Genomic DNA, 71,309 nt, shown 5'->3' with positions numbered 1-71,309 from the left:
TAAAATGGACCTCAAATAATAATAACCCGGTTTTAGAATTTATTTTCATTTCACAAGTCCACCTGTGTTGTATTTCACTGCATTTGACCGTTACATTTTTTTACACAAACATTAATCTATTGATGTTTACTACCACAGTGTAATCATTCCGTTGATGACGACGACGACGAGCACGACTAATAATAAGGAAGGTAATCTTCACAATTTCAATTGAATTCAACTTGAAGTCTCAATTCTCATTTTAGTTTATCGGAATTGCTTTTCTTCGGTTTCATTTCGCCGTTGGGCCATCCCACCTTCGGGATCAGATTCTGTTTTTAAGATCACCGTGAACCGGTTTGTGTGGGGCAAAGCGAGTGTGTTCGGTGACACACCCGCGGTTCCCAGCATCTGAATTAGTACACATTAAAAATTTGAAAAATGATGACAACTCGAATTCGTAGATCTAAACATTTGAACTCAAGGATGGAATATCGAATTTTGGGAGTAAGTGCAATCAAATATCCGTGAATGTAAGCGGGCGAGAATCTATGCGCAAATTGGGTAGTGCTGATTGCTGAAAACATCTCGCCGATGTTCCACTTTGCGTGTAGGTAGGAGGATAGATAGAATAGATATCTTGCTGGAAGGTTCCCGGCTTATGACGACGAGTTGAGACGTTTCTTCGCACAGTGACCATCTGAGTCGGGTTCCTTGCTGGCGCTATCCGCTGCCGTCGAATCGTCCTCGCAGTCGCTCGGTTTGGTTGTGGCGGTGGTAGCTGCATTGTCGTTGTTGTTCTCCTTACCCGCTTCATCGTCCCGCAGTAGCGCGTCCTCTGCATTTTCCTTCGCCACCTGAATGCGCTTGAAGAGCTCTTTGTGCAGTTTTCCGATCACCTCGGGGCGAGTCTACGAGAAACGTAAAAAACGGTCGAAAAATATATTTTGAAAAGTGGCTAGTTGTATAGACTTACCATCACAAGGAACACCTTGACCTGGCCATTGTTGTCCATGGCGGTGAGACGTAAACTTTTCGGACTGGACTGTTCGGCAGTCATGCCAGACCAGACCTAAAACAAGTAAAAAAAATCGTAACTGTCTCTAGAATCACCCTTCTGAGAAATAATCCTAACCTTGGTATTGATCAGCACTCGCAGATTGCCAGCCTGTCGGAACACAACCCTCGATTCCTTATTGTCCTTATCATTCAGACGCAGTGTGCCGTGTCCTCGTTCTTCCCAGTTACTTTTTGCGAACGCAAACAACTTGCAGTTTGCTTCCACAACATTTCGCTCGTCCTCCTCTCCTGTGACCGTCTCCACTTCGTCGAACTTTCTTTTCAATGCTCCACGGCTCTCCTCGTAACGACGGGCCGCTTCCTCCAAGCTTTCATCTCCACCCTCTTTGCTGGCTCCGGATGACCCAGCCACCGTCGTTCCACTTCCTGCTGTGTCAACTGCGGAGGCTTGACCGCCTGCGGCACAGGAATTCGACGATTTCGATTCGGTACTATTGTTCGTGACCGCAGTGCTGGAGAATGATAAACCGGCTGTCGGCATTGAACTGGAATCCGACTGCAGATTGTCGCCGGTTACTCTCTCGTGGACATTCTGTCCGAACACAAATCCCGTGTTCTGGGTAATTGCTTTTACATTGGCGAACAAATTCGACTTGGGTAGTGATGCTCGGTTCAACTTGGCCAGTGGGTCTACATTTTCTTCTTTGTCCGATTTGTCGTCCTCCGCGTTTGCTTCCGGACCGTCCTCTTCGCTCACCTGAGTCTTCAGGAACGGATTCGCTCCGAAGCTATTGCCTTTTGTCTGACTTTGATCGTCGTTCTTTCTCTCTCCGAATGCCCCAAATCCACCTCCAAAATGGGATGGTTTCAGAACACTTGGCTTCAAATTGAAACTGTTGATCGGTGCGGAAGAACCACCAGAAGAACTTCCCCCAAATATGCCACCGAATCCTCCACCAGCGCCAGCCCCCGAACCGAACGTCGCTGGTTGCCGAAGGATACTCGACTTCAGCTGGAATCCTCCACTCGATTGCTGCTGAAGCGCTGCTCCGGAACCATTGGAGCTGTTGGATTGCGATGATTCCTGTTCTTCGTTGATCATATTGTCCCCTGTAAGTAAAAAATCAAAATCACAGTCCCTTATTCTAGGGCAACAAAGTCCAAACAAAACACTTCCTTTCAATGAATCGCGCACACAAACACTCCCTCTTTTCCGCACAAACCATGGAACAAACTAAAAATTTCCACTTACTTCCGACGTTTGCCATCCACCAAGGTTGTCACGGAATCGATTGATGCGGTTCTCCCTAGCGATGGAACCGGTCTCCGAACGGTGCACAACGATTTTGCCAGGTACCTAATCCTGATCGGATGACAATGTCCCAGAAGCTTGGTTGCTCGCGATGAATGATGCTTTTTGGTGCGGAAAAGTCACACAGAAGCAAATTTCACAGAATCGGAGGCAGAAAAAGAAGAAGGGTTGGGACCTGGGAGGGAGATCCAGATACTACACACCTGGGAGGGAGATACAGATTCAAAAAATATGAATGTCAGTGCAGACCTAACTTTAGTTGTCATGAAATGTCACCGCAGACCTAGCTGAAATTTTGCTATGAGTGGGGAGTATCGATATTGATAATTTGCTTGAAAACGGTAAAGAGCGAAAAATTATATTGAACAATATCCACCAATATTTTGAAATGACCGTTGTTTTACAAAAAAACTTAATGTAATCGAACTGAAAAACTCGTAGTGTCCATTGTACAGAGAAAGGGAGACGTCTAGGATAAGAAAGACGGTAGATAAGAAAAAATATGTAAGAGGGAAGTGTGTTTGAATATTCCAAAATGATCGATAGCCCCTGTGGTTTTGTAAGACAGGGAATATTAAGGGTGCGATCAAATATTACGTTACCCTCAAGGCAATGGAAGTTGTAGCGGAACGGCTACGCTTCCGCTATTTCAAAACATTGCGCATTGCAAACGGTATTTTTACGGAAGAAATTGTTTCATTAATAAAACTGTATTTAATGACTGGAGTTATCCAAATCATTGTAATTGGGATTCTCAGATCCCTTTTGATCTTTGATCTACATATTACTTATTGGTCTTACTTATTAGATTCTTCCACCGACGAACCGACGTGTCACCCATGGAAAATAATTCTAATTTGCTGCCCACGACGGCATGATGAAAAATCATCGAACACTACCGCCACCTCCATAATGGGTCACGAAGTTTTCGAAGATCAGCCACCAACCTACGTGTATTTACATTGCAGCGGAGTTGTGACTTAGCTCATTTGACAGAAGCGATCGCCTGCAAAAGCGAATGACCGTTGAAAAGTGTGGGACAATCAGATAGTGCCAGTGACACATCGGTTCATCGGTGATTCAACGGTGGGGTCTGTAGAAACGTAGGGCTTTTGACGAGAAGCAATTACACGAAAATACGGAAAATAAAAATTACAAATCAGCTTGTCACAAAAAATCATGTAAGATTTTGAACGCAAATAACACAGTCTACTTTCAATAAGTTTTCGAGATATTGAATAGTGTTGAAATTTTCCATGTATAAATTGTAACATTTCCATATGTAACAAGTTTGAAAATTGATCAAATTTTTGCATTCAAAAGCAACAAAATCAATCAATCACAAACCAGCAACATAAAACCAGGCGTCTACCTCGAAACCGGCTTATTCTTGTTGGGACATCCTATAGAGCTTGCTGACGTTTACTCATCCTTCTCTTTCAAGCGCATGGGGAGGATAGGATTTGTAGGAATTCCAGAAGCTTCCGAAGCGTTTCCCGATGATAACAAAACCCATTCTTTCTGTGCGCGTGCAAGTGAAAGATGACTAAACATCAACAAGCTCTATGAGCAGCATCGTGGGGCTTACCGGAAGAACCAAAGCTGACAGTAGTAATCTTCCCAGTCCGAAATGCCACAGTAGCAACGAGTTGTAGTGTCTTCACCAGGCGGTTGTCAAGCTGTCAAATGTTTGTTGCCTCCAATCAAGCGAATGCCGACGGCACTAACATTCATTCACATTCAGACATTCATTTTCGTCGTGCAATCAAATCGTCATGACAACATCAAAACACGAAGACATCATACTATCTGAGTGAGAGAAGATAGCTCGCTTTGTTTACGTTCATCCTAATGTCATCATGAACCAGGCACTGCGAACCGAAAAGTAAATACATCAATGCACCTCCAAATAAGTGATGTCTAATGAGAGCTTGAAGTAGCTCGAAGTTTCTTCTTGTCCTGCTCATGCCCATTTGTTGACAAAAAGAACGAGCAGGACAGGAACAACTTCGAGCTACTTCGAGCTGTGATATATATATATATATATATATATATATATATATATATATATATATATATATATATATATATATATATATATATATATATATATATATATATATATATATATATATATCAATGTTCATGATCCTGTATTATAAAGAATCATTTTATTTCGTCATAGGAAGTACACAACCATTTAAAACACATGCTTTCAAAGGAGTGTCAAATCTTGGTTACGACGTTATAAAATATCACTAAGATTTGTTCAGTTTTCAGTTTCCAACAAAGAAGGAGAAAATAGTAAATAAACTATCTGTCATTTAGCTGGCTTCTCTCTCTCATCATACTATTATTCTTCAAGCGGCAGCTGCCACTCCAAGATTTTTTAAAGCTTTGTAATAATGAATCTGAAATCCCTCCGTAGGGAGTGAAAAATAATTACGGGAAGTTCCATTAAGTAAGTCACGTAAAAACCCTCTTCCTTCCTACGTCACACGTTTTGTATTAAACCTCAACATTTTTGTACAATTTGCCACGCTGCTCTGTGTAAGCACTCCCCCCCAGGGTTACGTATTTTCTGAATGCCCCCTGTACTCCGGACACTTCTTACTACTCCGGCTGCAATATTTCATAAAACACTTAATATTTAAACTACCCGCACTCGGAACGTTGTTTATAACTCGTGTAAGTCACGCACCGGCTTCAACGAAATTAACGAAAACATTGATGACACGCAAAACAAAAATGGGTAATTATGCGCGTCGCTTGCTTTGATATCTGGGAGGGAGATCCAGATACTACACACGAAATTTAAATAAAACTAAACGTCATGACGCAAGCAAATCGTAAACATGAGAAATATATCAAAGCAAGCGACGCGCATAATTACCCATTTTTGTTTTGCGTGTCATCAATGTTTTCGTTAATTTCGTTGAAGCCGGTGCGTGACTTACACGAGTTATAAACAACGTTCCGAGTGCGGGTAGTTTAAATATTAAGTGTTTTATGAAATATTGCAGCCGGAGTAGTAAGAAGTGTCCGGAGTACAGGGGGCATTCAGAAAATACGTAACCCTGGGGGGGAGTGCTTACACAGAGCAGCGTGGCAAATTGTACAAAAATGTTGAGGTTTAATACAAAACGTGTGACGTAGGAAGGAAGAGGGTTTTACGTGACTTACTTAATGGAACTTCCGTAATTATTTTTCACTCCCTACGGAGGGATTTCGGATTCATTATTACAAAGCTTTAAAAAATCTTGGAGTGGCAGCTGCCGCTTGAAGAATAATAGTATGATGAGAGAGAGAAGCCAGCTAAATGACAGATAGTTTATTTACTATATTCTCCTTCTTTGTTGGAAACTGAAAACTGAACAAATCTTAGTGATATTTTATAACGTCGTAACCAAGATTTGACACTCCTTTGAAAGCATGTGTTTTAAATGGTTGTGTACTTCCTATGACGAAATAAAAATGATTCTTTATAATACAGGATCATGAACATTGATATATATATATATATATATATATATATATATATATATATATATATATATATATATATATATATATATATATATATATATATATATATATATATATATAGTGCTGTCACAGCTCGAAGTAGCTCGAAGTTGTTCCTGTCCTGCTCGTTCTTTTTTGTCAACAAATGGGCATGAGCAGGACAAGAAGAAACTTCGAGCTACTTCAAGCTCTCATTAGACATCACTTATTTGGAGGTGCATTGATGTATTTACTTTTTCGGTTCGCAGTGCCTGGTTCGCGATGACATTAGGATGAACGTAAACAAAGCGAGCTATCTTCTCTCACTCAGATAGTATGATGTCTTCGTGTTTTGATGTTGTCATGACGATTTGATTGCACGACGAAAATGAATGTCTGAATGTGAATGAATGTTAGTGCCGTCGGCATTCGCTTGATTGGAGGCAACAAACATTTGACAGCTTGACAACCGCCTGGTGAAGACACTACAACTCGTTGCTACTGTGGCATTTCGGACTGGGACGACGACTACTGTCAGCTCTGGTTCTGCCGGTATGCCCCACGATGTTGCTCATAGAGCTTGCTGATGTTTAGTCATCTTTCACTTGCACGCGCACAGAAAGAATGGGTTTTGTTATCATCGGGAAACGCTTCGGAAGCTTCGGAATTCCTACAAATCCTATCCTCCCCATGCGCTTGAAAGAGAAGGATGAGTAAACGTCAGCAAGCTCTATAGGATGTCCCAACAAGAAAAAGCCGATTTCAAGGAAGACGCCTGGTTTTATGTTGCTAGTTTGTGATTGGTTAATTTTGCTGCTTTTGATTGCAAAAATTTGATCAATTTTCAAACTTGTTACATATGGAAATGTTACAATTTATACATGGGAAAATTTCAACACTATTCAATATCTCGAAAACTTATTGAAAGTAGACTGTGTTATTTGCGTTCAAAATCTTACATGATTTTTTGTGACAAGCTGATTTGTAATTTTTTATTTTCCGTATTTTCGTGTAATTGCTTCTCGTCAAAAGCCCTACGTTTCTACAGACCCCACCGTTGAATCACCGATGAACCGATGTGTCACTGGCACTATCTGATTGTCCCACACTTTTCAACGGTCATTCGCTTTTGCAGGCGATCGCTTCTGTCAAATGAGCTAAGTCACAACTCCGCTGCAATGTAAATACACGTAGGTTGGTGGCTGATCTTCGAAAACTTCGTGACCCATTATGGAGGTGGCGGTAGTGTTCGATGATTTTTCATCATGCCGTCGTGGGCAGCAAATTTGAATTATTTTCCATGGGGTGACACGTCGGTTCGTCGGTGGAAGAATCTAATAAGTAAGACCAATAAGTAATATGTAGATCAAAGATCAAAAGGGATCTGAGAATCCCAATTACAATGATTTGGATAACTCCAGTTATTAAATACAGTTTTATTAATGAAACAATTTCTTCCGTAAAATACCGTTTACAATGCTCAATGTTTTGAAAAGCGGAAGCGTTGCCGTTCCGCTACAACTTCCATTGCCTTGAGGGTAACGTAATATTCGATCGAACCCTTAATATTCCCTGTCTTACAAAACCACAGGGGTTATTGATCATTTTGGAATATTCAAACACACTTCCCTCTTCTGTTACATATTTTTTCTTATCTACCGATAACGTGGAATGTCATACGTCCTAGACGTCTCCTTTTCTCTGTACAATGGACACTACGAATTTTTCAGTTCGATTACATTAAGTTTTTTTGTAAAACAACGGTCATTTCAAAATATTGGTGGATATTGTTCAATATAATTTTTCGCTCTTTACCGTTTTCAAGCAAATTATCAATATCGATACTCCCCACTCATAACAAAATTTCAGCTAGGTCTGCGGTGACATTTCATGACAACTAAAGTTAGGTCTGCACTGACATTCATATTTTTTGAATCTGTATCTCCCTCCCAGGTTGGGGCCAGCAAAATTTTGGGGGAACTGTGGCAGTTTGGGGAGAACTGTCACATGAATCGGGGTTTGCATTTGTGCCGACAAACAAAACACGGAAAAAAGCGCGGAAATAAAAATATCACTGGGAAAATTCTTAAGGTAAAACGATGTGATGAAATCTAGACAAACATTTTAAATGATCCTACACAGAGAAAAAAAAAGTTGGGATTCCAACAATGTTCTAATTTTATTTCAACAATATGAGAAAATTGGTATTTTTGACAGCTAAACCTTTTCATTCAAATAAAAAATTGATTGATTTGAAAGTTTTTGTTTCGTTCAAAATTCTTATTTTCACAGTCAAAATTTTCAGAACAATAATTTCAAAATAATCAAGCAAACCTAAACTTATCACAATTTTGGCATCACTGGCAAGTAGAAGTAATGTAACTGGCAGCCAACGACTGTCTGTCAGTAACAATTGCGGGAAAACGGCAGTGGAAAATTTCTTGACTGGAACAGGTAATCAATTTATTTTAATAATATATGTTTAAAGCTTAATATAAGTATTATGTTTTAGTCTCTGATTCGTTGGCGTGAAGTAAAGGCACAGTTTAAAATGGCCACTAATTGGACCGTTCGTTCACTTTAACCAAATTGCCGAGCAAATTGCAATGCCGTACGGTCGGCCGAAAGGCACTGGACCACATACGGATTGATTCAGAAACGCCCATAAATTGGAACCACCTCAACGATTCCCACAACTATGACGACGCTGGTAAATATGGTGGCCACTGAATTGGCAAAGGTGGCGGCTGCCACTTCTGGAATGATAGCCCGGCGAAAACTCCCGTCACCGTGTACGCTTCAATGTGGCAGCAGAATTGGCAATCAGTTAAATCCTTTTCGCAGAATATCAACGTTGTTTGTTAAAATAGTGGAAATACGGGCAAAATCAGAATTTGTATATATGAAAAAATAAAGACAAAACATTCTATTTAAATACAAATCAAATTGATTTAATTATATGCATGATTTAATTTTGGCAAAATTAAATTGAAAAACCACGTATGAAAATGAAAGTAAACATGACTTGTTGTTTTGAAAGTATCCCTAGTTGATTTTAATGTAAAACACACATGTCGTTTTGAGAGGAAAATGTTGTTTTGAAAGATTTGACGCTTATCAATGTTCTTGCGAAATGACAATTTTTGCATTGGTAGATTTAACAATCCTATACTTTCTACTGAAAATCACTAACTAATTTTCTTAGTTTTACCAACGTTTTTTTACTTTTACCAACGATTTTTTTTTGTGTGTATACCATCTACACATAAAAAAATATTAAAATATATTCCTGAATGATTTACCACCGGCGGTGTGTCGTCTTTCTCTTTCCGTCCTTCGAAAAACTGTGATTGTGGTAGTGCAACATCGAGCAATACCACAAACACTCATTCAAAAAAATGCGGATTTGTGTAGTGGTTTGATGCCAATCTGTGTCCCCCCTTAATATTTCAAATACTTTTTGCCAAAGCGGAGACTTAATTACATGTATTAGAAAAAACTTATACCTTGCATTAGCCACATACATTCCAAAACTTATACTTTTCATTAGCTTTATGACATTTATTAGTTTTTTAGTACCTACCTGGATATGTACCTGGTTGGCTACAGCGTCGATACACCTATGCCTGGCGTATTGTAGAGCTCCATAATCGTCGGTCTTGGGCGATGTTCCTCCAGTTTCCCCGAACGTTCAGGGGTCCCCAGGTCCGATTCCACCGCGTGCAGCCAGCGTGTTCGTGGCCTTCCACGAAGTCGCCGGCCTCTATCTGGTTCTCTGTTGAATATTGTTTTCGTTATTCTTTCTTCCGACATTCGCACTAAGTGACCAGCCCACTGAAGTCTGCCGTATTTTATACGATATTCACAATATTTTCTTCTTTGTATACTCTTGATGCAGCTCATGATTCATGCGTCTGCGCCACACACCATTTTCTAGTTTCCCTCCGTGCATTGCATTGTACGCAGCACTTTTTGCTCGAAAACCCCGAAAGCTCTCTGGTCCGCCTCTTTTAACGTCCATGCTCCATGTCCATAAAGGACCACTGGCAGAATCAGAGTTTTGTATAGAGCAAATTTCGTTTCCGTCTGCATGCTGGCCGAATACCGATTGACCGAACGCCATTTGACCGAATACCGTTTGACCGAATGCCGTTTGGCCGAATAGTTAAAAAAATTGACCTCAGTTTACTTCCTTCTTTTTTCTTCCTACTTCCTTACTTCTTATTCCTTCTCTCTTCTTTCTTCTTTTTTTCATCCTCCATCTTCCTTCTTCTTTCTTCCTCCTCCCTTCTTCCTTCTTTCTTTTTCTTCCTTCCTTTTTTCTTCTTCCTTCTTCCTTCTTCCCTCTTCCTTCCTCCTTCGTTACGTAACAGTTGCGTAAAACCTCCGCATATCGTTTCTATCCATGTTCTCCTGCGTTTCAGCTATCACAATCTCTTCGTATTGCCTTTTTTTCTGCGGTGGATTCGTTTCTCTTCTGCCCTTGCTACACTGTACCGCTCTCTGTTAGAACGGGTACGAGCCACTAGCATTCGACTCCTAGCAACATTTTTCTCGTCCGTCACTCGCTGGCACTCCCCATCAAACCAACCATTTCGTTGGCGTCGCTGTGCAGTGCCTAACACTTCCTGCGCTGTTGTAGTCACAGCTTCGTGGATATTTTCCCACAATCTGTTGACGTCGCCAGATCCGGTGGCATCTCCTATCCGCTCGTGCAGCTTCTGGTGGTATTGAAACGCATCGTTCTGTTGTTTCGTGAATTCGTGACGCTGGAAAGTCGCGCCCAAATTTTTGCAACTACAAGATAGTGATCCGAGTAGAAGTTCGGACCTCTATAACATCCTGTCGTGACCGGACGAGGTTTCTAAGCTCGACCGTTCGCCGCAACAATACTCAGCAAACTGATTTCCGTCGTCGATTCGTTTTGACACGAACTCGAGAAAACCAAAAACATTTGTGCGTTATTTACCATGGAGCTCAAATTAGCTCAATACACGTTGATTCGAGTTACTCAATAAATGAGTGCATATCATTAGAACATATGTCAAATGCAGATTTCAAGGGATTGATGGTAATGGCATTTTGCTATTATAATTTTATCATAACATCTAATGCCAATCTTATCCACTACATTCTCCCCCTCCTCTACTCTTGAGGTGTTTTATTGCAAATTTCATTGAGGTACCCTCATTGCAAATATCTTTGATCCAAGACAAACATTATTAACCAATCCTTATGAATCAATCTTCGATTGAAAATATGGCAATCCAATACAAATCTCATCCAAATCCAATCCGCATCAAGTCCGAATTAAATCCAAATCCAATCCAAAATCAATCCGAATGCAGTCCAATTCTAATCCAATCCAAAACCAACTCAAATCTAATCGAAAGCCAATCCAAATATGATCGAATCCAAATTCAATCCAAATCCAGATTCAATCCAATTCCAATCAAATCCAAATCTAATCGAAATCCAATCCAAATATAATCCAATCTTAATTCAATCCAAATCCTATCCAAATCCAACTCAAATTTGAATCCAAATCCAATTCAAATAAAGTCTAATCCAAATCCAATCCAAATTCATTCCAAATCCAATCCAAATCTATTCGAAAGCCAATCCAAATATAATCAAATCCAACTCCAATCCAAATCCAATCCAAATCCAGATTCAATCCAATTCCAATCCAATCCAAATCTAATCGAAATCCAATCCAAATATAATCCAATCTTAATTCAATCCAAATCCAATCCAAATCTTATCCAAATTTAAATCTAACTCAAAATTAAATCCAAATAAAATCTAATCCAATTCAAATTCAATCCAAATCCAATCCAAACCCAAATCCAATCCAAATTCAATCCAAAACCAATTTAAATAAAATCTAATCCAAATTCAATCCAAATCAAATCCATATCCTATCCAAATCCAATTTAAATTTAATTCAAATCCAATCCAAATCCAAAAAAAATCTCATCCAAATCCAATCCGATTCCAGTCCGAATTAAATCCAAATCCAATCCAAAATCAATCCGAATGCAGTCCAATCCAAATTCAGATTCAATCCAATTCCAATCCAATCTAAAACCAATTCAAATCTTTTCGAAAGCCAATCCAAATATAATAGAATCCAAATCCAATCCAAATCCAATCCAAATTCAATCCAAATCCAATCCAAATCCAATCCAAATTCAATCCAAAACCAATCAAAAAAAAAAATCTAATCCAAATTCAATCCAAATCAAATCCAAATCCTATCCAAATCCAATTCAAATTTAATTCAAATCCAATCAAAATCCCATCTAAATCCAATCCGAATCCAGTCCGAATGAAATCCAAATCCAATCCAAAATCAATCCGAATGCAGTCCAATCCAAATCCAAATCCAATCCAATCCAAATCTGATCGAAACCCAATCCAAATATAATCCAATCCAAATTCAATCCAATCCAAAATCAATCCAAATCCAATCCAACTCTAATCCACATCCAATCCAAATACAAATCAAATCCAATCCAAATAAAATCTAAACCAAATCCAATCCAAATCCAATCCAAATCAAATCCAAATCCTATCCAAATCCAATCCAAATTCAATTCAAATCCAATCCAAATCCAATCAAAATCCAGATTCAATACAATTCCAATCCAAAACCAATCCAAATCCAATCCAAACCCATTCCAAACCCAATCCAACTCCAATCCAAATACAAATCACATCCAATCCAAATTCAATCCAAATCAAATTCAAATCCTATCAAAATTCAATTCAAATCCAATCAAAATCCAGATTCAATACAATTCCAATCCAAATCCAATCAAAAATCAATCCAAATCCTATCCAAATCCAATCCAAATCCATTCCAAATCCAATCCAAATCCATTCCAAACCCAATTCAAATCCAATCCGAATCCAATCAAAATCCAATCCTAATCCAAATTCAATCCAAATCCAATACAATCACAAATCCAAAAATTCAATTCAAAACCAACCGAAATCCAATCCATATTCATTCCAATCTAAATCCAGTCCAAATAAAGAATAAAATTTAATCCAAATCTAATCCAATACAAAACTAATCCAAAACCAAACCAAAATTCGATTCAAATCAAATCAAAAATCCATTCCAACTCCAGTCCAATTTTTATTTTTCTCATTGTGGCATATTTTTTTCAACCTCTGCCCTTCCGTTAGGGGACGCTAGCATTCCTACCGGGGACGCTAGCATTCCTCATTGTTTTTATTTGTTTTTCATTTTGCCTTTCATTTTTATGATGGTCCCATTGGGCTATAATATGTCCCACCTCCACCCCATACGCTTTGTTTGAAGTTGGGAGGCTTAATAGACGAGTTATCATATAATGATATTTTTTTAATGTCTTATTATTCCATCATTTATTTGTCTTACATCGTTCTCGCTCCCGCGTATGTTCATCATAACGTCAATCTACAGGTCAAAAGCTAGAGTTAGATCAATCCATTTAAAACACATCTTGCACATAGTCTTTTGAATAGTCTTAGGTTGTTTGCATGTTTAATTTCAGTGGGTAGTCTGTTAAACAATTTGAATCCTTTAAAAAATACGCAGTTTTGAGTTCCAGCTTTTTTGAAATTTTGCAGTCGTAAATCCATTGCTCTTCTTGTGTAATGGTCATGTACATCCGTCTCATAATGAATATTCACTATTAAATACGCTGGCAGTAATCCGTTGGTCATTTTGAAAATAAACTCCAGTGTCTTCATGATAATTCTTTGTTTAACTGTCATTCATCAAAGGTATTTTCGCATGGCGGCTGAAGAAGTTGTTAGTTCGACTCCCAATATCAATCTCATTGCTTTGTTTTGTATACTTTGCATTCTACGTTTTTGTCTTCTGTTTGCCAGAAACAGTACAGATGAACAATATTCAAAGTGCGATGCTACAATCGCTTTATATAGCATAATTTTTGTTTCAACGTCCAAGAATCCATTTAGCCTGCATATCGTTCCTAGTTTTCTGGCCGCTTTCTTTATAGTATATATATATATATATATATATATATATATATGTAGACTATAGTCTACGTGCTCATTAAACAACAGTCGATCATCTACAATCACGCCTAAATATTTCAAGTTGTCCACCCTTTCTATTTCCTCCCCTTCTATGTTCAATGAATCAGTGTTTCCTTCTTTATTTCTATTGGTTATGATCATATATTTTGTTTTATCTACATTTTTGCTTTCCTCAATGTGCCATCTTTTTTGCAACTTTCTTGTCACCCGGCCTACTCCTCTGCCCTTCCGTTTGGGAGCATACCGGAGACGCTAGCATTCCTCATTGTTTTTTTGTTTTTCATTTTGCCAACTTTTTTGCCTTTAATTTTAGTTTTCCTCAATGTGCCATTTTTTTGCCCCTTTCTTGTCACCCGGCCTACTCCTCTGCCCTTCCGTCAGGGAGCCTACACAGAAAAAAATTCCATGGTAACAATTACTATTTTGTAGACTACGCTATGTTTTTAAAACAACCACAAATTTTCAGTTAAATTAACCATGCATTCGGGCAAATTCAACACTGATTCAGTGCATGTAACAACATTTCACTAGGACCACAGTTGATTTTTACTGCGCGCATGGTAAAATCAAACGGGTTTGTTGTCTGCTGAAAATCGTCGTTGCGTATTTTTAAATTAACCCTCGGAATGGTAGTTTCGACCGCAACATTTTTTTGCGTGTACCGGAGACCGCTAGCATTCCTTATTGTTTTTTTTTTGTTTTTTTATTTTGCCAACTTTTTTGCCTTTAATTTTTGTTTTCCTCAATGTGCCATTTTTTTTTTGCACCTTTCTTGTCACCCGGCCTACTCCTCTGCCCTTCCGTCAGGGAGCCTACCGGAGACGCTAGCATTCCTCATTGTTTTTTTTTTGTTTTTTTATTTTGCCAACTTTTTTGCATTTAATTTTTGCTTTCCTCAATGTGCCATCTTTTTTTGCACCTTTCTTGTCACCCGACCTACTCCTCTCCTCTGCCCTTCCGTCAGGGAGCCTACCGGGGACGCTAGCATTTTTATGTCATTTTTCATCTTATCTTCTATTTCTAACAATGCCTTCCTTCCTTACCTGACCTCGATAACACCATATTCCGAAATTCCAGATAAAACAACAAACAACAATATTCCAACACTACCGGCTGCGTCATTGTCGTGACCGGACGAGGTTTCTAAGCTCGACCGTTCGCCGCAACAATACTCAGCAAACTGATTTCCGTCGTCGATTCGTTTTGACACGAACTCGAGAAAACCAAAAACATTTGTGCGTTATTTACCATGGAGCTCAAATTAGCTCAATACACGTTGATTCGAGTTACTCAATAAATGAGTGCATATCATTAGAACATATGTCAAATGCAGATTTCAAGGGATTGATGGTAATGGCATTTTGCTATTATAATTTTATCATAACATCTAATGCCAATCTTATCCACTACACATCCGAGAAATGTCGTCCGTCGAACAGCACTTGGGGCATAGATGCTGATCAGGGTATAGGTGAAGAATTTGCTCTTCATTCTCAACACGGAAATGCGGTCGCTTATCGGCCTCCATCGAATAACATGCTTCATCTGCTTCCCGATCACCATGAAGCCAACTCCTCGTTCTGTGCTGTTACCGCCGCTATAGTAAATGTGGTACTTGAATGAAGTGTTCGCTAAGGGATCCACCGCCCGGAATTCACGTTCTCCAGTTCTGGGACACCGTATTTCCTGGATTGCTGTCACACTCACGCCAACCTTCTGCAGCTCACGAGCCAGGAGCCGAACACGTGCGGGTTCATTCAAAGTTCTCACGTTCCAAGATTCGGCTTTCCAATCGTTCTTTATTCGATGCCGGGTCCGTTGCCGTTGAATCAATCCGTTTGCTCTACTTTTGCCTTTCTTGGTAACTGTAGAATCGTCGGTAGGCTACCTTACCAGGGCTTTGCGCTACCTACATCGCGTTTAAGGGGCTGCCATCTCGATGCTGACACGATAGAGCATGACGCTCGATCAGATTTGCACCTCCGGAGAGGAGCAAACCCCCCATTCCCTGTCAGCATACGACCATAGTTCCCACCGGGGTTGGTTACCCGATCTTCCCTAAAGTTGCTCGTTTCCCGGCCAGCACCACGAGCAGGTATGGATAGGAGTTGCTGGGTAAGAGGCTAAGGACCGCGAGATGGGGTCTATTTTATTCGTTCAGCTACGCGAAGTATCAATGGTACGCTTTACCCAGCATTTGCCGTGCCTCCTTTCAAGAGTCCCGGCAGCCACCTATCAAGAGGCTCGGAAGCCTCCCTTCAAGATGTTAGAGAATTTTTTTCTGGGGGACTCTTTTGTCTCACCCTCTGACCTCAGGGTCGTTTTACTCGTAGCTTTTGGGAGAAATTGGAAGGTTGGGCGGAAAGGCTTCCCTTATAATACTTTCAAAGCGAACCACCGAAAAACAAGATTTAAATACGGATTATTCTCTAAATGAAGGCCAACCAATAGTGTAGTTTAGATTAACATTATATATTCATAGTATTTTCGGCATTGTTATAGCCATTCAAGTAATAGAGGAGGGGGATAAAGGAAGCACCATTAACATACCGCATTTCTCCTTTGGATGCACTGATGGTTGGAGACCGCCGGTGCGACTCTGGCTCGTCTTTGGTCGTATCTAGGGCGAAGTTCCATGTTCGCGATGCTGCTCGGCGGATAGACTTGGGATGTGCCTGGGTGAGGCCTGCCAACGGTGGCGGATTCTTTGGGCTTCGGCTGGGCCTGGGCGAGGCACGCCAGCGATGGTGGAGGTTTTCGGTTTCGGCTGGGCCTGGGCGAGGCACGCCAGCGATGGTGGAGATTTTCGGCTTCCGCTGCGCCTGGGCGAGGCACGTCAGCGATGGTGGAGGTTTTCGGCTTCGGCTGGGCCTGGGCGAGGCACGCCAGCGATGCTGGACTGGGCTTCGGAGAGGCTCTCCAACGATGGTGGATGCTTTTGCTTCGGCTGGGCCTTGACAAGGCACGCCAGCGATGGTGGACGCTTTTTCCACGAGGACCTGCGCACGGCGCCACGGCCGTAATTACAAAATGGTGGCTCGTTCGTCGCGGCGAACAGTCAAAATCACTCCCCTATTCCGGAGACAACCACACGGCTTCCACACGGCAGTACACTGCACACGCGACCAAAGTCACCCTTTTGGGTTTCTGAGACAGAAAATTTACACTGTGAAGGATACGAAAATTAAAATTATTTTACGGACTTCAACTTATTGTCCCAAGTATCTTTCACCTACTGAGCCCCGATGCCTGCCTATTCCGTTTCTCCTCGGCAACGACCGCCTGCCGACGAACAGACGCAAAACGTCAGTTGTCATCGTAACGGAATAACGACGAGTGTTCGTTCACGGATTGTAGAGGTGCTCAAAAAATAGAGGAGGGTTTATTCTTATTTTGGTCTTAGGTCTTGGGTTTATATTGGAAGTTCAATAATTCTTTTATGTGTGATTTTCCGTTATATTCATAATTTCTTAGCCGGTAAATTGAACTACCATAATTCAATAGTAATATAAAGTTGGAAAAACATGTAGATGTTTAATGTGACCGTTATGGCCGGTAACAAAGAGGCTCGGAATTATTTATTCAAAAGGCTTGGAAGCATACTTTCAAGAAGCTCAGGAACGTCCTTCCAAGATGCTCAAGAGCCTCCTTTTAAGTAGCTCGGAAGCTGCCTTTAAAGAAGGCCTGAAGAAAGCCTTCGGTGGCTTGAAAGCCGCCTTTCAAGAGACATGGAAGCCTCTTTTCAAGGGGTTTAGAAGCTTCCCTTCAAGAGGTACAACATTCTTCTTTTAAGAAGCTTTGATGCGTACTTTCAAGATGTTCAGAAGCCTCATTTTAAGTGACTCGAAATCCGCTTTCAAGAGGCACTGAAGCCTCCCTTAAAGAGGCTCGGAAGCCTCCGATCAAGATGCTCTGAAGCACCTTTTCAAGGGCTTGAAAGCCACCTTTCAAGAGGCCCGGAAGTCTCCCTTCAAGAGCCATGGAGGTTCGTAAGCCTCCTTTCAAGAGGGTCGGAAGCCGCCCTTCAAGATACATAAAGTTATGTTTCTATGGCTATCATATGGCAAGATGGCTATCATATGTCTCCAAAGCACCCTTTCAGCGGATCGAAAGCCGCCTTTTAAGAGGCCTGGAAGCTTCCCTTTCTATAAGGCTTGGAGGCGTACTTTTTAAATTTGCATCAAAGCCTCTTTCAAGATGCTCGAAAACCTCCTTTCAAGAGGATCGGAAGCCTCCTATCATATGTCTCCAAAGCCCCCTTTCGGCGGATCGAAAGCCGCCTTTCAAGAGGCCTGGAAGCTTCCCTTTAAGAGGCTAGTAAGCCTCCTTTCAAGATTTTTGAAAGCTTCACTTGCAGAAGCTCGAAATTCTTCTTTCAAGAGGCTTGGAAGCAAAAGCCGCCTTTCAAAAGGCTCCGAAGCCTTCCTGTAATAGGCTTGGAAGCCTCAATTCGAGAAACTAGAAAGCCTCCCAATAATAGGCTTGGCAACTTTTTTTCAAGAGGCTCGGAAGCCTCCAATAGTCAAAACAATAAATTTACTTTGAACTGGAATTTTTCGCGGACTGATGAACATTTTATCCAACTTCATGGATAGCCGTTGTTCATATCTCTTATCTACGCTTATTTTCATTTACAATTAATGCAGGTTCATTACCATACTGCCACAGTTGTCTGCCGCATCGCCATTTTTGGTGAAGTCCACTTTTCTTCAATTGTCAGTTCACTTCCAGACACATTCATAGTCGGCTCTGGACAGTCATTATTCAGTTGAATATTAGTTATTGAATATTTATGCACATTTTACAAATTGATAAATTATCTGAAATCTAAACACGTTTCAAAGTGATTTATCACACAGGCCTGAATCCGATTTTCATCCGCGAGGCACTTTCAACGGTAAACATTAACATAAACAATGCTAATAATGTTTTTTTGTTTTCTGCACATAGTAAGCACACAGTCGAATGAATGAGTTGGTGGAGTAGTCATCTGACTATGTCATTCTATGTTTTGAATATTCATGCGATGTTTGTCGAAATTCGGACTGAAGTTGCTTCATGAAGATGAATATTTTAGGCTCTGGCACGAACAGTTTATACTTGTTCTTTTAAAATCGGACGACTGTGGTGGGCCGGTCACGTAGCCAGAATGTCGGACAGTAACCCGGTGAATATGGTTCTCGACAACGATCAGACGGGCACAAGAAGGCGAGGTGCGCAGCGGGCAAGGTGAATTGTGTTGGCCAGATAAGGGAACCCCCTCACAAAGAACAAACAAATAGTGTTCCCTCTCTACACCACGGCAGGCTACTGACTGATACTTCTGCCAGCAGCTGCAGCTCTCTTTATTTCAACAACAGGTATATACAATAATCCATAACAAACTTCCTTAATCTATACCAAAGAGCAACTATAACTAACCGGCGCCCGCTTCTTATCCATCTTTGATCTACAGCGAAGCGTCGCACACTACCTGTTATTCCAACACTCATCCTTAGTGTGCGAAAAGAAATCGAGAGATGAGGATAAACCGATGTGTAGTGAGTGCAGCAGAAAATACTGAGTTGGATTCAGAAGATTGATTCAATTTAGACTCAATGATTCGTTTTTCGGGCTGAATCTTTCTGCCGAATCCTCACTCATCACTCAATTGCGATTTCATTCGTTTACGAACCGAATGTAAACAAATACTCGGCTATGCATCATTTGCTATCTGTGGGAAAGATTCGGTGATGAATTTTGTCTGTTTGTTTTTGGCCCGATTCGTTAATAACTGAAGCCAAACGGTAGACAATCGAAATCGAAAATATTGGAAGGGCTCGTGTACGTTTGTCTAATTTGCGATTGCGTGTAGAGGTGAGTGAAAGATTAACGCTAAATGAACCGATTTTTCCCATACCTGTCTCGGACTCCTGCTGACCAGCCTGCATCCTACCGAACGTTCCAACCTCCTGATGAATTCCGTCCGGCGCTACCCAAGACTTACGTGGCTGATCCATGATCCCACTGCGCCACGCGACCGATACATGATCCCACTGCGATAATGTCGACGGCAATAACGTCCCACTAAGATGGAGGACGGGAATCGTTCCTGGGCCCATAACCTGTTGGTCAGATAAGGGAACCCCCTCACAAAGAATAACAATTAGAGTTCCCTCTCTACACCACGGCAGGCTACTGACTGATACTTCTGCCAGCAACTGCAGCTCTCTTTATTTCAGCAACAGGTATATACAATAATCCATAACAAACTCCCTTAATCTATACCAAAGAGCAACTACAACTAACCGGCGCCCGCTTCTTATCCATCTATGATCTACAGCGAAGCGTCGCACACTACCTGATATTCCAACAAATTGATCAGGTGGAAGATGACTTGCGGACAGAGTGTAAAATAATCGAAAATTTTTGGAGAGGTCCACTTTTCTTCAATTGTCAGTTCACTTCCAGACACATTCATAGTCGGCTCTGGACGGTCAATATTCAGTTGAATATTAGTCATTGAATATTTATGCACATTTTACAAATTGATAAATTATCTGAAATCTAAACACGTTTCAAATGAGTAAAGTGATTTATCACACAGGCCTGAATCCAAGCCTGAATCCGATTTTCATCCGCGAGGTACTTTCAACGGTAAACATCAATATAAACAATGCTAATTATGTTTTTTTCTGCACATAGTAAGCACACTCAGTGACAGTCGAATGAATGAGTTGGTGGAGTAGTCGTCTGACTATGTCATTCTATGTTTTGAATATTCATGCGATGTTTGTCAAAATTCGGACTGAAGTTGCTTCATGAAGATGAATATTTTAGGCTCTGCTTGCGGACCCTCCGTAGACTGCGTGGTTGGCGACGTGTAGCCATGGACCGAGCCGAATGGGAAAGACTCTTATATACCGCACAGGCCACTTCGGCCTTAGTCTGAATAAATAATAATAGAAGACTAAACTTACATTGAGTTGACATCGTTTACAGATCAATCTATTGTCGGCGTAGCACCAACTTAGAATTCGGAAATCGGGACTTTCGAACCGAACTTTCTTCCGAAGTTTTATCTGTCAAACTAATTGATGCGTTGTTTAGCGCACTATTTCCGAAGTTGGGAAAGTGGCCTGTATCTGGAGAAAAATCCAACTTCGGTATAAAAAGCGTTATAAATTTGCTCCGGATAGACAATATATGGTTAAGAATGAGATACCGGGAGAAAATATCTATCAAAATTGTAAATATAATTTCTTTTACGCCAGTTCAATAGTGTCTTAAGGTCTGAGGGAAGGGTTTTCCGTTAAAAAAGCACGTGGTAGCACTCTGTGAGAGAGAAGATTGCCCAATTCAGCCCGCCAGAATGACGCTGTCAGTGTCGCCAAAATAATTTCATCATTATGCTGTTTACAATTGCTTGAGAATTTGCCGTAAACGGAGAACAAAAGAAATTGGCAACAATGCGGAAGAAATTTGTCACTCATGCAGTGGTTCGGCGAGAGAACAGCAGCAGCGCCGACCAATCACGCAATGAGGAAATCAAAATATTTAAACAAACTCCAGCTGGTTTTGGAAAATGAAAACATGAGCCGTTTCTAGAACAACATTAGAAAATATCGTGAGAGGATTTCTGTACAAGATTTCCACCGAAGCTTTGAAAAGAATTTGGGTGATAACAGTGGTGCTGGTGTAAGTAAGACAAATAAGACAAATAATATAAATAAGATAAATAAGACTAAGAAGAAAAATAAAGTAGGTTTCTAAAGGAATTCATTCGGAAGTTCCTCCAGGAATTCCTCCGGAAGTTCCTCCAGGAATTCCTCCGGAAGTTCCTCCAGGAATTCCTCCGGAAGTTCCTCCAGGAATTCCTCCGGAAGTTCCTCCAGGAATTCCTCCGGAAGTTCCTTCAGGAATTCCTCCGGAAGTTCCTTCAGGAATTCCTTCGGAAGTTCCTCGAGGAATTCCTTTGGAAGTTCCTCGAGGAATTCCTTTGGAAGTTCCTCCAGGAATTCCTTTGGAAGTTCTTCCAGGAATTCCTTCGTAAGTTCCTCCAGGAATTCCTTCGGAAGTTTCTCCAGGAATTCCTTCGGAAGTTTCTCCAGGAATTCCTTCTAATGTTCCTCCAGGAATTCCTTCGGAAGTTCCTCCAGGAATTCCTTCGGAAGTTCCTCCAGGAATTCCTTCGGAAGTTCCTCCAGGAATTCCTTCGGAAGTTCCTCCAGGAATTCCTTCGGAAGTTCCTCCAGGAATTCCTTCGGAAGTTCCTCCAGGAATTCCTTCGGAAGTTCCTCCAGGAATTCCTTCGGAAGTTCCTCCAGGAATTCCTTCGGAAGTTCCTCCAGGAATTCCTTCGGAAGTTCCTCCAGGAATTCCTTCGGAAGTTCCTCCAGGAATTCCTTCGGAAGTTCCTCCAGAAATTCCTCCGGAAGTTCCTCCGGGAATTCCTCCGCAAGTTCCTCCGGAAGTTCCTCCGGGAATTCCTCCGGAAGTTCCTCTGGGAATTCCTCCGGAAGTTCCTCCGGGAATTCCTCCGGAAGTTCCTCCGGGAATTCCTCCGGAAGTTCCTCCGGGAATTCCTCCGGGAATTCCTCCGGAAGTTCCTCCTAGAATTCCTCCGGAAGTTCCTCCGGGAATTCCTCCGGAAGTTCCTCCGGGAATTCCTCCGGAAGTTCCTCCGGAAATTCCTTTGGGAATTCCTCCGGAAGTTCCTCCGGGAATTCCTCCGGAAGTTCCTCCGAGAATTCCTCCGGAAGTTCCTCCGGGAATTCCTCCGGAAGTTCCTCCGGGAATTCCTCCAGAAGTTCCTCCGGGAATTCCTCCGGGAATTCCTCCGGAAGTTCCTCCGGGAATTCTTCCGGAAGTTCCTCCGGGAATTCCTCCGGAAGTTCCTCCGGGAATTCCTTCGGAAGTTCCTCCGGGAATTCCTCCGGGAATTCCTCCGGAAGTTCCTCCGGGAATTCCTCCGGAAGTATTATTTGTCTTATTTGTCCTATTTGTCTTATTTGCTTTATTTGTCTTATTTGTCTTATTTGTTTAATTTGGCTTATTTGCTTGATTTGTCTTATTTGTCTTATTTATTTTCAATTCTTTATTTCATCTCATTCCCATATTTGATTTCAATTTATATATTTGGTATCCTCGTGTTTACAAATAGGAATACGCTTTTTTCTAGTGTCGCGCTAGATGAAAAGTTGACGGACTGTCTATCGCTCTCATCGCTCCTTTCCTGTCGTGCGGTACAAGAAAATATGCTGTTTGCTGCTCTCCCGAAATGGTAACTTTTGTATGGAATTTAAAAAACTTGGTTGAAGTAAAAAGAGCTTCCTGCAAAATTTATTGCGGTGACATATACTTTTTATTACATCAAAATGATCGTTAGAAAAATTCAAAACTTTTGTCAGTTGGGTTTTGCGAAATTCGGTTCCTTTGTGCATCAAATCATGAGAAGCGAAAATTTCAGTCCTACAATAGTTCAGTATTTAGAGCTTAATTCAAATTTGGGAAATAGTAGGTCCATGAAATTTTGTAAGAACATTCCTTGATAAATTTCAAAGAGATTGTCAGTTGGGATAAGCGAAATTCGTTTCCAATTCCGAGTTATAGACATTTTAGTACGAAAATAGCGCTCTACCGCGAGAGAGCTTCCCTCAGACCTTAATGGACGACATGGCATGTACGGCTGGAGAACTGCTTCAAAAGTTATTTTTATAAACCGGGTATTGAATATTTTAGTTTCTTATAGGGGGAATAACGGCTTTGGCAGGTTTTGTTCTATTATTGGCAGGGGGGTTTTTTTATGACTGACTAGGCTTAAATTTGGCCTGAACATTCTTTGCATATCAAAGAATATTGTGGCCAAATTTCATAAAATTTGGTCGACAAAAACCCCCCTGCCAATAATAGAACAAAACCTGCCAAAGCCGTCTTTCCCCCTATTTGATAAAAAAAACTTCTGATTCAGTTTCTACGATGAAGCATTGGGCAACGTGTTTCATGTGAGTCGAAGAAACTGCTTCGGTAGATTTTGATAATGACAAAAGACATTTAAAGAACATAAAAACTGACAAAATGATTCGATTTTAACAATAAAATGACAAAAAATGACTTTGAAAATTTACAAAGTTAGTTAGCATCAAACTAAGACCTCTCTGGCTATTTTTGAACGTAATTACCTTCGATTTAGTTGAAATAGCGTCTTCTTGGACGACATGCTCCGTGTACGGCTGGAAAACTGTATTTCTACTCTATTCAGAGTCCCGTCAGTAAACCTTACAAATACATACATTTTTAATTTGTATAAAATTTAGTCGGTAACCTGCTCAGAATGGAGTAAGGAAAAACTTTCAAATTGATTACATAAATCTTTGATGTTTATTTTGCCACATATTTTCATACATTATTCATTTTACAGATACATTTTGCAGACACGTTTTTCAAAATCCCATGAACAGCAACATTTTTTTAAATCAATTTTAGAGCTTTTATATAACATGACCATTATACTTCTGTCATCTATGCTGACTATGATCGCATACCAGTCCCATCTTTGCTGGATTTCCCATTTATATGGAAGAAATATGCGATTGTAGGCAGTATGGTAGATTAGGTCTTTTAATTTGAGTCAAGATTTGAGTCTTTGTTTGCATGATGACTATTTTGTACAACGCAAATGGTTGGAATGGAGCTATTGTTTCTATTGACCAGCGTAAAAAACTAAGATGGATGGCACGAAGCGTCTAGTTTTGATTTTAACTTAGTTGAGTTATTCCGCTTAAAATTACTACAACATAAATAGGCCAAACAAATGTAACATATCAGACAGCAACAGTTATTGTCCCTGCACGTTCCCTAATATTCTTTATCCGATATTTGTAGTCACAAAATATTCAATAAATGCTCTACCTACAGTTACGCCCTGTAGTCAGATTATTATCCGGTTGGACTTACAATCCCTTGTTATAATAAACCACCTTAAGCTCTGGGCGCTCCTTTTGGATCTTCTCGCGCAGCTCTCCCTCCAGGCTGTCCACATTGATGGATGCCTTCTGACTGAACAGGGCGCAACATAGCGGAGTCGCGAACGTCAAACAGAAACCACAGAACAGGATCTGGATCGGAGAGTTGGCCCATGGAATACGCTTCAGGATGCCACGCTTGTCCAGCGTGTTCATCAGAACCGGGGTGAACACTGTGAATGAAAGATTTACGCTGGGTAACTGGCGGTGAAATGTGTTGGTCTATGCACGTCTTACCCATGCCTGGCATTGCCATTAAGATTCGACTGAAGGTTACCGCCGCGATACCTTCCCTGGCTGCCCGAACCGATTGTCCAAGTTCTTTGCCATCGTCATCGATTAGAGTGACGCCGGTTTGGAGTTCTCTGTAAATTGGAAAATATGCGTTGAATTGTGTGGAGAAGACCAAATGGTAACAAGCAATAACGTATTTTAATCTTTTGCATGCACATGGAATTTTTGAAAAATTGTAGGTTTATAGTTGGGACAGGTTAGGTTGGAGAAGCAATAGGTTCGATATCACGAATAGACTACTGAAAACTAACCCCTTACATTAATTCAAATGTGGTACAATGTCCTACAAATTGTTGGCAAATTTAATACTAAAGAGAACAGAGCTTCTTTTTTCAAACCATAAAATAGCGTATATGCGCACGAATTTCTGGTTTCAGTAACGTACCGCACTCTACTGGGCGGCCACTGTCCGACCCAATTAACCAGCTGAAACGCGGGATCAAGCATTCCGTGAATCACGTTGTAACGCTCTTTATCATTCTGGAATATGCCAACGGATTCCATGAGTCCCATTTTGGTTTCATTTACTATATAAAAGATTTCGGTGCCGGAACCTGAATGATGCTCGTGGAGGATTGACGCACACTTGAAGACTATCTGGTGGGGTGCAGATGGCGGACGGTATGTGGAGAATGCGAATGAACCACGAGTTGCATTATATGTTGGTAGAGCCAGCCATCGTTTGAACTGCGAATATAGGAAGATTGCGGTGGGCCGGCCACGTAGCCAGAATGTCGAATAGTAACCCGGTGAAAATGGTTTATGACAAAAATACGACGGACACATTAAGACGAGGTGCACAGCGAGCAAAGTGGGTCGATCAGGTGACGAAAGATGTGAGGCACCTCCGTAGACTGTCTGACGTACAGTCATGGGCCGTGCTGCATGGAGAAAGCTGTTATGTAACCGTCGGTTCCATTATTAGCTTGTGGCTCCTCCACAATTCCAAAATACTCCAATCACCCAAAACAATATACGCCTCAATCAAAACAAATATCCCATCCGAATGAGATAGTTGGCACTCACGCAGTGACTTGGTGTGTGAGCTGAGCCTGTCTCACTCTCACGGCGATCTGTCATGCTAGAGTGACAGCTCATATTCGTGCGGTGTGAACCGGCCTTTATCAGCCAATGATGGTTCTAGCCCACAGGTGGAGCGTTAATAGCGCAAATACAGGCTGCGGAAATGCGAAAAGCATAAAATTATTTACCTTAGATTCTGGGTTTCCTATAAATAGGAAATAAATCCCAGAATCGTTCTCTTTTGGCTGGTGAATCTAGAACGGTCTAGAAGTGCGCGCGTGTGTAGATTTTTATTAGATAGAGGTTAGAAAGTAAATCCTCATGTGGTGTAATTGTTTTAACTTGGTGTTTTTGTTTCTTTAATTAGGTGTTAGTCCGTTAGTAAAAACGGCTAATTGTAGTACGTCGAATTAAAATTGTGTTAGTAAAAGTTATGATTGTAAAAAGTATGTACAGTGTTAGTAAGCGTTGAAATTGTCCTAAAAATAATTGTATATTACAGTCCGATTGTTAAAAGTTAATTGTTCAAACACAAACATCGACAAACAAGAAGAAACTATAAGGAAAAGGTAAAAATTAGTTGTGAAAATTGTGGAATCATTGTTAGTGACGTCACAGGGGTCTAATGTGTGGTTAGGTCCGAGGCAAGGGCCTTTTTCTTTTATTTTGGGCTTTTTCCCAGCAAACGGCCGGAGAAAGCGACGACGAGCCACCTCTAGCGACGCACCAACACCAACTCCAATGCCAGCCATAAGACGCCATTGTTGATGGCATCCCACGGTTCGAACGCCTATGAACCCCCTCACCTGGCGACAAGCTCCCCTGCAACCATCCGCCATTGCGAAAGCGGCATTTTCGCCTTTGGATTCCGCACCATCTCGCCCGGTTGCTAGCTGTAATCGCCGATTGCTGTAAACCTCCTTGGAGTCTGGCGCAAACATGCAACACCAGTTCGGCATTCGTTGTCGGATCCTACCTCCACCATTCGGAACCAGAGGTTCCCTACCACACCACTACAAACCACAAACCGCAAGTACTAAAACCCCAAAGTGACGTAGTTAATAAATAGGACTAGTTTGTAAAGATGTCCAGTGGTAGCTTATTTAAAGAGCATAGCCCTGAGGTAAAGCTTTTCCACCACTTTGTTCTTTTTCGCTTTGTCGAGCTCAAACGGAGCTATCAGGCCTCGCCTTTCTGGAATTCTCCCCCAACGTAAAACTGTTATTATGCTTTCCGTATCAAATAGCCGACCTATTAGCGAAACATTGGTGGGTAAGTATACCACAAAAAGGTCCTGCACAATAGGTCTGTCCTCAGCTGGAGATTTGAGAGACAAGTCAGTTCCAAACGACCCCGAGATCCCCAATCCCTGAGCTGGCGAGTTACAGTTATGAACTGTAAAGGCCTCTCCGGCCTTAGGCTGGATAAATAAATAGTAAGACTTCGACGCAGCTCGTGAACGGCTCGGAAGCCTCCTTTCAAGCGGCTCGGAAGCCTCCTTTCAAGCGGCTCGGAAGCCTCCTTTCAAGAGGCTCAGAAGCCTCCTTTCAAGAGGCTCGGAAGCCTCCTTTCAAGAGGCTCGGAAGCCTCCTTTCAAGAGGCTCGGAAGCCTCCTTTCAAAAGGCTCAGAGCCTCCTTTCAAGAGGCTCAGAAGCCTCCTTTCAAGAGGCTCAGGAAGCCTCCTTTCAAGAGGCTCAGAAGCCTCCTTTCAAGAGGCTCAGGAAGCCTCCTTTCAAGAGGCTCAGAAGCCTCCTTTCAAGAGGCTCAGGCCTCCTTTCAAGAGGCTCAGGAAGCCTCCTTTCAAGAGGCTCAAGCCTCCTTTCAAGAGGCTCAGGCCTCCTTTCAAGAGGCTCAGAAGCCTCCTTTCAAGAGGCTCAAGCCTCCTTTCAAGAGGCTCAGAAGCCTCCTTTCAAGAGGCTCAAGCCTCCTTTCAAGAGGCTCGGAAGCCTCCTTTCAAGAGGCTCAGAAGCCTCCTTTCAAGAGGCTCGGAAGCCTCCTTTCAAGAGGCTCAGGAAGCCTCCTTTCAAGAGGCTCAGGCCTCCTTTCAAGAGGCTCAGAAGCCTCCTTTCAAGAGGCTCAGAGCCTCCTTTCAAGAGGCTCAGGAAGCCTCCTTTCAAGAGGCTCAGAAGCCTCCTTTCAAGAGGCTCAGAAGCCTCCTTTCAAGAGGCTCAGAGCCTCCTTTCAAGAGGCTCAAGCCTCCTTTCAAGAGGCTCAGAAGCCTCCTTTCAAGAGGCTCAGAAGCCTCCTTTCAAGAGCTCAGGAAGCCTCCTTTCAAGAGGCTCAGAAGCCTCCTTTCAAGAGGCTCAGAAGCCTCCTTTCAAGAGGCTCAAGCCTCCTTTCAAGAGGCTCAGAAGCCTCCTTTCAAGAGGCTCAGAAGCCTCCTTTCAAGAGGCTCAGAAGCCTCCTTTCAAGAGGCTCAGAAGCCTCCTTTCAAGAGGCTCAAGCCTCCTTTCAAGAGGCTCAGAAGCCTCCTTTCAAGAGGCTCAAGCCTCCTTTCAAGAGGCTCAGAAGCCTCCTTTCAAGAGGCTCAGGAAGCCTCCTTTCAAGAGGCTCAGAAGCCTCCTTTCAAGAGGCTCAGAAGCCTCCTTTCAAGAGGCTCAGAGCCTCCTTTCAAGAGGCTCAGAAGCCTCCTTTCAAGAGGCTCAAGCCTCCTTTCAAGAGGCTCAGAAGCCTCCTTTCAAGAGGCTCAGAAGCCTCCTTTCAAGAGGCTCAGAGCCTCCTTTCAAGAGGCTCAGGAAGCCTCCTTTCAAGAGGCTCAGAAGCCTCCTTTCAAGAGAGCTCAAGCCTCCTTTCAAAGAGGCTCAGAGCCTCCTTTCAAGACCTGGAAGCCTTCTTTCAAGAGACTCAGGCGTCCTTTCAAGAGCTCAGGAAGCGTCCTTTCAAGAGGCTCAGAAGCCTCCTTTCAAGAGGCTCAGAAGCCTCCTTTCAAGAGGCCTGGAAGCCTCCTTTCAAGAGGCTCAGAAGCCTCCTTTCAAGAGGCTCTGAAGCCTCCTTTCAAGAGGCTCGGAAGCCTCCTTTCAAGAGGCTCAAAGCCTCCTTTCAAGAGGCCTCAAGCCTCCTTTCAAGAGGCTCAAGCCTCCTTTCAAGAGGCTCAGAAGCCTCCTTTCAAGAGGCCTCAGAAGCCTCCTTTCAAGAGGCTCGGAAGCCTCCTTTCAAGAGGCCTGGAAGCCTCCTTTCAAGAGGCTCAGAAGCCTCCTTTCAAGAGCTCCAGGAAGCCTCCTTTCAAGAGGCTCAGAAGCCTCCTTTCAAGAGGCTCAGACGCCTCCTTTCAAGAGGCTCAGACGCCTCCTTTCAAGAGGCCTGGAGGCCTCCTTTCAAGAGGCCTGGAGGCCTCCTTTCAAGAGGCCTCAGAGGCCTCCTTTCAAGAGGCCTGGAGGCCTCCTTTCAAGAGGCTCGAGGCCTCCTTTCAAGAGGCTCAGGCCTCCTTTCAAGAGGCTCAAGCCTCCTTTCAAGAGGCTCGGAAGCCTCCTTTCAAGAGGCTCGGGCGCCTCCTTTCAAGAGGCTCGGGCGCCTCCTTTCAAGAGGCTCGGGCGCCTCCTTTCAAGAGGCTCGGGCGCCTCCTTTCAAGAGGCTCGGGCGCCTCCTTTCAAGAGGTTCGGGCGCCTCCTTTCAAGAGGCTCGGGCGCCTTCTTTCAAGAGTCTCGGAGGACTCCTTTCAAGAGATTTTAAAGAATTTAATGGTAAGTCGGACATAGGTTATTATCTTTCTTATATGTCCAGGGAAAAAAGAGGAATAATAATATGATAAATTAGCAATTATTTGTTATATATTCAAGAATTTGTAGAATAACGACATTTAGGGGAAACAATGTTTTATGCACCTTAAAGCTTTAAAATCACTTTAACTCGGTCAAAACGTGAACGGAACGAATCGCATGAAGAGGTCTATTGGCGATTTTTTATTCTTAATTCTTGATTTTTGATTTCACATCATCTTTTCTTCATTCGTCATTTTTGAGTCCTCTCGATTTTTGATTCTCGATCCCAAATTCTCGATTCTCGGTTCTCGACTCTTGATTCATGATTCCTGACTCTTGATTCTTGATTTTTGATTCTTGATGCTTGATTTTTGATTCTTGATTCTTGATTCTTGCTTCTTGATTCTTGATTGTTGATTCTTGATTCTTGATTTTTGATTCTTGATTTTTGATTCTTGATTTGATTCTTGATTCTTGATTCTTGATTCTTGATTCTTGTTTCTTGATTCTTGATTCTTGATTCTTAATTTTTTAATCTTGATTCTTGATTTTTGATTCTCAACCACCGATTCTTGATTCCTAAATTCTTGATTCTTGATTTTTGCTTTTTGATTCTTGACTCTTGATTTTTGTTTTTTCAATCTTGAATCTTAACTTTCGATTCTTCACTTGTCATAAGATGAGTTTGTACAATCCCATTTAATTCCACCACTTTATTAATGGTGGTGGAATTAAATGGGATTATACAAACTCGGGGTCTCCAGTAGCCTTGTGAGCAAAGACGTAGGTTTGCCAATCCGGAGATGGCGAGTTCGATTTTCGGTCCGGTCTAAGGTGCTTTCGGGTGGGAAACATTCTCGACATCCTGGGCATAGTGTATCCATTGTACTTGCCACACAAGATATATCCTCATGCAATGGAGGGCATAGAAATGCTTTCAATTAATAACTGAGGAAAAATGCTAATAGAATACTAAGTTGAAAAGCAGATCAAGTTCCAGTTGGAATGTGGAGCCAGAAGAAGACAAACTCGTCTTATGACAAAAAGCTCAAATTAATTTTCATAACAAAATTTCGAATCTTGATTCTTGACTTTTGTTTCTTGATTCTTAATCCTTAATTCTTGATTCTTGATTTATTTTTTATTCATTCATTTCGACCACCCAACGTCATCGTACGCTTGGTGATTCATTTCATCCCACCAATGCGATACTTTTCAGCCTTGGACGCTAAGACATAACCATACGGCAGAATGACAGATAGAGTAGACAATGACCTAGGAACAGGTGAATCTAGTCAATAAATAATTGTGAAATGGTCTTCGATGAAGTTATCTACTGATAAGAATGGAAGCCAATGTTTACGAGCACACTATGTTGGCAGTGAAAGGTTTGTAATCACGTATTGCCTAAGCGTGCAGTCAAAGCAAAGGGTAATCTTTAAATACTACTGATAAAGATCCCACACAACCAATGTCCAGCTGAATACCAGCGTCTTCTAATGCACATTTGTTCTCACATGTGAATTCCAAAGACGTACTAACAACAATTGACCCTGCACCTTCTGGTTATTGGCATTAGAGTATGAAGCATTCGGCACAAATAAGGATCTATTTCGGGACACATTGTTCGTGCGAAATTGTCGTAACGAATCACATGCTGCCGAAAACCACAAACAAGAAAACTTCCATAACTTTGTGGAGCACGCGCCAGCTTAAGTTGTTGATCCCGCTGAACAAAAAAAACACCCATGTGGGGTTGCGCAGCAGACAGCCTTAACCACGCGTCACGGTCAATGTGTGACACTGATGGCGCGGTTTGTTTCGTATTACAGTGTTTTACTGTTTTTGGTAACAGTTGAATTGTGTTTCCTGGTTCCGCAAGTAATTTAAAAATTTCAATACCATTCCTTAATGAGAATATCACACAAAAAGTACTCAATATAATTCGTCGAATTAAGGCAGGATTATTTTTTTCCCTACTTTCTCAAACTTAAGTTTGTCCCATTTTACCGGTATTACAAATAAGATCATTGTTTACCATTTGCAATAAAAAAAATCATTACCAAAAGGATCAAGTCGAAATTAAAAAAAATGCTTTGCCACATAAAGCCCGTGCCTTGTTATCTTGTTATCTAAATCAGTACGGCACTGTGTTTATCGCACTCATTCACAACACATTCTTTGCTTGATTCTCGACAGTTTAGCGAGTTTAACGACAAACATGTGACGCAACGGACGAGCCCTCTTTTCGCGGCACAGATGGAACCGATCCAGTTGCGATGGTTGCGAACTGTGATGTTGCGATGCAAGTTGTATTAAATTTAGATACATATTTATACTTACTGCATTCGCATCAGCGGGATGTTGATACAATTTGCGGCGGCAACAGCCGCCAACGGCACGAGCCGTCCAACAAGTGGCGGTGCATTCTGCAAATGGAGACGAAAATTAAACCACCGATCTTGAACTTGCACTTCATTCCGCCCCTCGTTCGACTTACCCGCACCATTCGGTTGAGCGACAATGCCGTCACCAGAGCGCCTCCGGTGGCCATGCAGTACGACGTCAGCAGCTGCTCCTGACTGATCGGTGACTTGCCGGATCGGTTGGTGTAGTTGACCAGGGCGTTGAAGGACTGATTGATCCACTGCCAGAAGATGACGGCCGGCGTCGACTTGTAGAAGGTCATCATGCATCCGGTGATGGTCATGTTCATCGGGACCTGGGCGGACATGCGGCCAACGAGCAGCATCTTTTCGCCGGTGTCCGGGTGGAATGCACTGTCGTACAGGTACTTGGCGGCCCAGAGTTCGTCCACCGAGGTGACATCCGGAACGGGTTTGCCGGCGCTGAAATGGATGGATTCATTAGGATGGATGTTGTTATTCTTCCAAGTGTTGTACAAGGTCAGTTATTTTTTTGTGGAATTTTAAATAATTCAAATTTTAGTACTGTTAAATTTTGAGAATTTGAATGGAACGCTATAATCTATTTTTGAACTAGATGGATTTCTGAGGAAATTTTTCTAGCTATTCAGGAATAGTGATGGAATGTTTTTTGAACTATGCAACATATTGTTGATACATTTTAATCAGTGGCAAATGCAGCGGGTGGGTCAAGTAGGTCATATATTATTACATAATATCCTTGGTCTGTTCATCGCTCTCGAATTTTCCTCGGCGTTGAAGTCACCCGACGTTGGACCACTTGCATTTTTTATGCTCTATACGAGCATATGGAGACGCATGATACGTTTGTGTACGGGCGCATCAACTTTTTGTGACTAAGCTTGTTGGGCAGATATCATCATATGTGCCAATTACATAATTGTATACGTATGCTAGCGTTTGTACGGCACCTTGTATTAAGGAAAACTTGAAACATGCAACTATGGTTGGGAAGTACGTGTTTTAGGTTAACAAATTGAATACCGTAATCAGTTGTGAGGCCACCAGGCACAAATTATGTATCGCAAGCATCTGTTGATAATGGATTTTGGTGCGTTTACTCATTATTCTGTTTCTCCAGATGTTTTTGTCTTCTTAATCCGTGCGCCTATGTCAATCATGGTTCCGCTTCCTAATGCTTTTTTTCTGTCAATATATTGGAAGCTTTCTGCATTCTCCACTGATTTCCCGGCTACTGTATTAAACTCTTTGATTATGTTGACATTGATGACTAAACCTGTCGATAAGGGGCTTGGCAGGGTTGTTGTGCTTACTCTGCATATCATAGCGCCGTTGAGCTAGAAGTGCAACGTTATCCGCCAATTCGGAGTCGTTAATGTGCTTCATTGTTATACGCTGCCATGCCATAGCAGCCTGCAGTTTGGTTCACGGTCGAAAGTTACGGAGCGTGACAATATGGTCTACACAAGATCTGCACGAATTCCGGCCTGCTACCGACGGAGAGTCGCATCGATGTTCTTCTAAATCCGGGCTAGGATAACTTTCCATAGAACTTTGAGAACGGTTCACAGCAACATAATGCCTCGCCAGTTATCGCATACAGTCAGGGCATTTTATTGGGCACCTTCACTAAGATCAGATCATGCCGAGATGGTGGTGGTCTTGCTGGCACTGGCAAAGTTGTTCAGGCATCGTTGTATTTATCTTCGTCCCGCTTAAGCGTCGTAAGGTATCGTGTGGTATCGTAGAGTAGGTGAATGTAGGTTGCTGTGTTTTTTCTTCTTGGCTCGCTTGCCTCGTCGACATGAGCGCTTCACTTCCTGTTGACTGGCTAAGACTCTGGCCCCTCTGGTTTTTGTTCGCTCTTTGGTTTCTCTTCGCTCCTTCCAGGACTCTTCAGTTTTCACTGGAAGCGCATTTCGCCCAGATTATTTTCGCTGGTGCCGATGAAGGCGTTCTTTATGGTGATCCATTGGTTTTCCACGCTACCACCTTCCGGAATATCTTCAGCAGTCTCCAGTTTTCAACGAAGGGTCGTTTCACCGTGCCATCTTCCAGACGGCGTGTGTTGAGCCGTCGTCCAACTCTCTCCTTCTGCCGACGAATCCGCGCAATGTGCAGGCTATTTCCCCGAGTAGCCGCCAATGGTGATGATCAGACGCGATATCGACGCTGCGCTTATTGCGTACATCAAGAAGGTTCTTTTTCCATTTTTGGCTGACGCAGATGTACGCTAAATAAGTCTTGGGAGTCTCACATGACCCTGCGAACCTGTCGATGAGGAATGAGCGATCTCCCTATCACCATTTCGTTATTACCTCAGAATTCTGCGAACATCTCCGTTTCTCTGAGATTATGGCGTCCCATGATGTACTCAAAGTTCGAGTTGTCGGATCCGATTTTTCGTTGAAATCGCCCGCACAGATCTTGATATCGCCCTTAGGATTTTTATTTAAGAAAGCATTAACTGTAGAAGTTCTCTTTGTCCGACGGGTTCGTAGGCCTATATTCCGGATTGCTGGAGGCGTCCGACGGGTTCGTAGGTCCGTTCCTCGGAACTCGAAGACTCACGTAATTGATTTGTCATCTGACAGATTCGTAGGCCCGTCTTTTTTGGAGCGGATGTTCGATTCAAGAACTTACACTTTTTTCCTCCTACACGCTTCGACTGCCCACGAATTCTCACCCCGATTCCTCTGATTCATTCCAGTTCGAGACAGCAGCACGTACGGACATGTTTTTTTCTTGCGCATTTTTTCCAAGTGTTTTTTCTCTTTCGTTCGCTGTTTACGTTCTCGCTTCGTCGCGTTGGCGTTATTTTCTCCCGAACCCATTATTGGAGACTCCAGACTCGGTGGCCGATTCGGTCGCGGGAAAAGTGCCTAAGCGCACTGCTCTTGGAGGCGCGGGTAACCCCTCTAGGCAGCTTTTGCAGAGCAACGTGTTCTCGCCGTTGCTGCTTGTTGACGCCGGCAATCCGCCGAAGAAGCGCAAGAAGCAGCAGTCGCTGCTGATAAAAACTCAACCAGTGCGGAAGGAGAAGTGCCCGCCGGTTTTCATCCGAGGCGACCCGCCGGAACTGCGACCAAAGCTCCGGGAATCGATCGCTAAAGGCCTGCACTGCACATTCCGGCTCTGCAGTGAAGGTGTTAAGGTTATTGCCACCTACACGGACCATCACAAGTCAGTGAAGTTCGTCGAGGTCCACAGATATGAGTTCTACACTCATGACCTCCCCGGCACGAAGCCGCTCAAGGCTTTGCTGCGAAGACTTCATGACATGGAGGTAAATGAGCTCATCCAGGAGTTGGAAGGCAGCGGACTCAAGCCAGCCGCGGTGCACAAAATTGCTTGTCACGACAAGACGAGAAGGTATCGCGAACAGCTTTATCTGGTCCACCTGGACCATGGCTCCACCACCTTCAAGGACCTGAAGCTGGTTGAGATAATCAACCATACAGTCGTTGACTGGGAGCGATATTGCCCAGTGCACCGCGACGTTACGCAGTGCACCAACTGCTTCAACTTCGGGCACGGAACCAGAAACTGCCGCATGAAGTCGCGTTGCAACAAATGTGGCGAACCCCACCCAACTGACGAGTGCGACAAAATGGAGGTGGCCGATCCCAAGTACGCCAACTGTGGCGACAAACATCGAGCCACCATAAAGGGCTGCCCAAAGCAAGCCGAGTCATCACGGCTCCCCGAGCGATTCCAATCCTCCCACCGTTACAACCGCATAAGCGACTGGCAGCGGCAGCTGCGTCGGTGCAAGCTCTAGCACCATCCATCAGCGAATGGCCCCCACTTCCTCCTCCTGGGTTCCGTCGGCAGCCGGAGAACGAAAACGGCCCCCCTGAATAATCTGCTCCGCTGTACACCTTTGTACAGTTCGCCACTCGGCTGCGCGGCTGCAAATCCCGTTTCGACCAGGTCTTCACGCTTGGCATGTTCATTATTGAAAATGGCTGCTAGGGTGGGCCTGGTCAACTGGAACGCTTGCCCGCTCAAGAGCAAAAGCATCGAACTGGCTGCTTTCCTCGAGAAAAAGGAGATCGACGTGGCGTTCATCACTGAAACGCACCTTAAACCGGAGGTGAGCGTCCACATCCCGAACTTCCGCATCGTGCGACTCGACCGGCCGTCCAGGGGAGGTGGTGTGGCCATCGCACTAAGATATAACATCAACTGTCGCCAGCTGCCAAGCTTCCAGCTGAGCATCATCGAGGCCATCGGTGTCGAAGTGATCACTTCCGTCGACACAATCACGCTCATCGCGGTGTACTGCCCAACTCAAGCTAAAGCTGGCGATAGTTCATCGGCTGCCCTTCGGAGGGACATCGTCAAGCTAACGCGGAGACAAGGCCAGTACATCATTGCCAGCGACCTGAATGCCAAATATCAAGCCAGGGGCAACAGTCGCAGCAATCGAAACGGTACCAGCTGGAGTAACGACATGGAGGAAGACCACTACACGATCCTGAGCCCGGATTCCCCCACTCGGCTGAGTCGGTCCGATGTCCACGCAACCCTCGACCTATACGGTGTCAGGCCATTAGGCCGAAGGCCATTTGGCCGAATGGTCATTAGGCCGAACGGTCATTAGGCCGAATGGCCATTAGGCCGAATTAGTAGAAAGAAGCGAAAAGTGAAAATGAGAAGTTCTTTCTTTACCTTACCCCTTCATCTTCTCCCTTATTGCATCTTCCTCCTTCCTTCTTCCTTTTTCCTTCTTCCTTCATCCTTGTTCCTTCTTCCTCCTCCCATCTTACTTCTTTCTTTTTCCTTCTTCCTTATTTGTTCTTCCTTCTTCCTTCTTCCTTCATCAATTTCCCTTCTTCCTTCCTTCTTTCTTCTTCCTTCTTCCCTCTTCCTTCTTCCCTCTTCCTTCTTCCCTCGTCCTTCTTTTTTTCCTTCTTCCTTCTTTTTTCTTCCTTCTTCCTTCTTCATTCTACCTTCTTCCTTCTTCCTTTTTGCTTCTTCCTTCTTCCTTCTTCGCTCTTCCCCTTCCTTCTTCTTTCTTTCTTCTTCCTTCTTCCTCCTTCCTTCTTCCTTTTTTCCTTTTTTCTTTTTCCTTCTTCCTTCTTCCTTCTTCTTTCTTCCTTCTTTCTTCTTCCTTCTTCCCGCTTCCTTCTTCTTTCGTCCTTCTTCCTTCTTTCTTTTTCCTTCTTCCTTCTTTCTACTTCCTTCTTCCTTCTTGCTCCTTCCTTCTTCCTTCTTCCTTCTTCCTTCTTCTCTCTTCCTTATTCCTTCTTCCTTCTTCCTTCTTCCTTCTTCCTTTTTCTTTCTTCATTTTTCCTTCTTCCTTCTTCCTTCTTCCTTTTTCTTTCTTCGTTTTTCCTTCTTCTTTCTTCCTTTTTCCTTCTTCTTTCTTCCTTCTTCCATTTTCCTTCTTCCTTCTTCCTTTATCACTCTTCCTACTTCCTTATTTCTTCTTTCTTTTTCCATCTTCCTTCTTCCTTCTCCCTTCTCCCTTCTTCTTTCTTCCTTCTTCCTTCTTCCTGCTTCCTTCTTTCTTCTTCGTTCTTGCTTATTCCTTCTTCCTTATTCCTTCTTCCTAATTCCTTCTTTCTTCATCCTTCTTCCATCTTTCTTCCTCCTTCTTCCTTTTTCCTTCTTCTTTCTTCTCCATTCTACTTCTTCCTCACTTTGCACTACTAACATCTCACTCCCTAGTTCTCATTCGGCCTAATGGCCATTCGGCCTAATGACCTTCGGCCTAATGGCCTTCGGCCTAATGACCCAGCATCGACCTATACATAACCTACATGAACGACCACGTCTCGTAGCCGGTTGTCTACCTGGAGCTCAGTTCGGATCACTATCCGGTGGTGGCAGAAGCAATTGCGGCGAAACTACCACCGAGTCGACTACGAGGTGCGGCCGGTAACACCTGAAGCAATCGATCGGCAGCTGCGTTCCATCGAGGAGGCGATCCCGGTGGCGGTGGCGAAAGCAACATGTACCGATGGCTCGGCAGGTACGCAACTCTCTGAACATCGATACACTCACCTCGATTTGATTCGATTGCGGAATGTCTTTCGCAGGCAGTTTCAGCGTACTGGAATGGAATCACAAACATTATCAAGGCCAGAATGGTGGACCTCAAAAATAACGATTTTTCGAATAAGATCCGCACTCTCCCAGATTATGCTAAGCCGTTTTGGAAAATGACCAAAATACTAAAATCCAAGCCTCGGCCCATTACACCTTTGATCCCACTAGACAACAATGGCTCTAAGGATCGCTTGATAACTCCTGCAGAGCAGGTCACTGAAATAGGTCGTCACTTCATCAGCTCACACAATCTTGGGCAGAACATCGTCAGTCCCGCGAAGCAGCCGTCGACGAGCAAGCTAACAACATCCATTTGATTCCCAACGACTTCTCGAATGAGTCTCGAAAGATTTCAGCTGGCAAATTGACGGCCTATAGCAAATAATCGAAGAACATGAAGGCCTCAGGCTACGACATTGTCTCTGGCTCAGCTACTTCCCATCAGAGCATAAAATATTCACTTTCATGAAGCACATTCACTCCGACTTTTGACATTCGTGTTTTGATTAGAATAGGAACTCAGTTTACTTCTTCATAAATTCATTCAATTGATTACCACTGAGTATGGTAACTGCGCGCGAAAAAAACAAAATTAGCATTGATTATATTGACATTTGACACTAAAAATGCCCCTCAATTGAACGTCGGGATTGAATCTATGCGTGTATTTATTTGAATCATCAAAAATGTGTTTAGTTTTACAATTATTTAATATTTTGTGTTATTCAAAAAAATACTCACTGACCCATATTCATTCTGAAAATTGACGGTGCAGAGCCGAATATGAATATGTTACAAAGAAGGCCGATGGGCTTCATAAAAAATAATCGAATATTTACAGCTCTGCTTCCCATCATCTTGGAAGTCAGCAAAAGTCATCCCCATCTGGAAGCCTGGGAAGGATCCTTTCTCTCCCAAAAGTTATCGCCCCATCAGCCTTCTTTTAGGATTATCCAAGCTATTCGAAAAAGCTATACATCACCGGTTACTTGAGTCTGCCGAAAATATCAATATTTTGCTCGAGGAACAGTTTGATTTCCGACACGGTCGGTCAACCGTACAACAGCTGACTCGTGTTAACAACGTCCTCAGACGGAGCAAGTTTGTCTCAAAAACATCCGCCATGGCCTTACTCAATATCAAATATACTATATTAACAATATGATTCACTCTCACGAAATTCAGGCGACACCACATGTGGCGCCAACTCGCGTCCAAAAAGGTCGATACCCGTTATAATTAAACTACCCAAAATATGAGGATCGTTATACACACGCACTTCAAAATGTCATCATGAAAAAAATAGGGATGCCGGATTTTTCTTCTGGGAAATTAATCGATTAATTTTTTTCGAATTCTATCCGAAAATCAAATGTTGTAGCTGAAGTGTGGTAGCCATTATTTTTGTTAAAATGTATAATAAATTTGAAATTGCTCGTTGAACTGTACCCGACGGAATGGTACCACTGCTGGTGTACCATATCGAAATTGAGGCACGGTAAAACAGGTTGCTGTTAAAGTTACCATTCTTTATTCACTTCTTGCATTGTAGTTGCTCTCTGCTCTTACACCATTTTGCTGTTTGCCTGTTTTGTTCCTATATCTGCAGCTCGCCTCGATGCAACACTTTTTTGATGTTTGAGATTTGATTTTTTTTAATAGTTAGAAGCATCAAATAACATGGTTCTTTGCGAAATTTGACTTTAAATAAGTCAAGGACTCGACTGGTACAAAAATCTAAATACCGACTCGGAACACTAGGCGTGAGAGAAAAATCATGTAGCTGAATAAACAGCGACTGTCCGGTAAAATAATTGCCGAACAATTCGCTCATAAACTCGGCGAGCGAATCGAAAAACATCTTTTTGGGGAGAATCTGAACGCATTTAAGGTAGCAAGTCCGCGAGGTGGTCAATACAAAAGCCTCAGAAGTTCTTGGTATCATTCTCTATATTTAAATGATCTGGCAGAGAGAAACAAACGCCTCCAATCTGGCCTTATGGCGTCATATTCATATCTACAAGAAAGGGTGCAGTCTCGATTTTCGAGATGTACGATCAACAACAAACCAGACGTTTAGTCTGCGACAAATCCTTCCGGAAACACAACTTAAGTGAAACTAAACGAACAAACGATGAAAGATAATGCAAGGCCACGGCTTTTCCGTAAAGCGAATTAGGCTGATTCGTGTGTAACCGGATATTCTGATGCTCGATCAGAATATCAAAATCGAGCATCAGAATATCTGGTGAGAAAGATTTCAAATTGCTGGAATTAAATTTAATAGTAATAATTCGTCTAATTGTAAATCCAAATCCAATGTAAAACTACTACACAATCTCTAACTATTTCCAATACTTTTGATAATAAAAAATTGGCGAAAAATACCCAGCTTTGCCCGGGTGTTCCGTGTTTCAAATGTTTTCCACAACAGCTGACCCAAAATTGTATTCTATTGATTTTTAACCTTTCCCCGTTCAACTCACCAACCAACCTATACAAACCTAGCGGATCCCAAAACGAATTGATTGTGGAGAAAATCTTGCAAATCGATCAACCCGTTCGCGAGTTAAATAGTCAGAAAGGAAATCTCAATTCTTTTTTATTATAATAGATAAATAAGGCTTAAAATAACATAACGTAAAAAAAAGTTAAGAAAATTATTTTGAGCTTTTTAGTGGAATGTCTTCACTTGTCATAAGCCGAGTTTGTACAGTCCCATTTAATTCCACCACTTAATTGTACCTTGTACTGTTGAGGTCGAAATACGTATCTGTCAAGGTACAACCAAGTGGTGGAATTAAATGGGAAGGTAGAAAGTCGTCTTATGACAAGTGAAGTTATTTAGACTATAACTTGGTAATAATCGCTTCCTCCTTTGTTTATATGATGATTGGAAGAAAACAAATAGAGGAATCTCATTTAATAGGGACGTGGTAAATAATTGACAGTTTTTCAACTAAAAGGTTCCGTTTCAGAGAGAAAAAAAAGTTGTTCGGGACCCCTCGGTAGATTTTTTTCAAATAGTCACAAAAGTAATGTATTAGCGATGCTCATTTATTTGTCGTAAAGGTCCCCCATACACACTAGCATGCATAATCCCATTGTTTGAGAATTCCCAAATCGTTATCAATTTTTGAATATGATTTGACAGGGAGAAACGAAATTTTGTGAACAATCTTCCCGATATGAGAGTCTGATACAAATACAATTCAAACATAATTACGTTTGTGGTACAATCTCTATATATAAAAATGAGTTTGCATTTCCTTTGAGGCAATATAATTCACGAACGGATTGACCGATTGGCACGGTTTTCTCACTAATCGATTCGTCTTCAGGTCCGCTGTTTTTCTATAGGTATAGGACATAGGTATAATGTTACCAAATTTTGAGGAGAAAGTTGAGAAATTGTGGAAATACAATTTTGAGGCGAGTTGTGAGGAAACCCAATACGATGGCGCTAAAAATGTTCTAGAGTGCATCGCTGAACGAACTCCACAATTGACAGTAAGAATGCAAAATATAGTCGAGTCTCTACACCTCGATGTTCTATATCTCGATATCTCTCCCTATGTCGATGGTTTCCTCGGTCCCTTCAATCTATATACATTTTGGCTTTCCACATCTCGATAGCCTCCCTATCTCGATGTGTTGTAATCGTATTTTGTTGTGGATTCACTCTCCTTATGTCGATATGTTCAAATTTTTAGGCTACTAGACCATCTTTGGACGATAACAAACACATCAACAATAAGTAATGGCATTTGTTTTGTTGTCGTTTTGCATAGCAACAAGCTTTTTTGGATCTATTACCCATTTAAATTTTTCTCCCATTCCTCGATCTCTCCCTATCTTGATGGCCCCTTCAATATCTAGAGGTGGAGATGCGACTGCAGTATAATCCCGAGCAAGGTCGGGTACGTTCAACCAGTTTTTTTTTTTGCAAAATCATCAAAAAATAATCTATTAAATCCCAAAAAATATCTGATATTGGATACGAAATCGAGAAAGCACAATAAAATAAACTAATTAATGTTAGCGGAAATATCTCACCGTAATGCTACGTTTTGAAAGGGCAAGTGAATTGACTTACTGTCCGTTCAAGTGAGTTGAACGAAGGTGTTTGGACGCGTTTAATTCAAGCGATTTGTTCAATTCACTTTCCATGTCTAAACGTAACATAATAATCATACCCATTATGATAAGCGCAACATAACAAAACGCAATCGGAGAGTGTCATCTTCCTTGCTTTCCGCTCAAGATACATATTCATTCAATCAATGGTGGGCAGCGAAAATTTTCAATTCATAATAGGAAAAATGTTAATAAAACAATATGTTGAAACGCAGGTGTTAAGTTCCAGTAGGAATTTAGGACACCGAAAATGAAGAAGAATGATGCATTGGAATATTATCGATAATATTCATAAAGAATTAATCAAATTTATTGCTGAAGAAAATTATTGAAATGTTTACAGTGGAAAAATTATTTTAATGTTTGCGGAACGGCTTTCACAGTTTGAACGATTGAAGCTAAATTGTAGTTTGTCTGCATTGCACAGCTTCATCGCAATATTATAAATTCAGTAGAAAATCGAATTATAGCCGCTATTGAAATTGGATTTTTCTCACAATCCATACGTTAAACCTAATTTCGGAAGTAGTGCGCTGTATAGCACATCACCAAATGAAAACAGCGCACCACTTCCGAAGTTAGGTTTAACGTACGAATTGTGAGAAAAATCCAACTTTGTTAGCGGCTATAATTCGGATTTGCACCGAATTGATAATATTTACAGTAGTGTTTGCATTTAACAAAGTCGATATTCCGGTAATCGATTTATTTAAAAATGTATGGACATCCCCACACTGTAAAATGTCATCGAATAAATGTGTGACTACTCACCGGAAGATGGCAGGAGGGTTTTCCCGCATAAGCTAGAAAAAAACATGTTTAGATTCCTCTTTGCTCGCTAGATGATGTTGTTATCACCGGCAAATTGTTCGCCATTTCGATGTATGGGAAAACTCGAAGTGAACCATATTGTTAATATAATATATTTGTCAATATTGAGAAGGCATTCGACAATGTATTGCATGATGGCCTGGTGTACAAACTGCAACGCTACAATCTTCCCAGCTACCTGGTGAAAATCATCCGAAATAACCTATCGGCAAGGACATTCCGGGTCTCAATCAGCGGAGCGAGTTCCAATGCGCACAACATCGTCACAGGCGTCCCCAAGACAGTATCCTCGGGCCCCTGCTTTTCAATCTGTTCAACTCCGAAATGCCAGAACCTCCAGAAGGCGGCATCCAGAAGGCGGAGGTTCACTTAAAAATTCCTCCTAAAATTTCCCCAGAAATGTCTCCAGAAATTCTCCCAGGTTTATCCTCAAACAATTCCCCCAATGATCCCTCCGGAAATTCTTATCCGGAAAGTCTTCCGGAAGTTTCTCCAGTAATTCCTCCAAGAATTCCTTCGGATATTCCACAAATAATTAAATAATTCAAATTTCCCCAGGAATTCCTACAAAATACCTCCATTAAATTCTATAAAGAATTCCCCCTAATTCTTCCAAAGACGTTCTCAGGGATTTCTTCGGAAATTTACAATTCGGAAGTACAATTCGTAGTTGCTATTCCGTGATTGACTAGAAGTTGAGAAATTGTATAGAGAATCAATTGAATGGGGCTTGGGGTTAGTTGTCCATTCTTAATGTACACGTTTCGGAAGCTCAAATATTTCCAGTCACGTGCCGGCCACGTCCTTACGGTCATGTAGGGACTCTTCTGAAGTACGTGTTTGCCTGGAGATTTTATAATTCTTTTAATTTTTACGCCATATGGTAATTATGCCAAATTAGCATTAGCATTAGCATTGAGCAATTCGCACAAATTCGTAGGTGATACAAGCCAAGACTATTGTATGATAGTAGCATTTCTTTCATCCGTTACACCTCAGATATTGATTTGGGACTAATCACTAACTCTTAGATGGAAGCAATGTACTCTCCAATAGTCGAGATTTGTCCTGGCCACGTCCTTGCGAATGCTGAGGAAGGGGAAGGATGGTTTGTTGGACACCTACTTAAGAAAGATGCGGAGAACTCTACGACCTCTCATAGGTGCCACGGGAGGTTTTGGGATTGTGTGGAAAGTTATAACAGTAGGAATCGTTTTGGTAGAACGTGAAACACAGAAAGAACTAAGATGGAAATACAAAGTAGGAAAGGGACGAGCCTGGAATTGAACCCACGACCTCCTGCTTATAAGGCAGAAGCGGTAGCCACTAGACCTCAGAGCTCGTCTATATGGTCAATATGCCAAATGGCCCTAAAACCATTGTGATAATACAGTGAACTCTCCTTTATTCGATATTGGAGGGATCATCGAGTTAGGAAGGTATCAAGGTAGGGAGAACATTTATATTTTTGACGTGGGACTACGTCTGTATTTTCTATATTGGGGTACACTTTACGAATGCGGAAACTAAAAAAAAACGTCACGAAAGTATGATAGACTTTGATCGTTAATATCTCAGCCGCCTTTCGATGGATTTTCAATTTTCGTAGACCATTCGCTTCATACCCGATGTACACCGAAGTCGTTTTTGAGGCAAATCGCTTTTTACACGGTTTTTTACCCGGATTTCAGGGATTTTGAAGTAAGATTTACATGGTTTTTTATGCTGTTTTAATTTACGCGACACGTATTCTTTCTGTGAAAACTGACTCCTGTGTGTCTATTGAAAACTTGCTAACAGTTTAGAAACCGGTTTTGGTAAATCAACCAATCCCATAAGTGCATCGCAAGCATTGACATCAAATTAATGCCATCCAAAAAGTACGTCGCTCTTAGGGGGTTTCGAGAAACGTGACGATCATTACATTTTTTTTAATAAGAAATAATACAAAAAGCGAAATTAAGGGGGAGGAGGGGTTGAAAATTATCATTTTTTGCGTGACGTACTTTGTGGACCTTCCCTCACGTCTATTGGTGCCAGTAGAGGCGCTCGTAATCTTCTTCGCTGCTACAGTGCATGCGTTCTGGAAAACATCGGCTCATTTATGTTGATTCCTAGGTGTCTGCCGAAGTAAACGCGACGTCTGACGCAACTCACGTGAATAATAATTATTATCAATCAACTGTCAAACTTCTTTGTCGCGTCGTATCGCATGAGATGTTGGAAGTGAGCACAGAGTAGTTACAAGTGGGTACAAATAAATGTGAATACTGTGTAGCGTGATGTGTGCAGAAACAAGTGAGAAGTGAGTAGTGGTCCCTTTTCCCTTCTCACTAATCATTTCTCACTTCGCACTTCTCCTTTGTTATTTCTCACTTCTCACTTCGCACTCTGTCTCAGTTCTCAGTTCTCACTATGCACTTTCCTTTTCTCATTTTTCACTTCTTACTTCTAACTTTTCACTTCGCACTTCGCACATCTCACTTCTCACTTCCAACTTCTCCCTTCTTAGTTCTCTGTTCTCATTTCTCACCTTTCACTTCTCACTTCTTACTTCTAACTTTTCACTTCTCACTACTCACTACTCACTTTTCATTTCTCACTTTTCAGTTCTCACTTTTCACTTCTCGCTTTTCATTTTTCACTCTCACTTTACCTTCTCATTTCTTACTTAAAAGTTCCTACGTCTTACTTCTCACACGCTTGAAGTCAAGTACACATTGCATGAACAACTTTCACACATAAGGCGACGTCTTGGCCGGAACATTTTGTGTGAGACATGCCCAGTCGCTGTGTTTTCCTGACTTACACATCATATGTTTGAGTGACTTCGCCTTGAACGTTCAAAGTCCCTTCGCAATAGAACATACTTTTTTGGAGGATTTCCCTCTTGTTTCGATGGCGAAACAATAGAAATGTGTGAATATAATCATCGCATTTTTTTTTGTTCATCGAAACAATTAGAGAAGCCTCCGAATGAATAAGTATGGAAAACTTGGCTTCCTTTAACATCAACTTGAATACCTACAATTGAGGTTGAGTCCAATTTTCGACCGCTCTCTCACCGTGTGAAATGAACTCATCGAAAAGCATTAGCCGTCAGTTAGACTAAAATGAGTTACATGGCAGTTACTGCTAATATGTGTTGTTCCAGGAGAGCCCCGTTTTGTGTGAATGGAACACAAAACTGTGTAAATCATTTTAAGGGTCATTTTCACTTATAACTTCTTACTTTTATTTCTCATTTCTCAATTCGCTTCTTACTTCTCACGTTTTATTTCCTATGAGATGTGAAAAATGTCTCAGTCTTCACTTCTCGCTGTGCACTTCACGTAATTCTCCCTACTCACTTCTCATTACCCACTTTTCACTACTAAGTCAATCTAAGTTTTTTTTTAAACTATTCGGCCAAACCATATTTGGCCACATGACCTATTCAGTCAAACGGCATTCAGCCAAACGATATTCGGTCAAATAGCCCGACACCGTGTATATTGAATCTGTTCAAATTTCAAAAAGTTTCCATGTGTTTTGAACAGATTTCATCAACATTTGTCGTTGATCTCTCCATCCATTGATGATGACCATTGTTGATCTCTAAATCCAGATATTGTTTTGGATTGAATTTGTCGGGAAGTTGTTGCTAAACATTCATTTTAGTATATCCCGGTATTAAAAATTAAGCGGGGATCAAATAAAAGTTGTAGAAAGTTTAGAAGTGGATTCACATTTCTATTTGCTTAATTAATAGCCTGGGACCTGAGAATTTGAGAAGAAGTAATTATCGGTGCCTTTGTAGAATGTTATTCAATCGTAACATCATGTGGCAACGGCAAGCGTGTCTAGTGTAGTTGGAAGGGCATGCGGCTGATTATCAGAGTGTCATAATATCAAATCGCGCAGAAATCGAATTAAGATTATGTGTGCCATTTTTGTGAAGAATCTGTCAAGAGGGTTGATGGTTTGTTTTTGAGGGATGAAATTTATGCTAAATGACTCCTGGCTATGCAACTCGTTATGCCAAATGGCATTATAGAAAACGGCCTCATTCCAAAGTAACAACACAATAGAAGCCAAAGTAGAAATTAATTGACTAATTAAAAGTATCTTTATTACATACATTCAGCCAAATTAATCTCCGCCTCCCATAGTTTCTATACGCCACGATTAACACGCACCCTGTATTCAAATGAGATAGCCATAAAAGAGTTCAAACTTTTATCTAATACAATTCCCTAAAGTTACACCCCTAACTCCATTGAAGGGTCTAGATGGAATTCAACCAACACCTAATTTGTAAACTCCCAATAGTTGAGAAGTACTTTCTCTTGGGAAATGAATTATATTGACTTAATTAACATAGTGCCGTTGCATCATTTGCTCAAAGGTGATTATAATAAAGCACAACAACCAAAAAAAGTAATGGCCTAGGCAAACGTTTGTGACACAAAATAATTAGGATTAGAATCGCCTCTTGAAGAATTATAACTCAAAGCCTATGGGCTTTCATACGTGACGGCACACACCTAAATTAATTCGCAGGTTTCTGTGGAATTCAATAGATTTCTCATCAGCAGAACTGTTTAGTGAATAACTGAAAATGAAAAAACGCGTGAAAATTATTGTCGAACAGTTCTGCTGTTTGGAATTTGATGCGTAGGTTTGATGCAAAAATAGAACAAAAGAGTTTATAGAATTAAGAAATTTTGTTGTCCAAATATTTTCTTTTTTAGGAAAATACATAGGTACATGTTAAATAATTTTAATTTGTTGATGGAATTTGAGCGTGAATTCAAACATGAAGACACAAAACTCAACATGTTTGTATAATATAACGCAATCACGTTTTCTCTATTTGTAAGAATCCGTTGTATTAATTCAAGTCAAATGTATAAAAGGTCAGGAAATACGTGTTGTCCCTAAAAATATGTTTTTTTTATGGACTAAACATACACAATTAAAATGAGTAAATGACTATGAACCAGTGTTAAATAGAATAAACCTTACATGTTCATTAAAACCCCAATTGAAAGATCAGTTGATTCTATTTCAGTTATCGTCTAATCGTTAGCCAGCAGATAAACTTTTATAACTCTATCTTCGATTTTGTGAACAACATAGCATATACATCATGATGTGTCACTATAACATTCACTCACCGATAATCCTTAACGATTCGTGCCGCTCGGTCCAGTTGCTCCTCGGTGACGAACACATTCAGCGGATTGGTCACAATCAAAAAATGCTTAGCTCGATTCAAGTAGGTACTCTGGTCGTAACGGGGCTCATCCAGGTTGACGCGAGGTAGATTCATTTCGGTTTTTTAGGTCGCTTCTAACACACTGCTGCACAAACTATAAAAGCCTACTAGGACGACTAGGCGGATATTGGCAGTCAGAAACTTCGGAACTCCTTTTTTTGTTCCTGACCTGAGAGGATTTTAGATTTTTGTATTAAGGTTCACACAGACTTAGAACTAGGAATTAGGTTGGCTGGAGCGAATGAACAGCACACGGCGGAATCGAATGTAAATGAATTCAACCTTTTCACTTCAGTATTCTTGTTCTTCCACTGGTAATCAAAACTGCAGCGCTATGCAATTTGAATTAATTTTCTACACAAAACAAACGTTCTGTTGTACACAATTTCCTATAGGAGTTGAGTTATATAATACGGTAAGGGTTCTAGGAAGGATCTCCCCAGCGTACGCCGACGACTGAGGCTGCTGATGGCAGTAATATCACTGAGGTTGAGATCTTAGTCTGCGTTCCACACGCTCCGGTAACCAAGAGGATTCCACGTCTTCTGTGGAGTCCGCACTGACTGTTGGATTGAATAATGATGGTCGCGAGTGGCTGATAAGGTGGAGCTTCAATTTGGACAGTTACCGCTCGCTGCCGGGGTGAGGTGATTCCGCACTGAAGTGCGAAAGATTATCAGCTATTTTTATTCAAATGGTCCAGAGGATGATGATCAATACGGTGCCTATGCTTAGAATGATAAGACTACACTGGGTGTACGAATGTAATTGACTGTTTGTCTGAGAATTGATTCAGTTTTGAGATTTTAACCTTGACAAGAATTTGACACCGACTACCACTCACTGGGACAAGACCGTTCTTCTGGTTTTATTTTGCGAGAATGAACCTTTTGTTCGCCACCCACTGATTTGATGGATAAAAGCAGTATTGGTTAAAAGTGTAGTTTGGTACACAACAAACTTTTAAAGACAGCTATGTGCAAGAGTACATCGGATTTACTTCCCCTCGATTCCATGCCATACTACACACATTGTAAATAATGCCGGTATGGAGTATGCGTACAACTGTTACGGTCAGTTCGACGATAGATAGAGAGAGTGGAAAAATTCACCCTTGTCAGTATTAGGTATTCGTTTGAGAAATTCATTCATGGCTGATTCCACAGCTTGTTGATAGCCGTACCTATATATCCGCGTGGTCAGCAGGTATTCTTTGTAGGAAAGTTTTGTTTGCCTCTTTTCTGGTCCTACTTGTGTTCGTGGGAGAAGTAGACGAGTAGGTCGATGTCGATTAATTTGCTGTTTGCAACGGAATTCTCATGTATCAATCCAACGCACATTGGAGCTTTTTTTTAATCAAAACTGCGATAAACTAATGTGAAAGTGCATTTTTATAACGTCAAATACCTTTTTCTAGTTCATCTAACTACATCCTATTTTTTTTTGCCTAATGTGTCTACTTTGTCTAATGCTGGACATTTTCTCCCTCGACACTGAATGTCTTTGGGTATTCCATAGCTATAGCGGTAAAATGGACGTAACAAAACTAGACCTTAATTATATCATTGGCCCAGGAAACAAAGGTTATCGAATTACACGGGCACCCCCCAGGATTGTGCCTTTGGGTAAGAAAATCAATCTCTGAAAATTCCAGCTCAATCGGTTGTGGCATAAGCTGGCGCATTTGATTTGAAGTTTGTATGGTGGTTTCAGTCAAAATGCATAGGAAAATACACCTCCGTCACTCTTTTGTTCAGGAAATTGGTTCGGTATGCCCGATTGAGCTCAGAATTGCAACAAAGGCATCTGATATGTTAAAGATCAATTCCACGGATCATTATACGATAATTAAATGAACTTTTCTATAGTTTTCGGCCGATCTCTTAGGGGTTAGGTTGCGCACTTTGAAATTCATTGATTACCATGCATGAAAAACATACGCATGCCATCAAAGATGCCTGCGATGTTCGGTTTCGCGCGCGCTCCAACATATGCAGAGCAACACGTGCCACAGCACATATCTAAGCCACCTTTGATAACATGTGCACGTTTTTCATGACAATCAATGAATTCCAAAGTGCACAGCCCAACTCCTAATAAATCATCCGAAACTTTATAAAAAGTCATTTAATCATCGTATAATGTTCCGTGGAATTGATCTTTAACATATCAACTGCCTTTGTTGCAATTCTGAGCTCAATCGGGCATACCGAACCAATTACACGGAGGTGTATTTTCCTATGCGTTTTGGCTGAAACCACCATACTTCAAATCAAATCTCGGGAACTTTTTCAAATCGGCGTATGTAACATTTTGATCAAGCTGAGAAAATGAGCTTGGAAGTTTTCAGATTTCATTTTTATTCCTATTTAGAAACTAATCATTTTTATTGCAATTGAATACACCTCAACGATACATTATGAAAAGGTTCATCGTCACTGACTCTGAAATCTTCACTGCGTGTGAACATTTTAGTTATTTTGATAAAAATATATGTTACAACGTTCTGCAAAAGATAAATCACATACGTCGTTTTGATACGTCAGCATGACCGAGGTCATGCTACTTTCGTCGAAATGTTACGCTGCTTCGTACGCTGCATTGTTGATACGTCGAAATGTTGCGTCAAGTTGAAACGTTTCACGCACATGCGACAAAAAAATTGCAACATTTACAACACGACGTAACAACATTTGCTGCAGAAAAACAACGTAAAATGTTTTTCTTAACGAAAATCAGAATATTAAAGCAACATGCTTAATTTTGAAATCAGTGATGAAAAAGTACAAGCAGACGCACGTTTTAAACTATTTAGTTGTTCGAAAAAACTATTTAAAGTACATTTTCTGCTAAGCGGTGTATGTGCAATATTTTCAAAAATGATGTTACACCGTTTTGCAAAAAATTGATTTGCATTTTTACAAACACATTTTCATGTAGCTTTGAAAATATACACATTTTTAGATGAATTTGATGCCATATGCTGTTGAAAACGGGTTTGTTTACAATTTGCGACATACGCCGTTTTGAAAAAGTACCCGAGAAATGCGCCAGCTTATGCAACATGCGTGTGAGCTGGAATTTTCAGAGATTGATTTTCTTACCCAAAAGCACAATCCTGGGAGGTACCCCGTAGAATTCGACAACTTGTTTTTCTCCCCATACAAGGCTGGGCCACTCTATTATATAGGTTAAAAATATGGATGAAACATCTGATATTTTAGCGAGGCAAAATGCTTAGTGAGACTTACTTATAAGGTACTACGCGCCTCCACGCATTTTCCATACCAGAATACTTATGCTTATGTAATAACGACAATCTAAGTTACATATTACGATATCTGAATGTCCACATGAGTGTTTTTTCAACTAAAAATGGGTCTTCCAGGGGAAACAATGGGTAAGTATTTAAAGGGCTGGTAACGAAAAATGCTGTTGATTTAGTGACCAAATATGACTAAAAAAGTAACCAAATATGGATTGTTACTGTATAATTCGTAAAATGGAAACTCATGTTTTTCTTTTGAAATTCTTATCTAGAATGCTATCAGAAATCAATAAAAGACACAAATAAAAAAGCACGGCAAATGCTGGGTAAAGCGTACCATTGCAGGCCTGGTAGCGGGTCACTTTTTAGTGACTTGGTCACTTTTTTCGGGCAAGTCGGGCAAAAAGTCACTATTTTCATCTATTTTGAAACTATTGACTAAGATTTCATCCGTCGGATGATGCTTTGATCATGGCGGAAATGAAATTACGGATCTTGGCAAAATGATCGCTCAGAAACTTCGCCAGCCATTTAACTCGCTGCTTTTATTGGCATTTCACCAGTATCGATTGGTATACAGTCATGCAAGCAGGAGACCTGCCGATTCCAATTTTGTTTTAAAGCTTAAACTTTATATACCTAATAGGGGAAGGTGGGAAGACTTGATTCCTTGGGAGACTTGATCCCTTGGGAGACTTAATTCTCCGCTATTTTACCGAGAGCTATATTGCCGTGAATTGCATATCTGTCCCATCTTTGCTGGGTTTCCTATTCATATGGGACAAACATGCGATTCACGGCAGTATAATAGTATTGTTATAGTGTATTTTTGTTATAGATCCTCTAGACAAATGATCGTTATGTGGCGAGCTATTTTTTTTAATGGACAACATTTTTTAAACAATTATTTACTGTGTTTTGTCCCTCCTAAGGATGTTTTCAAGTGGCCACGCAAAATTTGAACAACTTCTCCTAATAATTCCATAGAAAAAATCTTTCATGAATACGCACAGAAAGTTGGAAAATCCGCGTATTTTGGAGGAAAAATATTTAAAGTTCAGAGAGCATGATCCTGCAGGTCGTGCGTTCAATCCCAGGCTCGTTGTACCTGAATCTTCCTAATTTTTGTTTCGTTTTCTACCAAAACGATCCGTACTGTTATTTTTGCACTTAAAATTCCAATAACTTCCGTGGCACATATGACAAATTGTAGAGTTCTCTCCATCTTTCTTAAGTAGGTGTTCAGCTAATCCAGTGAACGTAATTTTCACTCATTCTCACAAAAAGAGAATGCTCATTCACGCAGATTTTTGCCTAAAAATCATTTTTCGGAAAATAAAAACAGGTCCTATGAGTGATATCCATATTTCGTTCACTTCCAGTGGCGTGAAAATTTGATCTGCTCGCAAGACTACTCATAGTTTTGAGTAGTCCTACTTTTGACTGATATTTATTAAAATTTCCGTGGGATTAAAAGAGAGGGCAATACAATTTTACTTAGTCACTGAGTAAATAAAAGTTAGCGTGTACGGTTTTCGTTTCTCTTCTGAGCTCGTTCTAAAGCAGACCCCAGACGACGGAAAAATGTTGACAAACTGTTGATTATTGAAGAAAAAGCTTGATTTCGTCTCATCGAACTTGCAACTGAAACTGAAAGTCACTATTTGGCCATTTTTTCTGCAACCCTTTTTTCATCAGCTTTGGTCACTAAAGTCACTATTTTGACCTGCATGGGTCGCTACCAGCCCTGCCATTGGTACTTCGCGTACCTGAGGAAATAAAATAGACCCCATCTCGCGGCCCTTAGCCTCTTTTTTTTTCTCCTGTTCGAGTGTGCCACTGCGACCAATTATTAGATCTATTGTAGCGTTACCCGTATCCTTAGTGTTTAAGTTCATGTCATGAATTACTCCAGTGCTATTGAGAAGCAGTATCGGTTTCGATACAGTTGTTGTTTTGTTTTCTCAAGACCACCATGACAAGGTCCCGCTATTTAGACCCTTCATAAAGAGCAATCCCATTGAAGGCGCGCCCCCAATATCAATAGGAAATCAATCCTTTCTTGAGAAAACAGAACAGTAATACTGTTTTTGGCCATGCAATACTGTTTTTGAGCCCTAGCCACATCCTTGTCTTGCTTCTAGAATATCACCAGTGAAACTCTTAAAACCCGGGATTTAGCTCTGTCTACAAGACCATTTCAAGCAAGAGAATTTGTTCAGTAATAAGAACTTCCGTGTGTTCCTCTCACTACCATTGTTCACCAGTTCAAAAAGAGTTTGTACGTATGTTCACGATATTCGCGTGCCGTCACTCGAAGGACTTGCTTCGCTAATTTAATTAGCCCCGAAAAGTGCACCGCGATTCAAAGCACTCCACCAAATGCACTAAGTCCAGTACACTGCACTCAAACCGATCACGCAAAGTTAAAGTGGGACATTTAGCTGAACACTTTAAAGATTTCTTGTCATCAAACGACCAAAGAAACAACCGACCGTACTTGTTTGTGCTTCAACGTATTATTTGATACTGATTTATGTACAATATTTACAGATTTGCTGTTCCTTCTTCTCAGCCAGCTGATGGTTGACCATCGGCTATCGTGTATGCGAGATAGGTACTCTCTTACTCTCTATTGCTGAAACGCTTGGGGTTCGTGTCATTTGGAACTGGTTGGCTTAGGATCAGATAATTGAATTCAATTGATGACTATTACAAAACCTAACAACGTATTTAAGGTGGTTATACAACAAAGCCACAAATCGGCCATCTTGGAAACCACGTGCTTTTTCTACTTTTCTACTACTTTTCAAGAGCACGAATTGAGAGAACCACAACGCCTACGGGGATAAAACATTCGTAGATCGTTTGCTTACTCATGCTAAACAATCGACTTTAATTTCAGCATTGTACGAAAATGATTACGCTAGATAACGACAGATAACGGGAGATTTTTCATACGTTTCATTTCATCGACTTTTTTCTGCTGATTCTGAAGGCATTGAAATTTGGTAAATTTCATCAGTGGCATGTTTTTGAAAATCAGGTCACGTCAATAAAATGAAGCGCACTGAAAGACATTCTTATTTCCAGATTAAATTTGTTTTCGAATCTTTTTTCTTGCCAATTAGGTAATTCCATTTTTTTCAAATTCTCTTTACCACATAATTTTCAATCGCTTGATTTTTTTTTAAATATTAAGAATCATTCAAAGTCTTTCTGAATAATTCGGAATATTTTGAAATCAGCCACTGTCAAAAAACAATGACAATAAAACATAATTTATAAATCAATCGAACAAAATCGAATATAAGGTAGTTTCAAACCGAGAATTTTTTTCGGATTTCGGTCCTCACGTACTTTGAGGCTAGTATTTTGCTTACTTATATGAACGGAGGATTTATGGGATTCTATTGTAGAAAATTAGAAATTCGGCCCGATAAAAAATACAACGGTGCGGAGATCTGAGAGTCCGAGCTGTTAACCATCCTATAAATTAGCCAGGATTCGTTTTACATTTCGCGACGAAATTGCATGAGTCCCGCCTTTTTGAAAACACATGGAAACAAAATCAAAGGACAAGATTCCCGAGGTGTGAGGCTTCTTTTAACGTCATTTAAATCAACTTCGATCAAAAAGGACTGTGAATTGATTAGATTTGACATTTATTCATATGGGCCAACTCTATTCATGGAAATAATTCAAATTACATTTTATTAATGTTCTTTCCTTGTTGAGTTTCTTGTTATTCTTAGCCGCAGAGTTTCGCTCACTAATATTCATAAAAAAGGGTTTTAACACTAAAAATCAATGATCCCACCCTATTGCTTTTTTCGTTGTTGACAATTTTCCTTATCTGTCTGATGTCCACATCGGCTTTAGGCAGGGTACTTTGACTATTTCTTGTTATTTTCAATTGTTCAGAATTGGAAAAATCCCATAAATTTTGAAATTTCCACTTTTTTAATCTTTAATGTGTTTTTTTAACAAAAATTTCCCCTGCTTTTGAATGTTGTCACAAGCACCTGTCATAAGACGAGTTTATACAATCCCATTGAATTCCACCACTTAACAAGGTTTTTTGACATGTCCCGTTTTGTAAGTGCGTTTGTCCCGTTTTTTCACCGGAATGGTCTGGTCAGCCCACCTTAAACCCCTAACTCGATTTTTCCAGCAGTCAGTTCAGCCTAGAACCGGGTACCGAGGTTTTTTAACTAATTGCTTGAATAGTTGTTTCCGCTGCATACAGTTTAGCCTCAAACAAGAGGAATTCGAGTCTTTCAACTGTCTGCAAGGTAACATTAATTATGTTTTATTTCTGACGCTGCTGTTGGTAGCGAGGACTAAATACGATGAATCCTTAATTACCACAACTTATTGCCCTAGCTAGAAAAATGGATTAAGCTAGGGCTCTGTTTGGTAGATCTTAAACCGCAACACACTACGTCAAAGTGATCTTCCGTGTTACGGGAATTTTATCACCGTTACTGTTCCTCATCGTAATCGACGAGATTATGGTAGGTGCGATTGACCGCGAACCATACCGCGGGCCGCTATGGCAGCTTATAACCATGGAGCACCTAAACGATTTTTTTAGACCGCATCGTGCTTTCGTGCTGTGCGGTTCTTTCTCTCTTTGCGGAAGGAAGTTTTTAATACTACCCGAAGCTATTTTAATTTCAACGGTGCTTCTTAGCGCTATTTGTACCCACTGATCCCGTTACGATCTTTGCAAGGACCCGTGCCTTCGTTTTACGTTGGACCCGTTTGCGGAAGTAAAATTCCGGCAAGCGGTGGTAATCCTGCAGGGACACCGTTCTGGGAAAAAACCTCTTAGAAGGTCACGTCTCCACGCTCAGCCATGAGCATTAATAAAAACAAGAGGAAGGAGGAGTCTTTGAATTCTCCACTTCCTTCAAAGAAACAAGGTTTCAAGACCGTCCTGCCAAAGCGCGGAAAAAATAGAAGGAAGCTGGAGAATTCTGATATTCCTTCTAACTCTAATATCGGAAATAATTCTTCTCCAATCGAACTGAGCAATCAGTTCGATTTGATTAATGATGAAATTGAGCAAATCGAATATACCTCTAGCCCAGGTGATTCGATTCATGCGAAAAAGCAAAGGATTCCGCCAATTGTGGTATCTGTTGCCGAGTTTTCTGGCTTTCGGAATGAAATCTTGAGTAACCTTCAGGGGATCAAGGTTTCATTTCAGATTGCTAGGAAGGGTGACTGCCGCGTTTTGCCGGGATCCTTTGACGATCGCAAACGTCTTCTTCAGTATTTAACTGAGAAGCGCCATAAATTCTTCACATACGACGACAAAACTGAGCGATTGTTCAAAGCCGTCTTGAAAGGTCTCCCCAGTGATGATAAATCACTGGATGAGATTAAAATTGAAATTTCTCAATTACTTGGATTTTCACCAGTCCAAGTAATTAAGATGAAAAAGAAATCCCACTCCGGTACTTCCCAGAGGGGCATTTCTCAAGAATTTTATTTAGTTCATTTTAACAAAAGTGAACTAAATAATATGAAAAGTTTGGAAAAGGCCTGTATTATGTCTCATGTCCGTGTTACATGGGAGCATTTCCGCAGGCCTGGGGGAAATTTCAAAACCCCACCCAGTGCCGTAAGTGCCAAAAGTGGGGTCATGGAACCAAACATTGTCACATGGATGCTAAATGCATGATTTGTGGTGGAACCTCTCACGCCAAGGACGCATGTCCTGTGAGAGAAGATTCCAATAAATTTAAATGTGCTAATTGTGGGGCAATCATAAATCCAATTTCTGGGAATGCCCTTCACGCAAAAGTTTTGAATTCCCGTGCAAAATTGATGACGGGAAATTCCAATCGGATCACAGATTCGACGGGTAGAAATTTTTCAAACGCTCAAATTCCGAAACCGGTTACCGGTCGAGCAATTCATACCCACCACAATTCACAAACAAATTTTGCCGCTCGTCAACGGGTAGCAAGCACTTCAGTAAATTCCAATTTTTCCAATGTACCTACGTATGCAAACATCGCTGCTGGTAGACAAAATTTCTCTTCTCAAAATGAGGTTTATACCCATGTCCCAACGGAAAATAACGGTCATGTTGCCGATTCAGGTAGCATGACTGCTTCCGATTTTGATTTTTAACTGAACAATTGCATCACATGATTGATGCAATGTTCAAAGCAAATACCATTCCTGAAGCTGTTCAGGTTGGTATAAAGTACACACAAAAATTGTTATCGGACTCCGTTTCAATGGATCCAAATAATTGTGTGAAAGTTCTAAATTGGAATGCCCGCTCTCTAAAGGGTAAGGAAGATGAATTATTCAACTTCCTAAAAGTTCATAATGTGCATATTGCCATTATAACAGAAACTTATTTAAAACCAGGACTCTCCATTAAAAGAGATCCAAATTATTTTATCTACAGAAATGATCGTCTTGACAGCGCCTGTGGTGGGGTCGCCATTGTCATTAATAGACGTATCAAACATACATTATTTTCTTCGTTTGAAACCAAAGTTTTTGAAACCTTAGGAGTTTCTGTTGAAACAAATTTTGGACAATTTTCCTTCATTGCAGCCTACTTGCCTTTTCAATGCAATGGGCAGCAAAAGAATTTGTTGAAAGCTGATCTTCAAATTCTGACTCGCAACAAATCAAAATTCTTCGTAATTGGTGACTTCAATGCCAAACACCGTTCATGGAATAATGCTCAAAGCAATTCCAATGGTAAAATTTTATTTGAAGATTGTTGTGCGGGATATTATACTATTCAATATCCCAATGGACCAACTTGTTTTTCTTCCAGTCGAAATCCTTCTACAATTGATTTAGTTTTAACGGATTCAAGTCAGCTGTGTGGCCGATTGGTAACTCATGCTGACTTTGACTCTGATCACCTTCCTGTGACATTTGAAATCTCACAAGAAGCCATTTATAATCCAATCAGCTCTACTTTTAATTATCATAGAGCTGATTGGGATTTATATAAAACGTATATCGATAGGAATTTTGATGTCGATATTCCTCTCGATACCAAAAGTGATATTGATAATGCTCTCGTATCTTTGACAAATTTAATTGTCGAAGCCAGAGGCATTGCAATTCCTGAAATGTGAAGTTAAATTCAACTCCATTATTATTGACGACGATCTTCAGCTACTGATCCGTCTTAAAAATGTGAGAAGAAGGCAATACCAAAGAACTCGCGATCCCGCGTTGAAAGTTATTTGGCGAGATTTGCAAAATGAAATTAAAAAACGTTTCGCTATTCTGAGAAATACCAACTTTGAGAATAATGTCTCGAAGTTGGATCCCAGTTCGAAACCCTTTTGGAAATTAACAAAAATTCTTAAGAAACCTCAAAAGCCAATTCCAGCGCTTAAAGAGGGAAATAAAATTTTATTAACAAATGGCGAAAAGGCTCAAAAATTTGCTCAGCAGTTCGAGAGTGCCCATAATTTTAGTCTAGGTCTCACTAGTCCAATTGAGGATCAGGTTACACGGAGCTTCGAAGACATTCTCAATCAAGAGAATGTTTTCGATCCTTCGTTGGGAACTAATTTGGATGAAGTGAGATCTATTACTAGAAAATTTAAAAATATGAAAGCCCCGGGTGATGATGGTATTTTCTACATACTTATCAAAAAACTTCCTGAGAGCTCTTTATCCTTTTTAGTTAATTTATTTAACAAATGTTTTCAATTGGCATATTTCCCAGATAAATGGAAAAACGCCAAAGTTGTTCCTATTTTGAAGCCGGACAAAAATCCAGCTGAGGCTTCTAGTTATCGCCCAATCAGTTTGCTTTCTTCAATAAGCAAACTGTTTGAAAAGATTATTTTAAATAGAATGATGGTTCATATTAATGACAATTCTATTTTTGCTGATGAGCAATTTGGTTTTCGCCATGGGCATTCAACCACTCATCAGTTATTAAGAGTTACGAACTTAATTCGGCTCAACAAATCTGAAGGATATTCGACTGGAGTTGCTCTTCTTGATATAGAGAAAGCATTTGACAGTGTTTGGCATGAAGGTTTGATTGTAAAATTGATGAATTTTAATTTTCCTCTGTACATTATTAAACTGATCCAAAATTATTTATCAGATCGCTCACTTCAGGTAAACTATCAGAATTCTAAATCTGATAGATTACCTGTAAGAGCTGGTGTTCCCCAAGGCAGCATACTGGGGCCCATTTTGTATAACATTTTTACTTCTGACTTACCTGATTTACCACCAGGGTGTCAAAAATCTTTGTTTGCAGATGACACAGGTCTCTCAGCCAAAGGGCGTAGCCTTCGTGTCATTTGTAGTAGATTGCAAAAAAGTTTGGATATTTTCTCCACTTACTTGCAAAATGGAAAATTTCCCTGAATGCTTCCAAAACTCAGCTTATAATTTTCCCACATAAGCCGAGAGCTTCTTATTTGAAACCTTCTAGCAGACATATTGTCACTATGAATGGGGTTCCAATTAATTGGTCTAGCGAAGCTAAATATTTAGGACTTCTGCTAGATCAAAATTAACTTTAAAAATCACATTGAAGGCCTTCAAGCCAAATGTAACAAATATATTAAGTGTCTATATCCACTTATAAACAGAAAATCAAAACTTTGTCTTAAGAACAAACTTTTGATTTACAAACAAATTTTTAGACCTGCCATGTTGTATGCTGTGCCAATATGGGCTAGTTGCTGCAATACCAGAAAGAAGGCACTCCAGAGGATTCAAAATAAAATTTTGAAAATGATTCTGAAGTTGCCTCCGTGGTATAGTACCAATGAACTTCATAGAATTTCTAATATTGAGACATTGCAACAAATGTCCAACAAAATAATTTCCAATTTTAGACAAAAATCGTTGCAATCTTCTATTGCAATGATTAGCTCCTTGTACCCTTACCTTGTACCCTTAGTATAAAATAGGTTAAGTTTAGTTTAAGTTGAAAACATTGTAATTCCTACATGGTTCAATTCAACCAGAGGAAAAATTCTAACTGCCAGAGGCAATTGAAATGTATTAATAATAACTAAAAAGTAACATAGCAAATAAGGATGATAGTGTTAAGAAAACACGGAACACCTAGTCTAAGAGATGAATGCATGTATTAGATAATTAGCAAATAAAAAAAAAAAAAAAAAAAAAAAAAAAAACCTAAACGATTTCGATTTGGCCGATGACGTTGCACTCCTCGCTCAACGGCGCTCTGACTTAGAGTGGCCCAAGCTTATATGGAAAAAGTGAAAAGTCTGGAATTTCAAACCTTGCACCCTTAAATGACAGTTTGGGGGTCCCAGAAGCTCCCCTGAAAATTTCAGCTCATTCGGTCCAGTGGTTGACGTGCGCAAATGGCTCAAAGTTTGTATGGAAAAAGTGATCCAAATTTATGGAGAAACGCAACCGTTTCAGTTTTTTGCTTCTATGTGGCGCTGTAGTCGACGGATTCCTGTTGTGGACAAAATGTAGAACCTTTTTTATATAAGGAAGCGACTGGTGAAGACCGGATGTAAATCCCTTTGAAATTGGCCAAGTTATAAGCATCCAAAGTCGAGGGTGTCGAGCGTGTCTCCCAGGGGTGTTTAAAATAAGAGCAACGTACCACCGACCATTGCGGCGGCGATGCAGGCGTATTCGGTGCCGTGCGAAATTAAATGCATGATTATCACGCAATCTCGCGAATTTTTATCCGATTGGTAAATGCTTTCCGTGCTCTGTACAGTAGTGTGGCTAGAGAGGGAGGGGGTGACTTACCACTGAAGTCAACGAGCTGGAGTTTTTGAAATATTTGTAACGAGTTGTTTTCGGACATCGTGATGCCCGTTGCATCAATTTTAGAGCGATATGATATAATCGTTACAGACAGAGGGACAGAAGGACAGAAAGACAGAGAGACCTGGGATATTATATAAGTTATATATTTTGCAAACAACAGTTTTAATGTTTATAGCATAATTTATTAACTGTATAAAACTACAAAGTTATCAACAAACAACACTTATACCTATATTAATTATTTATTTCAACTGCTAGGCCTTCCTTTATAACAGAGCGAGTGCAACCTGGAAAATTTTGCCTATGCTGTTGAACAACTTTGAGAAGATATTGAAGCTGTTCTTCATTTTTTGTCAGTTTTCCAATCTTGAACTAGTTTAACTCCTCTTTCAGCACAGACATTCACTACCAAAAATGAATTAATTTTATTTCTACTTTCAACAAATTCTTCCAATTCATCCCATATACTAGGATCTCCTTTGAGAAAATTTGCAGATATTCCAGAAATTTCAAAAAAAATCCATCGTATTTTGAGAAACAAAATCCGTACAAGAAGTCAACTTATCGATCGTAGATACTTTCAATTTTATTTTTCTTACTTCATCACCCTTACAAGATTTAAAATTGTGTGCCATTTCTTTTCTCTCATCAGTAGATATTTCTGGGACGAAAAACGCCAGAGCGACTAGTTCTTCACTCAAGTACCATAGATGATTTGCAAATCTTGAAGCCGCAGCCATATACACATTTCTTGATTGATCAGGGAAAGCATCTCGTAAAGTTATCAATTTTTTTGCCAGGTTTAGATCATTTCGTGCTGCTGATGAGGGTAAAGGAGCTTTAAACCAAGACCAAATGTAAACTCGTAAAATAAAAGCACACATTACTGGAATTTTTTGCCTTTCATCATCGGTCATGTCAAATTGGCCTATTTTAAGCCATATTTTAAGACAATATATTGCTTTCGCCATCCATCTGGCATTGCTATGTGCTCCTGGTGGCGAAAATTTAATTCTTTTCACACCAAGAAATGCTAAAGATAAATTTAGCAACTCTTTATAGTCTTGTCGTTGCTGTTGAATATTGAGTTGGTTTTCCAAAAATTCAATCAAATGTTGTGTTTCATCACCAAGGATCTCAATAATGTTTTCGTCTACCATATTTTCATCAAAGGATTGATCCATAGTAGGCCATGCCGATTTAAATTTTATAAAAATACTTGAAGAAGGGCCTTTTGAAGGAAATAGTTTTTCCCAAGCTGCTGTCATAAAAACTTCGGCAATATGATGCCTACACGCCAGCCATAAAAGATCTCTGCCAATCCGCTTCTCGGTTAGGGTACAAGCGCTGATTCCTGTATTTGCTGCTGTTGTATCAGATCCCATTGCAAAGATGCGATCGCTTAGTTCCCATGCATTCATCAATTTGCAAACTTCGTTTTTTTTAGCGTGTTAGCTCGAAGATAAAACGACGTCAGAAAATCGCGAGATTAAACATCGAACAATATCCCGGATGTGTTTTTCTACTGAAAAAAAAGATCCCCCCCCCCTTTGCCCTCTTTATTCACCCCCTCCCTCTCTAGCTACACTACTGTACAGAGTACGGAAAGTATTTACCAATCGGATAAAAATTCGCGAGATTGCGTGATAATCATGCATTTAATTTCGCACGGCACCGAATACGCCTGCATCGCCGCCGCAATGGTCGGTGGTACGTTGCTCTCATTTTAAACACCCCTGGGGACACGCTCGACACCCTCGACTTTGGATGCTTATAACTTGGCCAATTTCAAAGGGATTTACATCCGGTCTTCACCAGTCGCTTCCTTATGTAAAAAAGGTTCTACATTTTGTCCACAACAGGAATCCGTCGACTACAGCGCCACCTAGAAGCAAAAAACTGAAACGGTTGCGTTTCTCCATACATTTGGATCACTTTTCCTATACAAACTTTGAGCCATTTGCGCACGTCAACCACTGGACCGAATGAGCTGAAATTTTCAGGGGAGCTTCTGGGACCCCCAAACTGTCATTTAAGGGTGCAAGGTTTGAAATTCAGGATTTCATGCATTTTGGGCCAGTCTACTCTGACATGCAGAGTAAGCTCAACGACCTTGCCGAGCGCTCCTTTTCGGCAGGTTTAGTCATCAACGTCACAAAACCAAATCGTTGGATGTAAACACGGTGACCCCTTCCAGTTTCACAGTAGCCGGGCAATCAGTGGAGAATGTTGAAAACTTCCAATATCCTGATAGCCAAATGGCGTCAGACGGCGGTACCAAGATCAACATAGGCGCACGGATCAAGAAAGCAAGGGCTGCCTTTGCGAGTTTAAGAAATATCTGAAAAAACAGGCAGATACGTGAACGCACCAAAATACGAATTTTCAACTCTAACGTGAAATCTGTGCTGTTATACGCTAGCGAAATATGGTGTGTATCAGTGGTGAACACTCAACGGCTGCAGGTGTTCATCAATAGATGCCTGCGGTATATAATACGGGCCTGGTGGCCTCCCCAGACAACCACACATCGCATAAGAATGCACGATCAAAATCGTGTACCGATCCAAGTTTCATCAGAATCGCATTGTTGTGCAAAGCTCATCAGTTTATTTATAAATTTTCCCGCACAGTAGGCTATTTTACGAGTTTATTCCAGCTTCATTTGTTGACATCGCATATTCCTGCAATCAAACTCACAAGAAATCGGATTATCTGTCAAACAGAGTTTGTTATCACAAACTACATCGCAATGCATAACGAACAAACTCGCATAAAAATCGTGCACATCGCATACACTTCCGTGCAATGTCGGATAAGAAATACACATATATTGCCTCCACTTTTGTACGTAAAAAGTGTTTTTGCGACTGGTAAGCGATGAAATTTGGACACATAGGCATCGCATAACAGAAAAACATTTCTATTATGCATGCATTCTGGGTCTGGGTCTGGGTCATAACTGGATCTCAAACAACGAGCTCCATCGTCGTTGTCACCAGAGGCCGATAGCAACAGAAATTCGGAATCGGAAGTGGGGCTGGGTCGGCCACACTCTACGTAGGTGCGGAATCGAAATCTGTGAACAAGCATTAGACTGGAACCCAGCGGGACATCGCAGCAGAGGCATACCCAGAGGCTCATGGCGGCGAAGCCTCAATAAAGAAATAAAAGAAGCCGACCGAAATCTACCCTGGCAACAGGTTAAAGCGATAGCTGGGCAACGCTCAGGATGGAGATCTTTCAAGTCGGCCCTTTGCACCACCGGAGGTGTACAGGATCCATAAGTAAGTAAGTAAGTGTACTTTCCCACGATCTTTGTTCGCTGGAAAAAAATGTACAGTACATGTTTGAAATGGCATGTTTGAAACAACTGAACATGTTGGAGTAAAAGGATTCTAAGGATTCATTTACATAAGAAAATATTTCTCTGAAAGCATTATTGTTCTCATAAAAAAGTATTGAAGTATTGAAATTTCCATTTTTAGTGACCACCGGTTAAAATCTTAGTTAGAAATTTTAGCACGTTTAGATAACTTCTTGAGAGTTCATCGTAAGAACCACAATCATCCCTAAGTTCACATGATTTTGTCCGTAATAAGTACCAAAAACGTATTGTTGAACGATCATAAGATTTATTAGTAATTTGTAACGACTCATAAGCAGCAGGGACTATGTCCAAGGGCTTGACGATCCCTCCTCATGCCATCTGCGAGTTGTGGGGCTTGCATAGGATGTGGTGGGGTTTGACAGTGGGCCCTATTAAATCCCTATAAAAAGCTGCATGTATCCGCAAGTAGGCCCCACCAAAGCGACCATGTGCTGCTTAAAGCGCACAATCAGGTGGGACACAAAACAGACCTGACACGACGGCCCTCCGACGAGACAGGAGGTTTGCGCAGGCCCAATAAGCCGCCTGGAAAACCAATAATTACGAAGACCTGGATGATGCTCGTGGAGGACCAATGCGCACTTGGAGTTTTCGAAAGGAAAGTGCTGCGTACCATCTATGGTGGGTTGCAGATGGCGGACGGTACGTGGAGGAGGCGAATGAACCACGAATTGCATCAGCTGTTGGGAGAACCATCCATCGTTCACACCGCGAAAATCGGAAGACTGCGGTGGGCCGGGCACGTAGCCAGAATGTCGGACAGTAACCCGGTGAAAATGGTTCTCGACAACGATCCGACGGGCACAAGAAGGCGAGGTGCGTGTGTGGCGTTGGACAGGCCTATAAACATGAACAAGTCTAATATACTGTTCTTTAGTCACATGACAGATCGTAGAAGCCATCGCATGCAAGAGACACATTCGCGGCCAGTCAATTCTTCCTTCATCACGAGGTCAGTCGCGAGTGCAAGCAATGTAAACATGATGGGTGATTCGTATGTGCGATGTTGAATTGCACATTTGGCGATCCTGCCAGGAGTGTGTGCTGGCGGCGTTGCTTGTGGAATCACCCATCATGGTGTGTAAAGATGTGTGCTTAGCAGTTTTGAACGAACTTCACGGGAAGCCGAAAGAGGTTGGAGCGGCGAAGCTTTTTCTTGCATAGCTATAGGTAAGGAGTAATGGTTTCGTTATATTTGTGTGGATGCCGCTTTCGGGCTGGGAGCCGCGGACTCGAGAGGTTTTCATTTTCAAAATGTTTTGCTACAGACCCGCAACTCTCCTCTCAGGGTCTGTCTCATTTGGAGAATTAAACTTAAAAGTGACAGTTCGAAAATTAAAAAATCACCCCGTTATGAGAATGGCTGGTGCTACCCAGCAATTCCAATAGGACATCGATGGAAAATGATTCGATATCTGTCAAAAGTAATCTTGCTCTGCGAGCAGGGTTATTTGATAATTATTAAAATGTCACTTTTAAGTTTAATTTCAGTTTAATTATTCAATTGAGACAGACCCTCAGTGCACACATTACGATTTTTTCACGTGGAATTGTCATTGTGTTGTTTTTTAATTAGTTACAACTATTTCTTCGATTTGCCGCATTGCATAAGTGATTGCGCCGAATGTAATGCCGTTCACTTATTGAGTTTTGTGTGTAGTTAGCTATAATATATTTTATGAGACGTATAGCGGCAGCCCGATTATTTACATTTAAGGTTTTGTTTTGATATGATTCTGCTTGAACATTCCGGTAGATCCGAACACAAAATGATGTTTGTAACGTTTTACTTTTTATTAATGTTTTCTTCAGCATTTTATGCCTAGAATGTAATGACATGAATGATCTAGCAGCAAACAGGCAATAAGACTGACATTTCTAACAGAAAACAAAGAAATGCTTTGTAAACAATGATAATGATAAAAACCTCAATAGTATTAGTTTATTTTCACGTGTACTCTCTCAACTGCGGCCAGAATGCACACATCTATGCGAAGAATACTTTTTTACAGCTTATTATGGAGATTTTCTGACAATGATTTTTGATGTTTTGATTTTATCCACTGACCCTGCCTTTGGGTGCTGTTCTTGGACATTTGAAAAACATCGGATGTTTGGGACGTTTATGTGCTGGCATTTTTTTTGGTTCATACTCTTTGATTGGTATGTGAAACAGAGTAACTTTCGTAAGACTTTCTTTAGATTAGTTAAATAGAGTAGTAGACTTGGTAGTAGAAGAGTAGAGTAGGATTTGTTTGTTGATGGATTATTCCAAGTGTGCGATGGGTGAAATATGATAAACTTCGGAGCAAGGCGATATATGAACCGGTTTTAGTAAAGCTTCTTAAATTAAAATATGATTATCAATACACACACAATAAAATTATTGATAAAATTGAAAGTACCGTTGAAAAAGTATAGGAATGATTTTCTGTAAGACGAATGAAAATTTGAAATTTACTTATGAGAAAGAGTTGTTCCATAAATTACTATTTACAAGTTCCATTTTCAAAGCTATGTTCAATGTTGTTGTTTTCAGAATTTTCTTCTTAATTGCAATAGTTGAATTTACCGAAAATATGCAATCGCAATGCTTCTTGTATCTGAGTGTAGTGAAATCGAATGATACTGTGACATAAAATATCTGCAATGCCGCGTGGATTAGATGTATTGTGCTTAGAAAGCAATATTTCGATTAGGTGAATTTTGTTGGTGGCCTGTGTTGCCAAAAATTCGTAAAAGTACTTTTTGAATGTTGTTGATCTTTCTGTTGAAAAATTTAAGGATGTTAGTTCAGCGAGGAGTTCAATAAAAAGAGTTTTAGTTAAGCGTGAAAAGACACCCGCGTTCAAGTGTTTTTTTCTCTGCGCTGGTGGGACGCCCGCAAGAAGAATGGTGTTATTGTGGATCGGAATGATCACAATTCAGCGTGGTGGGACGCCCGCATTCAGTAGATTCTTCCTCTGCGTTGGTCGGACGCCCGCAAGAAGAATGGTGTTATTGTGGATCGGAATGATCACAATTCTGCGTGGTGGGACGCCCGCATTCAGTGGATTCTTCCTCTGCGTTGGTGGGACGCCCGCAAGAAGAATGGTTTTATTGTGGATCGGAATGATCACAATTCAGCGTGGTGGGACGCCCGCATTCAGTAGATTCTTCCTCTGCGTTGGTGGGACGCCCGCAAGAAGAATGGTGTTATTGTGGATCGGAATGATCACAATTCAGCGTGGTGGGACGCCAGCATTCAGTAGATTCTTCCTCTGCGTTGGTGGGACGCCCGCAAGAAGAATGGTGTTATTGTGGATCGGAATGATCACAATTCAGCGTGGTGGGACGCCCGCATTCAGTCAGTCAGTCTTCTTCCTCTGCGTTGGTGGGACGCCCGCAAGAAGAATAGTAGAATAGTATTACTACAGACCGAAATGGTGAGAACTCTGTAGTAGAACGTCCGCAGGCAAGATTTTAATTTCTCCACAATGGTAGAACGCCCATAAGAATTAAGATTTTATCGTGGATTCGTAAGGTGCTCGTGGAGATTGATTGCATTTAGAAAAGATATCCGCCTATAGTTAAGAACAGTTTATCGATACTATTCCGGATCGGTTTCTAGTTTTTGTTGCTGGTTGATTGACATTTATAGTTTCATATTGAAATAGACGTGTGCTCAAAGAAGGTAAAGGTAGTATTAGTACTGATGATTTTTACTAGAAGCAAAAGGGTTATTATAAATGGACGGGAATGTCTTGAGAATGATTTTCCATATTTAGTTGGGCAACCACAATGCTGGTTTATCCATAGTGTTTATCGATTATGAAATTAGACGCTCGTTGTACAATAATGCGACGAAAGTGATCGTTTTGTTCAAGATGCCTTTTTATCATTGTGAGAGAGTATTCCCATAATTAATAATATGTCGGTAAAGTTATTTTTTTCTTTAAACATAGATGCCAGTCGTTATTTTTTTTTAGAGAAGAGGGGAGATGTGTGGCGTTGGACAGGCCTATAAACATGAACAAGTCTAATATACTGTTCTTTAGTCACATGACAGATCGTAGCAGCCATCGCATGCAAGAGACACATTCGCGGCCAGTCAATTCTTCCTTCATCACGAGGTCAGTCGCGAGTGCAAGCAATGTAAACATGATGGGTGATTCGTATGTGCGATGTTGAATTGCACAGTGCGCAGCGGGCAAGGTGGATCGATCAGGTGGAAGATGACTTGCGGACCCTCCGTAGACTGCGTGGTTGGCGACGTGTAGCCATGGACCGAGCCGAATGGAGAAGACTCTTATATACCGCACAAGTCACTTCGGCCTTAGTCTGAATAAAAAATAAATAACGACTCATAGGCAATTTACAGGATTCCTGAAAGTTGATGATCTTGGATTCTTGATATTAGTTTTACAGCATGTTTGTCATGCTTCTTGGGAATTCCTCATAAACCCGGAAAATGGGGTGATAGTTCTGAACATCATAGAGACTTTTTCAAAACAAGTTGTTATTTCTTTTTTTTACAATATTCTGAAAACTCAGATGTGAATATGTATATTATGTGGAAGATTTTGATTGTATTAAAATGTTTTGGAGCTAACCACTTTCCCTTCGATGGGACTATAACCCACGACCCTCAGTACGTTAGACTGGTGCTTTAACCAACTAAGCTACGAAGGACCTCCGTCGGCAGCTTGAGAAATTGTGAATTAATGTCAAAGTAGGGTGATTTAATACCCGGAATTAACTTTGATTGAACAAGAGGAGGAGTTTACATCGACTATTGGAAAATTCAGCGCTACAAAATGTTGAATTTTAGGTTACGTTCGGATATATCACATTGAGGCAACATCGGTAGATTTTCAATACATTTTTATTTAACTTCTCAACAATTAACATCTCATGGTAATGAGCATTTTTGTTTTTGTTCTTTTTTTTGTTGTTGTTGGTATCCATTTTGTTCGGTTGTGGGGGTTTGCACTTGACGGGATTCGGATTTTTACCATTTAGTGTGAGTTTGAGTGGTGTACCTGCGTGTCCTAATACTTTGTGTGATCTTGTTCGCGAGAGATTATTTTCTTGTATTGGCCTGTACGCGGTTCGGTGTGTTTGCGGGGTATGTTGTGAACAATCTGGTTGTTGGTTTAGTACATTGCAAGTTAAGATTTAGGGTTCTCTCCGTTTCCGTTGTCATTTTTTTTTCTTAAATCGATGAATTTTCACAAACATGTATAGTGAAGCTTGACTAGAGGTTCCTCTTCCTATTCGTCCAATATTCTTTTTAGCGCTGGTATGATTCGATTTGTTTTAATGTTTCCACCTTTAGGCTGTTGTGCACTTGTTATTTATATCTATGCTTGGTTTTGCTTCCACTCTTCAGTGTTGATTGTGGTATTTTTTTTATTTTTGTCTCGCAAATGGGTACACAGGTGACAGATTAATTTAGTTAGATATATATCGCGTTGACTGCTTTTTGTCCTCTTTAGTAGACACTACATTAAACGAAAAATAACATTCAACCTCACCTTTGTCGTTCAAGACTTAAGACTTTTTATTTTGGCTATATGGATTTTCCGCGTTAGTGCCCTTGCAGTTGCTTTTCGGTTTACTTCGGGGTTTTTAGAAAACTCGAAATTGACTTCTTTTTTGCATTTTGGTTGCTTGCAGTGCACTCCTTATTAGCTCAGGTCCTAGCTTATTCCTCTATTCCTATGTTTGTTGGTTATTGTGAGAGTACAATTCTCCATTCTTTTACTTCCTCCGCACGGAACAATCAATATGTTGATTTTTTTGCTGCTCAACAATCGTAGTTTACAAGGAATTCTAATCAAGCTAGTCGAAAACTGAGACGTTTTGTTTCTTTCTCTAAATATCTATTGTCGAAGTTTGTTTTTTGAGAACTCAAACCTGATCAAATGACGCTATGTAATGTATGCATTTATGAGATTCATGCTCCGCTGTGAGTGCAATGCAAACTCCAATCCAAACCAAAGGCGCGTTGTGATTATTTGGCAATGCATAATTAGTTTCCCAAATTGTAAACAATATCGTTATGAGCAGTTTCGGTTTTTATGGATTTGCATGGTTTTTTATTCATCAGTTCCTGCTCCACTAATTCAGTTTGTCGCAACTCACGTTTTTGCTATATACAATCTTAAATAATAATAATACATAGGATTGAGCTATTCGGGATATTGTTGATAGCGAATAAACGCGATGATTTGCTCAAACATGGACTTTTTAATGATGGTTCTCCGTAGTCCAGTTCTGCTTCATATTGTACCTAAATGAG

The 71,309-nt window shown here is 40.9% G+C and overlaps 2 protein-coding genes and 1 long non-coding RNA gene across 5 annotated transcripts; 1 reads left to right on the top strand and 2 right to left on the bottom strand.

Moving 5' to 3' along the window:
- Nucleotides 1-38: 38 nt before the first annotated feature.
- On the bottom strand, nucleotides 39-2,434 carry LOC134204089 (ran-binding protein 3). The gene is made up of 4 exons (XM_062678922.1): nucleotides 2,252-2,434; nucleotides 1,115-2,109; nucleotides 956-1,051; nucleotides 39-890 (listed from the first exon to the last, which is right to left on the bottom strand). The coding sequence occupies exons 1-4, from the start codon at nucleotides 2,265-2,267 to the stop codon at nucleotides 639-641; spliced, it is 1,359 nt and encodes a 452-aa protein (XP_062534906.1). The 5' UTR covers nucleotides 2,268-2,434; the 3' UTR covers nucleotides 39-638.
- A 21,775-nt stretch (nucleotides 2,435-24,209) lies between these two features.
- On the bottom strand, nucleotides 24,210-49,505 carry LOC134204064 (sideroflexin-1-3). Of its 3 annotated transcripts, none has more exons than XM_062678906.1 (6): nucleotides 49,396-49,505; nucleotides 48,484-48,753; nucleotides 32,392-32,740; nucleotides 32,235-32,320; nucleotides 25,114-25,241; nucleotides 24,210-25,049 (listed from the first exon to the last, which is right to left on the bottom strand). In XM_062678906.1, exons 2-6 carry the CDS (start codon nucleotides 48,636-48,638, stop codon nucleotides 24,805-24,807), a joined length of 963 nt encoding a protein of 320 aa, XP_062534890.1. In that variant the 5' UTR covers nucleotides 48,639-48,753; nucleotides 49,396-49,505; the 3' UTR covers nucleotides 24,210-24,804. The 3 variants fall into 3 exon arrangements, with proteins under 3 accessions (XP_062534890.1, XP_062534885.1, XP_062534878.1); XM_062678901.1 differs by having other exon boundaries at nucleotides 49,213-49,422; XM_062678894.1 differs by having other exon boundaries at nucleotides 48,484-49,422.
- Nucleotides 25,268-27,354, top strand: LOC134204083 (uncharacterized). Its single transcript, XR_009977772.1, has 4 exons — nucleotides 25,268-26,496; nucleotides 26,561-26,639; nucleotides 26,696-26,762; nucleotides 26,831-27,354. It is a non-coding gene; the product is annotated as an uncharacterized LOC134204083 (long non-coding RNA).
- Nucleotides 49,506-71,309: the final 21,804 nt, after the last annotated feature.

The sequence above is a fragment of the Armigeres subalbatus genome, chromosome 1, assembly GCF_024139115.2.
Source record: "Armigeres subalbatus isolate Guangzhou_Male chromosome 1, GZ_Asu_2, whole genome shotgun sequence".
NCBI lineage: Eukaryota > Metazoa > Arthropoda > Insecta > Diptera > Culicidae > Armigeres > Armigeres subalbatus.
The sequence above is the reverse complement of the archived record's forward strand: the minus strand, read 5'-3'. Positions and strand labels throughout refer to the sequence as shown.

Coding starts and splice junctions, on each gene's coding strand:
- LOC134204089 (XM_062678922.1), bottom strand. Junction 1,052..1,114: donor GAGTGCTGATCAATACCAAG/GTTAGGATTATT, acceptor TACTTGTTTTAG/GTCTGGTCTGGCATGACTGC. Junction 891..955: donor TCAAGGTGTTCCTTGTGATG/GTAAGTCTATAC, acceptor CGTTTCTCGTAG/ACTCGCCCCGAGGTGATCGG.
- LOC134204064 (XM_062678906.1), bottom strand. CDS start 48,638: ATGAATCTACCTCGCGTCAACCTGGATGAGCCCCGTTACGACCAGAGT. Junction 32,741..48,483: donor CGAATCGTTAAGGATTATCG/GTGAGTGAATGT, acceptor CATCCATTTCAG/CGCCGGCAAACCCGTTCCGG. Junction 25,050..25,113: donor AATGGCAATGCCAGGCATGG/GTAAGACGTGCA, acceptor TTTCATTCACAG/TGTTCACCCCGGTTCTGATG.